The sequence below is a fragment of the Ascaphus truei genome, chromosome 6, assembly GCF_040206685.1.
Source record: "Ascaphus truei isolate aAscTru1 chromosome 6, aAscTru1.hap1, whole genome shotgun sequence".
NCBI classification, from domain to species: Eukaryota; Metazoa; Chordata; class Amphibia; order Anura; family Ascaphidae; genus Ascaphus; species Ascaphus truei.
Genome location: NC_134488.1, coordinates 37,684,327 through 37,741,254, shown reverse-complemented (window position 1 = coordinate 37,741,254; position 56,928 = coordinate 37,684,327). Strand labels below are relative to the sequence as shown.

Genomic DNA, 56,928 nt, shown 5'->3' with positions numbered 1-56,928 from the left:
CTTATATATATATAGCAAAAGGAAATATTACTGTATGCTCATTTGCATGTCTTAGACAGGTCTGCAACCCCGTCTTTCACCATTATCTCCCTGCACACAGGGCTTCCACTGCAGCAAGGGGTTCTGGGAAATGACATGCAAATGAGCACACAGTGCCACCTTTTGCTTCAAACCCATTTAACATGGTCCCCTGTAAGCTTAGGTGAGGGAAATCCAATGCACAATGGATTTGCTCAATAGAACAATGTATTGTCAAAAACAACGTTTCGACCGTAAGGTCTTTATCAAGTGACAGGCATATTGTAAGTGTGGAAATACCTGATATGTATATACCCCCAGAGTCAATTAAAACCACGTGAAAAAGTGTCCACCAGCTGTCCCAGATAGCTCTCCTTAGTAAAGTCTCTCCTCCCTCAGCGACCAAATGCCCACATTTCCGCATAAATGATGTAATCTATAATCCAATTGGCCCATCTGCATTCTTTAATCCCGGGATGGTTTGAGGCTAATGAATTTTGAAAATTGCATGAACTATTCTCTTCAGGTTTGAATATGTATTGTTGTAATAGAATGAATTTGTGGAGACATACTGTTATTTTTATTTACAGAAAATGAATGCATACTGTATTTATCACACTAATATAAAAATGTATTTTCTAATCATTTTTGTATTACTAATAATTAAATGTCAAGCCAATACACTCTATATACAGTATGTGATTTGCCTCCCACCCCCATCTTCACATTAAGTTATTAAATACCAAGACAACTGTTTTCTAAATTAAATGTGTATTGTGTCTAAGAGGCGTTTGCTTACCTGAAATAGTTACAACGTAAAAAATGCTGTATGGTGCTCAAAAACACAGATCAAAACAACAAAGAGTCCTTAACATAATTTGTCCACCTGTGAAGATCCTGGGAGTATCAGGAAAATGATAGACCAATAATCCTAATTGGATATGACACCTACTTCCACTATGACACGATGGCCTGGATGGAGTTCCACGAAGATAAGTAACAACTCCCACTATCTAGTGTCCAGTCAGATATATCACTGTGGAGCAGTAAAAAGGTGTAAAGAGTAGTATTACTCACATCTGGATGGTCTTCATGATATACCTCCTCTGGTAGGTGCATCCGGTCTTCCAAAGGTGACAGCAAAGCAGTGTAGGAAGGTTGGAGCACAACTGAACACAGGAAAGGAAGAATAATCTGCGAGAGAGTGTGTGTCCCATAAAAAATATTTAATGGATCAAGCCATAAACATACAGTGAGCCCACGGGCCCCCACTAACGCGTTTCGAGCAACGCTCTTTATCAAGGTGCATATCGACCCCCTCTTACCTGGTCTCTGATATACACTTAGTTTCCCGCCAAAACGTCCCCGTCCGCTCGGCGCTAAGCCGCGTCACAAGTGGCGCGTCATGCGCGTCACGCAACGGTGACGTCAGCGCGCACTGCGTGTATGCAGATAAGACAAACTTTATTAACAAGTGACAATTTCGTAATAATACACTCAAATAAGGCTGCAAACATACAAGACCTGGCTATACAATGCCTTTATAACACGTTAAAACCTATCTATTAAAACGTAAGGGGAAAAAACGATGTCCTTCCACAACCTACGGACATAAACACATACAGAAAAATAAATAAATCTAACACAAAATAAACACGTTGCTCGAAACGCGTTGGTGGGGGCCCGTGGGCTCACTGTATGTTTATGGCTTGATCCATTAAATATTTTTTATGGGACACACACTCTCTCGCAGATTATTCTTCCTTTCCTGTGTTCAGTTGTGCTCCAACCTTCCTACACTGCTTTGCCTGAAATAGTTAGCAACATACTGTAAATTGCTTTCTGTGAGATAACATGTAACACAGATAATGTGTAATTTATATATATATATATATATATATATATATATATATATATAATATATATATATATATATATATATATATATATATATATATATATATATATATATATATATATATATATATATAATACGTACATTCTCATATTCTCATTACCTGTTGCTTTTATAAATTGTATTCGAATAATAGGAAGTTGTTGTTGTTTTTTAATACCAAATAAGCGTGTTAAATATAATGAAAGTGTATTTTATTCTTTCTATCTGCTGGTGCAGGGTGTGTGAGAGGAGACACTTTGATTAATATCTCCTCTGGCCCAACAGTTTATCATCTCTTACAGTAGCAGCCAGTGATTTCTTCAAAGAGATTATTGTGATAGAATTTACTGAGCCCAATATCCAGGAATTTGAGAAATGGCTAAAAAAGGATCCAGGAGCTGCTGATTGGTCATATGCAGCAAAGACTCTTTATGTACTCACAGGTAACATATTTCCAAGTGCTTTATTACAAGACAAATAGTACTGTATGTGCCGGTGAACTTCTCTACCCATATTCATGTCCCATCTTGTCATCAGGTCGTTTAACAGCTCGGACAAGTTCTAACTGTCCTTTACATACACAGTATAAGCTCCTTTCTCCTGGTCATTCCTCATTAACCTAATTAAGTGTTATTACCTTGTAGTGCCCACTTACTGTAAGGTTTTTTCCACCGAACTAAGATAGCTGAACACTGCTTAGTAAATATGGCCAATGGGTATTGCATTTCAGAAATAACTTGTTTTAAAAATCAAGACCAAATTTGATTCTACATTGCTCAGCTCGAAGAAAATGCTACTGAAAATGCTACTGTATGCAGAAAAAGGTAAACCTAAAGTTTCAATCAAAACACACAATATCTCCCCCCCCAAAGCATTTAAATTAAATGCCAGGGGATCGCGCAAGGTCTCTGCAACTCCCTTTGGCCTGGACCCCGCTGGCAACTGCAGCGCCCGCTGTGGCGGACGCTACAGGGATGAGAGCACTCCCCTCAATAGTGTTGGGCCTGCTGCGAGGGTGGGCCGCAGCACTGTGGAGCGATTTGCTCCTGCTCTCAATAGAATTGAGAGGAGAACTCGCGACGGAGCGCTAAGCCACGCCCCATGGCAGTTCAGCCAATGAGGACAAACCTGCCGGGTGATGTCACGGCCATGGCCCCGTCCCTCCCATGTCACGCCGCTCCTTGTCTTTTGGTCTGCAGCTCCCTGCAGACCGGAGAATTGGCTGCACGCGCCGCCAGTCTCGCGGGCGTGCGTGCAGCGGAGTTACCGGGGCCTTAACCTTACCTGGTCTCTGGCAACTTCGGGCGACACGTTGCCATTGCAATGCGGGGTCACATGACATTGCATTGTCAAGACAACATGCCATGATGTCACATGATGTCTCATGATGACATTATGTCAGAATGCCAGAGACAAGGTAAGTAGGCAAGGGGGCGCAGGGGAAAAAGTTTTTTTGATTAAGGAACAGTCTCATGTACAGTTATGATGGATGGATCAGTGATAAAGCACTTCCGTGCAAACCGCATAGAGGTTGTCACTATTACATCATCACGTCATCACGCATATGGTGGTTGGGACCTCTTGGTCAGCTGTGAGCGACTCAGCTGCTCTGAAGTGTGTGCAGAGGTTATCCCCCAACTTGGCGTTTGCGTGCGCGGCAGTGTGCAGGACACCTCAGCGGTGGATCAGCTGTTGAGCTTTTAGTTTGCATCTCCCCTCTTCCCAAGTGCTGCGAGCTGTTGTCCGGGGACTCACAGCATTGGGTCCCATCTGTATTTGATCTTTGAACCGATCAGCTGTCACCTGGGATTGCGAGGAGCTTGCTTTTATTGTTATCTCATGTGAGTTGTGATATATATTTGTGTGTTTTAAATACACCTATTTTGCCACTCACTGTACTGTATGTTTAGAATAAACACTTGTTCTAAGAATGGGCATTTCTTTCATTCCATGTGTATTCTTCCTACATGCTGTATGGGCTTAGTATGTACTGCGGACCTCATCCTAAATATACACAATGCTGAGGTTGAACTGTGAGGACGTATGTCTTTCCAAACAAAACTATTATGAAATTATTTGGATCCTTAAGAACGGGAAAAATGCAAGGACATTAGATATTGTACTTGGAAATCATTTATTTTTATAATAAGTTATAAGCAGTAAAACTTTATATTCTTAATAGGAATATTTCAGCGTCCAAATGCACGAGAGAGAAAAAACAAAGCGACATTTCCTTAACAATTTCCCAGCCCCCGAATTCATTTTTGCAAACATTTGCTATTCCAATTAATATTTCAATGTAATATATGCTATAAGCAAACACATAAGTGTCCCCACATATACAGTAGCTAATGATTTTGTCATTCAATAGGTATTTTGGACAGAAGAAAATAAAGAGGCATTTATTAATTATATGTTCAAAATGTTGAATTGTCCTGTTGGACACTAAATGGTGAAATAGTGTTAAAATACATATTCTTAATTTTCTCTCCGAGTGGATATTAATCTTTCAGAACTAGATCATTAAACCTCCCTCTCCTTGAGCGCTATAATGTACACAAGGTGTTCATAATCTATAAAATCACAGCCCTTCCTGCTGGGGAGCACATCCATATTCTCAATGATGTACCCTGCAACCCTGAGAGCCTCTCTTAAAAATTGCTCATCACATGACAGAAAAAGAACTTGTACTCACCAATCTTATAATATTTTGCATTTAATGCCACAGAGTAACAGGTGACCGCCAATATTCAGTAGTGATGCACATTTTCTCAGGTTGCTCCGGTAAGCATCCTTGTATTGTATTGTATTGTATGTCTTTATTTATATAGCGCCATTAATGTACATAGCGCTTCACAGTAGTAATACATGTGGTAATCAAATAAATAACAGCTAATAGCTTTCAGCACCCAAAGGCTGAGCACACAATCCACTTGTGGCAAGATGACATGGTCGAGAGGATTGTCCTTAGAAACATCCCATTTTGCAACCTGTTTGACGGCTCTTCTTACTTTGTCTTCCTTTACCTGCCATTCCTCTCTGAAATGAAACACAGAATACTTTTATTTGTCTGGGTGAAAAATTAGTGAATAAGCTCTATTTATAAAATGCAACATACAGTAGTGTACATAATGTAAATATTATCTCAGTGAAAAATCCAATGTTCTTGAAGTTCAAAGGCAGCCTTACTGGCTCAGCTGGCTTTCTCCAAAACCAGAAAGGAGTTGGAAATGCAAATTACCTATATGATTGGCGCCATTTTGGTCATTTGCATATCACAATAACATTATTAGTGTCTGAATACATTTATATGTGAAAGACAAATGACTGACAATAGAGATGATCTAAATATGTTGCACAAAGTCATACAATGCACATGGATGCCCTTTCACAATGGCACAATATTCAGTGTAAGGAAATGTGGACCTTTATCTCATTACTAGCTGAAGCATGTGCTATTTGTATTAGCAGATCTCAGCAATACATGTCCCCCATTTTTCCTTTATATGGGTCACCTTAACTCCCATAATTCCCATGACATGGACATTGCAGCTTTCTGTAGGATTAACCTTTGTTAATTTAGATCAAGAATGAAAGTGTAAATCATTGGAGTCACTCACAGACTGCTGGTTTTGCAGCAAGTTTAGCATTACAGGGTCTATTCCAAGGTCTGCAAAAGAGGGACAAAACCAGTGCAAAAACTGCACCAGATTTATCATAGAAGGAATCTCATTGATAACTGTGCTCCAGTTTGTTTTTCTACCTCTCGCAGAGACATTGATAAATGGCTCTTTTATACTTTGGTTAAAGATTGCTTACCAAAAAATAACCATAAAAGTAACAATCAATAACTATAACCATTAACCACAGTGGAAATATACAGGTAATGTACTTTTTTGAACACATTACATCTGTTGGTGTTTTCCCACATATTTTCAGTGGCAAAACCTCAAAGACCAATCTAAACCACAGAGAGAACTCTGCATTTTCTTTTGCTTTACACTTTAATTCATTGTCACACACAGGTATTATTTGTCTTGAAATAATGTATTTGGAAATATGTTACCTGTTGCCTTCTAGTTCACAAAGAGCCTTTGCTGCATATGACCAATCAGCAGCTCCTGGATCCTTTTTACGCCATTTCTTAAATTCCTGGATGCTTGGCTCAGTAAATTTTCTCTTTGAAGATATCGCTCGCTGATAAGAGATGGTAAACTGTTGGGCCAGCGGAGATATCAATCAAAGAAAAAAGTATTTTTTACAAACAAAGAAAAAAGTATTTTTACAAACAAAGAAAAAAGATATCAATCATTGGGGCCGATTCACTAAGCTCCGTTAACTAGCGCTAAAATGTGTTATATCGCTCGGCCGCAAAAGGCTGATGCCATAAGCGCTCTTCACTAAGGTTGCTCGGCTCGTTTACGGCCGGCCTTGGCCAAAAGGGCCATAGCGCACGATCACCTTTTTCCCCCCTGTTATCGTGCTAAAAGTTATTTAGCATGCTAACTACTGTATTATAAACAAAGCAGCCTGTAAGAAATGCATGGAGACGCAGCGTCTCAATGCACGGCTCTTACAGGCGCTCGTAATGTACAATTATAAGTTGTAATAGTAGGATACATGATCAGGGGCTCTCCTGAGCTGAACCGCATTGGTTTAAGGTCTGGGGACCCTCTATTTCAGGAGATATAGGCCACGTTATGGGGTGCCGGAATCCCCTACAAAATTTAAATGTCCAGGTCACGTGATGCGAGAGCTTAACAATTGGCGGGGATACCGGCACCCCATAACGGGGCCAGTATGTTGTGAACTAGGGATCCAACGAGGCTGAAGTCAACCTGCTTCCGTTGATGAGATGCTCTGCTCACGTGCAATGTGATTACAATCCATAGATTATTGTTGATAATATAAATTAAATTCATTAATCTATTATTATTTTGTCCTGTAATGTTCGTGTATGTCCGTTTGTTCCCACCGTGTATTTGTGTGACAGTCTATGTCAAGACTCAAGCACTTAACTACAGTATAATTATGTTTGTACTTCTTTTAGATATGTTATAGTTCACAGCATAGCTATGGGACTGTAGGGGTTAAGTGCTGCACAGTTGATCTGGTGAACTGAGGGACTGATTAAATGAGGGACGCATGTGCGAATTTATAATTAAATGTTGGCGGGAACATTTCTAATACACCCTATATAAGCCGCCCATTTAATTACTTTTATGTCGGTGCTGTTGGGAGTGAGTGTGAGATAGACGGACTTTGTGGTATTAGGAGAGATTCGTGAGTTGCTTGTTTCTGATTTCTGAGTGAGTTGTCTTTTGTTGTTCACATTTGTTTAATACTTTATTGTCTGGTTAGTGTGAAAGTGATTAGTTATTGTGTTGTGTTGTATTGAATTGTGCCTGTGCGCCTGTGCGCCTGTGCGCCTGTGCGCCTGTGTGCCTGTGTGTCATGTAGAGGAAGAGTGGATGTGGGGGTGTTGGCGTGAAGGAGCGTGGGGCTGGAGGAGTGGTGGAGGAGGCTGGAGGAGTGGTGGGGGTGGCGGGGGCTGGAGGAGTTGAGGAGTGTGTGAGAGGAGTGTCACGTGCAGCTACGTCCTGCGCTGGCAGTGCAGCTACGTCCCGGGTTGGCAGTGCAGCTACGTCCCGCGCTGGCAGTGCAGCTACGTCCCGCGCTGGCAGTGCAGCTACGTCCCGCGCTGGCAGTGCAGCTACGTCCCGCGCTGGCAGAGAAGGTGTGGGAATGCATGTGGGGGAGGGTAGGAGGAGTAGACAGAGGGAGAGGGACAGTGTCCAGCATCCAACCATAGAGAACGACGATGACGACGACGATGATGATGATGATGATGATGATGATGATGATGATGATGATGATGATGATGATGATGATGATGATGATGATGATGATGATGATGATAATGCGGAGCCTACAACCTCCATGCATCAGGTTGAGCGGATACGCAACCCGCGTTTTACACACAGAGAGAATGATATCCTCGTGGATGGTGTTATTGCGTCATTCCCTAAGCTCTATGGGTCATTGGCAGATAAGAGTATGACTCAGCAAATTAAGTGTACTCATTAATATTGGGATATTTATAATCACTGACAACTTACATTGTAATACAGTTATTAATGTAACAGTAATATGTAGTAATGTCCTGTTAGTGTTGTTAGTATGTCCAGTGAGTTCATGTCTGTATGAATTATCATAGCTGTGTTGCACTAAATATTTCTTTCTTTCATTTCATGTCCAATACCCCATGAATGAAGTCCCATCAGGCCATTCCAAGATTTAGAGATTGCTGACCACCTTGGGACTTGAAACTATCTCCACTGGACATCCAGGACTCCACCTAATTGGACTCATTAGGCGCCAGTATCCCTCTTTTTTTCATGGATGTTCCTTGCTTCAAGCCCTGCCGTGATTGGTGGAGGTAGGCACCTGACTCTGTTTAGGAAGGTATAGACACAGAGGCGGGCCTGCTGACATCATGAGGGGTGGGGCTGACTAAACTTAGTTGCAGTTCCTGTCTGTGTGACAGGCAGTAAGTGTTGGAGTGTCTGACTGGACAGTCAGACTGTGTGAGCTAGCTAGGTTCCAGAGGAGTAGGGCCTAGTTAGCAAGAGGTTGACCAGTGCCTCTCACCCTGCCTAGGGGTGAGGGAAGAGCTAGCCCCACCTTGAGCGCCTGCGGCTTGGGGTGGTGGCAGGGATACAGAGAGATCCAGACAGCCCATCCTGCGGGGGTACGTCTGGAGGGAAAGGAGAAGGAGGGAAAAGACCTGTACCTGTATTACTGCTGCTGCTGTGTGCTGTGGGCTGCTACTGATCTGTGAGTACAATAAAGAGAGCTGCTGCTGTTTTACAAAAGACTGTGTGTGTTCTGGAGCATTTACCCTGGGACCAGGGATCTTCTCTATAAGGGTCCTACCCCACATTCTGGGAAGTTATAGAGAATGGAGGCGCTGCACCGTTGCTAAGAAGATAGAGGCATATACCCCAGAAGCCTGGTCCTGTATCCCCGACATCACCGTAGGAGACTCAGGCCCTCCTGTTACCGGCAGGTATGCACCACCAACATACATGTAGCCAGCCCTCACTACACCCTAGATATGGTATCTGTGTCTGGGGGGGGGGGACATGGGTTACAGTTATTTTACAGTTACGTGTCATTTATTCAATTTAAGTTCATCATGTGAACAATAAAATTGTAAAACATATTTATAAACATAACTCAACATATTAGTGGTGTTTTTTTTGTTTTATTTTTAAGTGTGAAAGTTGATATATTTGAAGCTGCAGTTCCTATAAATATAAAAAATTAATTACATTTTTTTTTTAATTTTAAATTTTTTTTTTACTTCATTAGTTTCATGTGGCCGATCTCTAATGACCTAAAGAACTGCATAGATGCCGCTCAATTAGTTGTCCGTCTATTGATCCTCAGTTTTGCCACATCTTTACATATGGGTAATGTCAATGATTGCTATAGGAACAAGCATGCTTTGTAAAATATAATACTACAAAATTGTAATGACAACGTAATATTTATAAATTATCAAAATATTATTTTTTCCTAATGAACAGATTTATTAACAAAAACCACACATGCATGATTTTGCCAGAACTGCAGCTTCAATATGTCAATGATCAATACTTTCTAAATCAATATCTAACACTCTGCATTGCATGATGCAGAGAAAGGGTGGCTGACATAAATTAGAGATGAAAAAATAATAACACTCACATACCGTGGTCATGTTACGTTGTGTGAATTATTGCGACAATGTCCCTTCACATTCATAGAGCAGGATCCTATGATTACATACACACAATAAAATGTGACACACAAAATGACATGAGGATAGATTGTGTTACATGTCAAAAATTCTTATACATGACAATAACAATCTTACATGTAAAATAAGTGTCGATGACAGTTCTGCGGGTCTCCACCCCACTGGCTGTATGGTCCATAACCCCTGAAGGAGGCACAGGAGGATCCTCCTCAATATCTTGCCTAATGTTGGCAGGAATATTATAACATATGTGCAATATACAACAACAAATTACAATGTCGACAACCTTCTCTGGCGAATACTGAAGAGCACCCCCACATTTATCCATACATCTAAAGCGACTTTTTAACACACCAAAAGTCCTCTCAATCACTGAACGTGTGGAAACGTAGGCCGCATTATAGCGTTTTTCTGAAAGCGTTAGCGTATTGCCCAGTGGGGTCAGGAGCCATGTCCGGCTTCCATAGCCCGAGTCGCCTATAACACAGGTATGAATGTTGATATAGTAGTCTAAAAAACTACAGCACATTGACTATTGACTTATAGTACTACATGAACAGGATTCAACTATGTACAACAGAACTTCACTATTGTGTGATAAAACATTGAACAAGATGCTTAAGTGCCCAACATGGATAATATTTTGTGTATTAGAATTAGAAAGTCAAGATTTGACATATTCTTGTAACATGAGATGTAAATACCCCCAAAAATACATATGGACGTGACTAACAAATTAACATAGTAGTGCAATGACTTTAACATTGACTGACCCAATAACCAACCGTCCTCGAATTGGCCTGATTCAAATGCATGGAACACTGACGAATTAAGAAGGATATGTGAATCGTGGCAGGCACCTGGGAATAGAGCTACCACAATCATAATTTTCATGTTAGCGTCACATACTATTTGCACATTCAGCGAGTGGTAATTTTTCCTGTTACGGAAATTCCTCTTGACTTCACGTAGCGGGGTCAACGCAACATGTGTGCAATCTATAGCACCCATCACATTGGGTAGCCCTGCTTCATTATAAAATGCAGTCTTCAGTGCTTGCCACTCTGTTTGCTCACTAGGAAAATGTTTATAATCCCTAGCGCGTCTAGTCAGTGCACATAGAAACTGGCTAAGGACCCGCGAGAATGTTGGTTGCGAGACCCCACCTACTATGCCCACAGTTCTCTGAAAAGACGCAGATGCAAGAAAATGTAATGAGCTCAGCAATTTAACAAAGTCAGGCACTGCATGACTCCTGTCTGTTGTTGGCTCTAAATCTTCTCTTAATACTTCATACAGTTCCAAGATAGCCGCTGAGCTCAATCTATAGCGACGGGTGACATCATCCTCACTTAACCCTTCTAGGGAGCATCTTTCACGGAAGTTTCGTGGCGACAATGTCCGCCTTATTGCAAGTTGCCTCTCTCTCCTCTCTCCTCTCTCTCCTCTCTCTCCTCTCTCAACTCGCCCTTTATTGTAACATAATCTCGCGCCTCCTCCTCACTACAATCTTCAGCACCGCCAAATTGGCAATGACCTTCATTTGACCCTCGAAGGGAAGTGATTGACATGTATCCTTTAAATAGATGAATCAACAACCAATTAGTGTTAACGAGAACACGTGATTTATAGTATGTTGAAAATGTTAATGACAATAATACATGCAGAATTTTGATTTATAAGTAGATATGTGGTTCAAAACTACAATAATGATGTACAGTAACAATTCAAAAGTGATGATGTGAGGCCAATATGTATCATTTGTCACAGAAACGCCATAAACATGACATTTGTATCTTACATGTTCAGTCATGAAGGTGTTAAATCACAACAAGTAATTGTTTTTTTCAATCAAGGTGGGACACAAGCCTTGATTCTTATCAGCTTGTTTTGTAAACACATGAGTATTGCCTTCACAATGAACACCCTCCTAACATTTAAGATGACACATTGAAGTAAGGAAAATTGATGTCACACAATTATTAATAATTTATTATCATTTACGTGTTCTCCTTCCATTCAATTCATGCGAATGATCCCCATATCTCCAGGATAAAGATTAAATATTCAGGGGAACACACTATGACATCCAGACACCCGTGGTCACCCCCTGGGGTGCCGGGGGGCGCCTGCGAACACCTATACTTCTCACAGGGCCACCCCGCACACATATATAAAAATGTGTATGTGTACTAAAATACATGTTGGATTGATGTGTGGGCACAGGTGTTGTGTGGCTTGTTTATTATTAAAAACAAAATAGGGCACTTTTCATTGTAGTCCGAAGAGGGAGTTAATGGAGTAGGGATCATTAATCCATTAAGTACTATAGCACTTATTAACATATCATGTGATCAAGGGTTATGGGATGTTAGTATGTTTCTTGTTCTCCTTATGTAGTGTTTGTAACAACGGAGCATTTTTCCAAACATAAGGAGCCCCCTCATCGTGGCAACATAGCAGGGGTAAATGTAAAATTGTAAAACAATTTTTAAGATGCTTATAGTTGTATGTGTAAATCCTATATTAAATATATCTGTATCAGAGTCATTTGTAACATTCATGCACTGTATATCTTAGGGGGTAGTGGGGATGTATGAATTAAAAATATTTTTTGGGGGGTTGGGTGGCACAACATTGTTACAAGAAGCCCTCGGGGACACACGGACAACCGCGGGGACACCCCTCATCCCGGAGGTCATCCGGAGACACCCGCGGCCCTGTTGAATGGATGTAGTGGCTGCAGAAATGTAAATAATGCCATTTTTTATGAGTCCAGCTCCTTTTGCGCCTGCCTTTTTCAAGCACGTTTGTTTGGCGCGTTTTTAAAGGCCGATTCACTTAGCGCTGCTTAGTGAATCGGTAGTACTGGCAAAATTCAGCGCAATAGGCTGATCGTGCACATTTTGCGACTTTTAAGACCGATAAAGCGCCGTTATCTCTGCTTAGTGAATTGCAATACAGCTTTATTGGGCTTAAAGGGTACTTAGCGCTCTTAAAGCCACTTAACGGAGCTTAGTGAATCAGCCTCAATATGTCTCCTTTCACACGACCTGCACCAGCAGTTAGCAAGAATAAAATACACTTTCATTATTTTTAACAATGCGTTTTTGGTATTGAAAAAATTATAAATTAAACGTTCCAGGCCGTTTACCCAATACAATAAAAAAGTACATTTAAAAGCAGCAGGGTATAAGAAAGAGTGTATGTATGTATGTATGTATGAATGTATGTATTGTGACAGAAACCAGGGGATGGTAATAAATTCTGTATATAGGGCTCCCAGGATACTAGACAGTTTCTATCCTGTTTGGCCTGGGAGTGCAGCCTTATAATACATACACTCCATCCCACAGTTTGGCAAGCGCTGGAACTGAGGGATGAGAGATCCAGACCAGAGTTTGTCTGCTGCCTGATTTCTGTCACCTGTCATGCTAATTAGGAATCAGGTATGAAAGACTGATTTCCTGTTTGCTCTGGTCTCCCCACAAGAGCCAGGAGGCTGGAAGGCTGCTGAACTACAGAGGGGAGAAGCCTCTTCCCCAAACAGGTTCAATCTTTCTGTTCATTTGTGTAAGACTGCAAAAGTACCGTGTTTTGATGTTGGAAGTGGAAAAGCCACTTCCAACCCTGAGTCAGGGATATCTAAGTTAAGTTATCGCTCAGGTGAGCAGCTTTTGTTTTGATCTGTTTTCTGTTGTATGCACTGTGGCAGTCTCAGTGCCTGGGACTGAATAAACCAGGCATAGCCTGTTTAAAGGAACAGTACGTGACGCCTCATCATTTAACCTACCCTAAAAGACCGTGTTCTAAACAGTCCCGGACAAACGACGGAGCCCCGGAGTAAGCCGTTTGTCACATATGGTGGAGAATGCGGGCAGAGCACTAGGGGGTCTGCGGGTTGAAGAACTTTGAAAAAAAAAAAAAAGTTTTTTTCCTCCTCTGCAAACAAGATGGAAGATGTGGTGGGTGCACTGGTACGCAATGTCGCTGCCCAGAAAGACACGAATGAAACCCAGCAACAGCTGTTAATAGCCCAGCAAGAAACTAATGCAAACCAGCAGCAGACGAATGCAGCCCAGCAACAGCTGCTAATAGCCCAGCAAGAGATTAATGCCAACCAGCAACAGGTGAATGCCAACCAGCAACAGGCGAATGCAAACCAGCAACAGACGAATGAAGCCCTGCAAAACGCGATTGCAAACCAGCAAGAGACAAACCGCTTGCTGAGAGAGGAGCAACAGCGGTTCGCTCAGGGCTTACAGCAGGAACTCGAGATCCTGAGGGGGACTATCAGTAACCTTCCACTGGCAGCGGCAGCCCCAGTTCCGAAAATGACCAGGGCAAGCCACTACCTTCAGAAGATGGGACCCTCGGATGATGTGGAAGCCTATCTTCTCACGTTTGAACGCACGGCACAGAGAGAGGGATGGCCAGAAGCTGAGTGGGCTGGTCTAATCGCACCCTTCCTAAGCGGCGAACCCCAGAAGGCTTACTTTGATCTAGAGCCAGCCGAAGCTAACGTCTATGCAAAATTGAAGTTCGAGATCCTCGCCCGCCTCGGCGTAACCACGGCTGTTCGCGCCCAAAGGTTTCACGCATGGTCCTTCACGATGGATAAAGCCACCCGAAGCCAGATGTATGACCTCATCCACCTCGCCCGGAAGTGGCTACAACCCGAGATCAACTCAGCCAGCCACATCGTGGAACGGTTGGTCATGGACCAGTTCTTGAGGAAACTTCCCTCTGCCTTACGCCGTTGGGTCAGTCGGAGTGACCCCCACAATGCGGATGAGCTTGTGGCCCTCGTAGAAAGGTACAATGCAGCAGAAGAGCACCCGCAACCCACAGTCGTGGAGCAACCCCACTACCCGAGGTTCCAGGACTCTTCCAGAGACGGTAAAAGGGTACCGGGGTTAAGGGGCGCTGAAGAGCGGCGACCACCTTCACGCCGCTCCAGCAACAGTGGTTCGCACACTAAGGGCAATAGCCAACATGGGGAGCCGGGAAAAGGCTCTAAGTGGGACACAGACTATGTACCTAAATGTGTAAATTGTCATGGGGCCACACAGCAAAAATCTGCCCACTAAATGATGAGCCCATGCAATGCAACAGCGTGGAACCTTATTCGCTGTTGTCCCAATGTATGGGCCCTAGCCCAGAGGACCCCTTGAATAACCATCTGTGGGCATTTGTAAAGGTTAATGGTAAGAGGGTTCGGGCACTTCTTGACTCTGGGAGCATGGTCACACTAGTGTCCGAATACCTCTTGCCCATTAAGAAGAAACAGGGAAACAGTTCACAAAGAGTGGCAATTTGTTGTATACATGGGGATAATCATGAATATTCCACTGTTGATGTTTTTTTTTAAACAGAGTTTGGTTCTTTAGATTTCAAGGTGGGTATTGTACCCAAACTGGCACATGATGTGTTAATAGGGACCGACTTTCCCCATTTTCTAAAAATGTGGTCCCCCGCTCAGAATAGCGCCCAGAGTTCAATAGCGGACCATAACGAAGTATTAGAAGAAACAAATCCTTTCCCTTTTTCAGAAATGGAGGTTGACGAGGGCCCAAATAAGAAGGGGGAAAAGGAGGAGTGCTGTAAAATTCCCTTCCCCATCACTACTTTGGTAGGGAATACCCCAAATCAAGATGTTGAGCAGACACTTACCAACCCAAAACCCGATAAGACCCTCGCTGACCTAGAGGTCAGTCCTGGGAGTTTTAAGAAGGCCCAGTGGGAGGACCCCACATTAGCGGTAGCAAGGGGAAATATACGGGACCAGAATAGTACTCCTGGCCAACCAGATAGGTCACTTGCTTACCCCTACTTCGAGGTAGAGAACGACCTAGTATATCGGGTTGATAAAAGGAAATCAGTTACAACTAAACAATTGTTGGTACCACGGACATTCCGTAACGTAGTATTACACCTCGCACATAGTCATCCATTGGGGGGACACCTAGGGGTGGAAAAGACAAAAGAAAAGGTTCTCCGAAGCTTCTATTGGCCTGGGGTTCTGGCAGAAATTACGAATTATTGTTCCTCATGCCCAGAATGTCAGATCACCGCCCCGTTCAAGGCGTACCGCAGCCCATTGGTACCCCTTCCCATAATAGAGGTACCATTTGACCGGATTGCTATGGATCTAGTAGGACCCCTAATAAAGTCTGCTAGGGGACATCAGCATATATTGGTAATATTAGATTATGCCACCCGATATCCGGAGGCAGTTCCCCTACGTAGCACCTCAGCTAAAAACATAGCAAAAGAGTTAGTAGTTCTGTTTTCCCGGGTCGGGATTCCTAAAGAGATTCTATCTGACCAGGGAACACCATTTATGTCCCAAGTAACGAAAGAGCTATGTAAACTCCTAAAAATCAAGCATCTCAGAACCTCAGTCTATCATCCACAAACAGATGGTTTAGTGGAAAGGTTCAATAAAACCTTAAAGAGCATGTTACGGCGGGCGGTTGATAAAGATGGGAAAAACTGGGATTGTTTGTTACCGTACCTGTTATTTGCCATTAGGGAAGTTCCCCAATCATCCACAGGCTTCTCCCCGTTTGAACTATTGTATGGCCGACACCCAAGGGGCTTACTGGATATAGCCAAAGAGACTTGGGAACACGAGGTTACCCCTTACAGAAGTGTAATAGAGCATGTTGCCCAGATGCAGGACCGCATTGCTGCAGTCCTACCCATAGTGAGGGAACACATGGAGAAAGCTCAAGAAGCACAGAGGAATACATATAATAAGGGTGCTAGGGTCAGAATTTTTTCTCCAGGTGATAGGGTACTAGTTCTGGTTCCCACCGTGGAGAGTAAATTCCTTGCTAAATGGCATGGGCCATATGAGGTCTTGGAAAGAGTGGGAGAAGTAAATTATAAGGTAAGACAGCCAGGTAGGAGGAAACCTGAGCAAATTTACCATATAAACCTACTCAAGCCCTGGAAAGATAGAGAAGTCTTGTTAACCCTAGTACCCCCAGGTCCGTCAGAGAATCAAGAAACTGACCCAGAGGTTAGCATAGCTGAAACCCTGTCTGTTCATCAGAAACGAGAGGTTCAGAATTTAGTGAAAAGAAACAAAGAAATCTTCTCTATACGGCCAGGTAGAACTAGCGTAATTGAACATGACCTAGTCTCTGAACCGGGGGTCCGAGTTAACCTTAAACCGTACCGAATCCCAGAGGCCAAAAGAAAGGCTATAAGTTTAGAGGTTAAAAAAATGCTAAAACTAGGTGTAATTGAGGAATCCCAAAGTGGGTGGAACAGCCCTATAGTCTTAGTCCCAAAGCCAGATGGTACAACAAGGTTTTGTAATGACTACCGGAAACTAAACGCGGTGTCAAAATTTGATACTTATCCTATGCCCAGGGTAGATGAACTTGTAGAGAGACTGGGCAAAGCCCGATATCTCACAACCCTAGACCTAACAAAAGGGTACTGGCAGGTTCCCCTCACAGAAAGGGCAAAAGAAAAGACAGCCTTCTCAACCCCAGACGGCCTCTTTCAGTATAAGGTGTTGCCTTTTGGCTTACATGGAGCTCCCGCCACATTCCAAAGAATGATGGATAAAATTTTAAAACCACATGCTCGGTATGCTGCCGCCTACCTGGATGATGTGGTAATCCATAGTGAAGATTGGCAATCCCACCTTCCAAAGGTCCAAGCTGTGCTTGACGCAGTCCGGTCTGCTGGACTAACTGCTAACCCCGCTAAATGCACTATTGGTCTGGAGGAGGCCAAGTATCTGGGATATTCTATTGGCAGAGGTTTACTCAAACCCCAAACACTCAAAGTGGAGGCGATACAAAATTGGCCAAGGCCAGTTACAAAAAAACAAGTAAGGACCTTTTTGGGGTTAATTGGGTACTATAGAAGGTTTATTCCCAATTTTGCAACTAAGGCAACCCCACTAACTGACCTCACAAAAGCAAGAGGACCGCTAATGGTAAAGTGGTCCCCCGAAACCGAACAGGCCTTTAGAAGCCTGAAAGAAGCTCTCTGTGCCCAACCAGTGTTGGTCACACCTGACTTCTCCAAAGAGTTCGTAGTCCAAACCGACGCATCTGAGGTAGGGCTGGGGGCGGTACTCTCCCAGGAGTCTCAAGGTGAGGAGCACCCCATCCTTTATTTAAGTAGGAAACTAAATCCCCAGGAGAAAAATTACTCCATAGTAGAGAAAGAGTGTCTCGCAATAAAGTGGGCTGTAGAGACGCTCAAATACTACCTGTTGGGGAGAAAATTCCGGTTGGTCACAGATCATGCACCCCTTACCTGGATGTGTCAAAACAGGGAAAAGAATGCTAGAGTGACCAGGTGGTTCCTAAGCCTACAACCCTTTAAATTTTCTGTGGAACACAGGTCAGGGCACAAACATGGCAATGCTGACGGGTTGTCAAGGATGCACTCCCTAATATCCATGGTCGCTCATCCCTCGAGGTCTGATCTGGGGGGGAGGATATGTGACAGAAACCAGGGGATGGTAATAAATTCCGTATATAGGGCTCCCAGGATACTAGACAGTTTCTATCCTGTTTGGCCTGGGAGTGCAGCCTTATAATACATACACTCCATCCCACAGTTTGGCAAGCGCTGGAACTGAGGGATGAGAGATCCAGACCAGAGTTTGTCTGCTGCCTGATTTCTGTCACCTGTCATGCTAATTAGGAATCAGGTATGAAAGACTGATTTCCTGTTTGCTCTGGTCTCCCCACAAGAGCCAGGAGGCTGGAAGGCTGCTGAACTACAGAGGGGAGAAGCCTCTTCCCCAAACAGGTTCAATCTTTCTGTTCATTTGTGTAAGACTGCAAAAGTACCGTGTTTTGATGTTGGAAGTGGAAAAGCCACTTCCAACCCTGAGTCAGGGATATCTAAGTTAAGTTATCGCTCAGGTGAGCAGCTTTTGTTTTGATCTGTTTTCTGTTGTATGCACTGTGGCAGTCTCAGTGCCTGGGACTGAATAAACCAGGCATAGCCTGTTTAAAGGAACAGTACGTGACGCCTCATCATTTAACCTACCCTAAAAGACCGTGTTCTAAACAGTCCCGGACAAACGACGGAGCCCCGGAGTAAGCCGTTTGTCACAGTATATATATTTCTATACATATATTTATATACATATACATATATTTATATACATATATATTTATATACATATACACATACAAATGTTAAACTAAAAGACCATTTTACTTAATAGATATTTATACATATATATTTAGGCACTGTACCGTGTATGAGTTTCACTGGATGTGCTAAAACTGAGCTTTGTCTGTGTTTTATGTTCTGTCTCTGGTTTTAAACATATATACATACATACATGTTTCATTGTCTGTGTTACATTTTATCTCACTGAAAGTAACTTACTGTGCTGTGTGTTGCTAATTATGTCATTTTATGTAGCCCTCTTGGTATTTAGCTATGTAATGTGAAGACGGGACAGGATGCAAACCCCACATAGAAAGTTCATTGACTTGACTATTAATTATTAGTTAATTAAACACAAAAACTAAAGGGAAAAGAACCCCAATAATAGCACTCTGGATGATTTGTGTGAAAGTTAAAATATATAATTTAATCTGAACATAGGCTAAAATATAGGGCTTTAAAATAATTAAACAATTTGTACAGCGCCTTGTGGATCCAATTGGAGTAAATATTCCCTGGATAACAATCAATGCTGTAAACAGTGGTATAATGTAACCACTGTCATTAGTGAGATCACGATATCTACTAGGGAGAAATGGTGGGGGTGCTGGAAGAGAATAAAGTAAAAAAAATGTATGAAATACCAACAACTGTAGAGACTAACATATGGTGCACTATAGGAGACCAACCTATTAGTCAGGTTGATGTAGCTAAGCCTATATACTGATAACACAATATATTTGCAGTTAGTAATGTACCAATTTTCAAACAACTGCATATAAAGGTCAGAGGTGCCCAAATGTAACACACGGAGTAAATTACGCAGATGTTACAGTATCAAGGGTCATATGGTAAGACATGTAGAATCTGTAGGTCAGTAAGTGTGTATGACACAAAATAGCGTGTAAGCAGAGATCTCTAAGTATCGGATATGTGCGAACACTAATGCTCTTAATGGTAATCAGCTGTATAATGATTGAAGGCACTGTTTGGTCTTCTAATGTCGCGGGACAAGGACACCACAACTAAGCAGAAAACTGTGTAGGTAAGTATGTAACATGTTCCCTGAATAAAGAACCATGCAACTAATAAGTGTTCTGCCACTCAAAACATGGTTGTAATACAAGCACCTCAGAGTGAATAAATCCCTAAACTCTGAGTGGAACACCACAAAAGTTAACTACAAAATAGACCTAAATAACCCCAGGGTGGGGTTATTCTAAAGTGATTGTGTAATGAGTAGGTATAGATATCGGTAGCAGTAGTGGTAACTATGTCCCTATTGTGGTGGTATGAATACCCTATGTGCCAGTAAGCAGAAGTATATCTCCCCAAGAAAGGAGCTCCGTCAGACTGTTGGGTCAGCTGGAGCATGTACTGTGCAAGAGCTGAGCAGCACAAGGGCTCCCTTCCTGAGTTTAGATCTGAGACCTCATTGGTTAGCTCTGTACAGTACATTGAGTATCCACAGTGCGCTATACAAATTGTTTAATTGTTATTGTAAAGCCCTAAACTTTATCCTATGTTCAGATTAAATTATATATTTTAACTTTCACACAAATCATCCAATTAGGTGGCAGAGTGCTATTATTGGGGTCATTTTCTCTTTGTATTGTATTGTATGTATTGTATGTCTTTATTTATATAGCGCCATAAATGTACATAGCGCTTCACAGTAGTAATACATATCATATAAATAACAAATAATATAAATAACAGATCATGGGAATAAGTGCTTCAGACATACTGTAAAAGTAACATTAAGGAAGGAGTCCCTGCTCCGAGGAGCTTACAATCTAATTGGTAGGTAAGGAGAACGTACAGAGACTGTAGGAGGGAATACTAGTAAGTGCGTCTGCAGGGGCCAAGCTTTATGTGTCATGTGTCTATGATTATCCAGTGCTACTCAAATGCTTCTTTAGCTCTTATTATCTCCGCCCCAATCAGAACCACCACCTTTTTAATATCATTACTAAGCTGAAGCAGGGGCGTCTCCACAGTGTGTTAATTAAACACAAAACAAGTTATGGTTGGTAAAAAAATGCCAAAAACCCTCCACCGTACAGTGTACAGAAAATAGAAATCCCACTTGTGAGCATAGTCACATCTCAGACATTATCTCTTAGCATACAGTGCTTCCACTGCAGCCAGGGATTCTGGGTAATGACAGGAAAATGAGCACTCAAAGTGTCACTTTCTGCTTCTTGTCCATTGTAACATAGGGCTCGATGCAGTAAGCCCCGATAAAATCTTTTCGGGAAGGGTTGCGAATAGGTGACGGATAGGGCTTTTTTTGGCGATTTGCCCTCACAGTATTCAGTAAGGGCCGAATCATTCCGATCCCTGCCGAAGCACTGCGAAAGCAAAGCTGCCGATGAACCTGTGCCGATACAGCCTGGCTCCCGATAAGCCTTCTGATAAGCCTTTGGTGGTGATAGATGTTTGCAGCAGAGAGAGACAAGCCGCTCTCTCAACGCAAACATCGGCAACAAATAAAGTATTTTTAAACAACTTTTACTCCTAGTGTACATGTGCAGGGAGTCTCCGGAGCTGAACCGCATTGGTTTCAGGTCGGGGGACCCCCTGCTTCCCGAGATACAGGCCCCTTTATGAGGTGCCGGTATCCCTCTCCATTTAAAGGTCCCGATCACGTGACCGCGGCATGTAAACCAAGCAGAGGGATACCGGCACCCCCTAAAGGGGCCTGTATCTCGGGGAGCAGGGGGTCCCCGGACCTAAAACAAAAGCGCTTCATCTCCGGAAACCCTCTGCACATCTACACTATGATTAAAACACACACATCAATAAAGACTCGTTCCTTACCTTACAGGGTATCTGCTACGGTAAAGAAGCAGCATGAATATTTATTTAATAATACTGTACAGTGAGCAGGGGGTCCCCCGAGCTTAACCGCATCACTTTGTGGACCAGGGACCCCCTGCTTCCCGAGTTACAGGCCCCGGAATGTGTCATCGGGTGGCAGTGTCGCCGCCATCTTTATAGCGTCCCATTCGCGACGTACCCGCTATAAATATGGCGGCGACACTGTAACCGATGCCCCAAACTGGGGCCTGTAATTCGGGAAGCAGGGGGTCTCTGAGACACAAATTAATGCAGTTAAGCTCAGGGGGCCCCCTGCTCCCGCACAATATTATTAAAATACATTAATGCTGCTTCATTACTATAACGGATAGCCGCTAAGGCAATGAAGGGGTTAACGCATAATAGCATGTTTATTGGGGACAAATGCCCCCAATAAACATAGCAGCAATACACAACATACAATACTGTAATGGGCAACAGTACTATTATCCACAAATGGATAATAGTGCAGTTGTCCATTTAAAATACATACACACCAAGAAAGACATTAAATACATATAGCACTCACCCATGTGCGGCTGCCACGATGAAGGCCATCCTCATCTTCATCCTGCCCATGCCCCATCCGCTTCTCCAAAACATACACAATAATTAAAACATCCAATGTAATGTCCCCTAACCCCTTAATCACCATAGCGGTTATTAACCGCTACAGTCATTAAGGGGTTAACCCACCATCACCCACATACCCTCCCCTACTAACCCCCCCCAACCCTGAGGCCCAACCACCCTCACCCACTATCCACAGGGGAGTCCTACCAAATACCCTTGGGGCCAATACCCCCTCCCCCAGCACATACAGTACAATAATGAGCCAAATAAATATTATCCACATAGGGATAATACATTATTTGGCCATTATTAAACACATTCAATACCGTAATAAAGTAAAGAAAATTGTACTAACCTCATCAATAAGAAGGCTCCGTTGCCAGCATCATCCTTGGGGTCCGTTGCCAAAATAATAAATAGCCAATACATCTCAATTACATTACCATACCAATGTACCCCTTAATCACCTTATCGGGTACTAACCTCAAAGGTAATTAAGGGGTGAAGCCATCCTACAATGGCAACACCACTTATGCATAACATCCTCAATGAATTAAAAACCAATTTCCTAACCAAATCTCATTTAATCATTCAATCTGAAGGCTCAAATGCCACTTAAAACATTGCATTTACAGTGTATACATGTAGCATAACATGTAAACTACATGTACACGCTGCAAATCAATGTTAACAATACAATAATCCAACTCAAATAGCCTGACATCACAAGAAGTACTGCTGCGGCCGAGTTTATTCGAGCATTGGCCCGTTCTCGGCCGCAGCAGTAACCTGGCGCGCGCCGGAGATTGACGGGCGCGCGCCGAAGCAGCGGAAGAGCGCCCTCCGATCGGGGCGCTCTCCCTCCCGCTGCCGGGTCCGCCGGGTCCCCCTGCCACCGTCCCCCACATCGCGGGACACCAGGGCTCCCTCGGGGGCGCTGGCACCCGATGACGCGTGACCGCGCATCGGTGACGCGCGGCACGCCGAGGGAGTGGGGCTAGCAAGCCGGGGCATCCCCCGGCTTGCGGAACTAGCCCTGCTCGGATTAAGTGTGTCGGTAGTGTATATTATGTAAGCAAATAAAGTCACCATCAATGAATTAACACACATGAATTACATCCCTAAACAATTAAAATATCATCCATACCAATTACACAATTAACTAAAGCTATCGTAACAGAGAACAACTTCAAAACATAGAAAAAAGGACACCAACAATTACAATATACTAAAGCAAGCCTTTCCATAACCTACTGTACAGCATAGAAGCCCAAAACGTACATCTCTCTAATAATAAAATACATTTAACACACATCTATGCATAGCAGCATAGCCACAATGATTTACAATACAGAAAATCAAGCTTTAACAACACTATCATTTCTTACCCTGTATGTATATATCTCTCTAGACATACATACATACATACATACATACAGTGGCAAGAAAGGATATGCATTAAAAAAAATGAACACATGAAAAAGCAAAAAAAAACACAGTTACATTAAATACATTTCTTTATTTAACTTACCATTACTTGCCCCCACCGACTCCCGTTGATCAGCTTACTCACGAACCAATCCACGAACAGGAACCAATAAAATATAAAACCATAAAATAATAAACATTAAAATAATAAAACATGACAATCCAGGGGTCTTCTAGTTGTAATCCATCTTCATCTGTATTCTTCTACCTTCTTCCGGGGTCTTCTTGCCGTCCGGTGCCACGCCCTGGTCTTCTATCTTCAGTAGGAGGTCCTTCCTCCTCGGCGTCTGGCTTCAAAATGAGACGACATAGGCTTTTAAAGGCCTATGACGTCACATTTTCGTCATATGGTTCCCACGGCCCTGTTTGGGCCGTGAAAACCATGTGTTTTGGCCGATGTAAAAAAAAATGATGACGTCACTTAAAGGCAATGACAGCACAGCCAATCAGAATGGCTTTGCTTCAATTGCCTTTAAGATGACGTCATGAAAAGACACATGGCCGGACTCACATGGTACGGCAGCCAATCAGAGCGTGGGAAGTCTATCCCTACTCTGATTGGTTCAAGTACCATGTGACAGAGGCTTTCAATGATGTCACATCCTTTCTCCCCCAAGCCTCTTTTACATGGTACTTGAACTATTCAGAGTCGCTATGGTGATTAAGGGGTTAGGGGACATTACATTGGATGTTTTAATTATTGTGTCTGTTTTGCAGAAGCGGATGGGGCATGGGCAGGATGAAGATGAAGATGGCCTTTAGCGTGGCAGCCGCACATGGGTGAGTGCTATATGTATTTAATGTCTTTATTGGTGTGTATGTATTTTAAATGGACAACTGCACTATTATCCATTTGTGGATAATAGTCATTGTGCCCATTACTATACTGTATGTTAGGGGGGTATGTTAGGGGGGTATAGGTGTTGTTGGGGTCATATATATATATCCGGTAGAAGGAGACCGCGCACGAGAGGACACCATTGCTGGCTCGAACGTCACCACTGGCTTATGAGGGCCTATCTCATAACTGCATTGAAAAACCGCTATACTTGTGAGTGGGCATTTGTCTGGTTTTAAATGCCTGTTTTCTTTTCTTTTTTCTTTCATATATATATATATATATATATATTTAGTTAGTGTGGGGCTGGTGTGTGTATTTTTTATTATTGTGGGTAGTGGGGGTGGGTGAAGGGGGTATTTGCCCCAACGGTGGTTGTTTAGGGCTTGCGAGTGGGTAGCGAGAGGCCTTAACCCCTTCATGACCATAGCGGTATTAACCGCTATGGTCGTGAAGGGGTTAAGTGCCCCCGCAAGCCCCCCGCAAGTCCTAAACTCACACCCAGGGCCAAATACCCCCTTCACCCACCCCCGCTAGCCACAATTAAGATGGCACGGTGGGTTAACCCCTTCATTGCCTTAGCGGTTTGCCGCTAAGGTAATGAAGTGGTTTTTAAATGCCCTTTTCCTGCCTCGGATGCATACTGGGGGGCCTACGGTGCGGGTATCAGCTCCGGAGACTCCCGGCATCAATCACAGGCAGGAAAAAGAGCTGATTTTTTCTAAGTGTCGCCCTTTCCGATGTTTCTCCTCCAGCAAGTTGCCAACTTTAGTTGGCAGGCTGGATTGGCCATAAAATCTCCAATCTAGGGTGCCGATCAGCACCGAAAAGCTGATCAGGGCTTCCTGAATTCAGCCGGGTTAAAAAAGTGCAGATAAGTGGCTTATCGGGAGGAAAAGTTGCCGATAATTCCCACTTATCGGCGCTTACTGAATCTGGAAGGAAAAAAATGGCTATAAAATGCCAAAAAAGCCTTATCGGGGCTTACTGCATGAGGCCCATAGACCTTTATATGCACATGCCTGCCGTATTACACAGCTTGTCCAGCACAGCCTGGCTTAAAGTTCAGTCTCAGTGTGAGGTTTCTTACTTCTATGCTGGTCGTGGGTATAACCAGATACAAAACAGGTTATGGTGGGTAATAAAGTGACAAAAACCCTACACCAAAATAAAAATACTGCTTGTTAATTAAATTATTAGTTAATACATTTTTGTATTAGTGTAATAAATATGCATTCATTTTCTGAATGTAAATTTAGCAGTCTGTCTCCACAAATTCATTCTATGTTACCAATATAAAAACAAACCTGAAGAGAAAGTTTCATGTATTTTTTGTAAAGGGAATCCCACACTTTCATCTATCAAGGGAAAGTTCTCACCACAGAAGTATGTGTCCACAAGTCCTTTTGGATCAAATTCTTCATCATGATAATGTTTGTGGAGACTGGAATCCATTGCAAGTCTTTGGTGCAATCTTTCTTCTGCCTCTGATGTGATGTTGGATACGTCTTGTACATAGTTTTAAGTTCTTTCAACAAGCAGATACGACGCTTCCCAAATCATGAGGACATATTAACAAATATTAACATTGGATCATTCTGAGCTTGATTTCGTCACAAGGATTCTTATTTCACATATTGACCCTTCTAATATTGTAAAATATTCTATTTCTTATACATTTGTTGGCGTTCTGCTAGTTGAGAAAACACGTCATCTCATGATTCTTATAATGTTCTACCGTTTACTTAAAAGAAAAGTAAGTAAGTCCTTGCTGAGCTGCAGTGTGGTTAATACACTACATTCTAAATAGATATTAACCCCAGGGGTGTAATTAAATCATGCAGATGGTACATCATGTGATGAAGCTTCTGAAATCTGTAAATATCGGGATCACACAGAAGTACTTTAAATGTCTGTCACAAGTTACACAATCTCACATCACACTCAGTACAGAAATGGACAAACAAATTATGTTGCAAGGCTAAAATATACTGTGACATTTTAACCCCATTATTTTAAACTGATGATCATTAAATATATATTTAAAAGTACTCATCAATACTCAAACAGGGTATTGAGTGCTTCTATTGGGTTCTGGCTCTTTGTACTTTCTTACCTAATAGTGTATAACGAAAAACAAAGACAAACAACACAAACAATATAAGTGCAGGTGTTTAACGTATCTGGGATATAGCAATGTCCGTAATCTTGGCTCTATGCACAGCCTACTCACAGGATACAGAAGAAATGAGAGCACTTGCAAGAAGAGCTGCTACCTGTGATTTTCAATGGATGTGTGCTGATCAGGAATCCCATCCAATGGTACAGGGGGTGATGGATCACCAATTAAGAGAGATATAGAACAACTACATAGCATAGATCAATTAAGTAAATTAAGTTTTTATGTATAACATATAAAAAGCGCATTCTCAATTGTGCAATAAAATAAGGGCATATATCACTCAATAATGATTAACAGGGTCACCACACCACGATATCTCTCACCTCCTTCCTTCAGTCAGGGTGTCTTCCACTGTGGGAACTGTCTCTCTGCTCCGTCGCAACAAGTGACAGTCATATTGTAAGTGTGGAAATACCTGATATGTATATACCCCCAAAGTCAATTAAAACCACGTGAAAAAGTGCCCACCAGCTGTCCCACATAGCTCTCCTTAGTAAAGTCTCCCTCCTCAGCAACCAAATGCCCATATTTCCGCAGTAATCCAATTGGCCCGTTTGCATTCTTTAATCCCGGGATGGTTTGAGGCCCATGAATTTTGAAAATTGCATGAACTATTCTCTTCAGGTTTGAATATGTATTGTTGTAATAGAATGAATTTGTGGAGACATACTGTTATTTTTATTTACAGAAAATGAATGCATACTGTATTTATCACACTAATATAAAAATGTATTTACTAATCATTTTTGTATTACTAATAATTAAATGTCAAGCCAATACACTCTATATACAGTATGTGATTTGCCTCCCACCCCCATCTTCACATTAAGTTATTAAATACCAAGACAACTGTTTTCTAAATTAAATGTGTATTGTGTCTAAGAGGCGTTTGCTTACCTGAAATAGTTACAACGTAAAAAATGCTGTATGGTGCTCAAAAACACAGATCAAAACAACAAAGAGTCCTTAACATAATTTGTCCACCTGTGAAGATCCTGGGAGTATCAGGAAAATGATAGACCAATAATCCTAATTGGATATGACACCTACTTCCACTATGACACGATGGCCTGGATGGAGTTCCACGAAGATAAGTAACAACTCCCACTATCTAGTGTCCAGTCAGATATATCGCTGTGGAGCAGTAAAAAGGTGTAAAGAGTAGTATTACTCACATCTGGATGGTCTTCATGATATACCTCCTCTGGTAGGTGCATCCGGTCTTCCAAAGGTGACAGCAAAGCAGTGTAGGAAGGTTGGAGCACAACTGAACACAGGAAAGGAAGAATAATCTGCGAGAGAGTGTGTGTCCCATAAAAAATTACTAATAATTAAATGTCAAGCCAATACACTCTATATACAGTATGTGATTTGCCTCCCACCCCCATCTTCACATTAAGTAATTAAATACCAAGACATCTGTTTTCTAAATTAAATGTGTATTGTGTCTAAAAGGCGTTTGCTTACCTGAAATAGTTAGCAACATACTGTAAATTGCTTTCTGTGAGATAACATGTAACACAGATAATGTGTCATTTATATATATAACTACATACTCATATTCTCATTACCTGCTGCTTTTTTAAATTGTATTCGAATAATAGGAAGTTGTTGTTTTTTTAATACCAAAAAAGCTTGTTAAATATAATGAAAGTGTATTTTATTCTTTCTAACTGTTGGTGCAGGGCGTGTGAGAGGAGACACATTGATTGATACAGTGGTGACACCCTTTATTCTAACTCGGTTAGCTCCGCGAATTTCAGATTATCCCGGTTATGTGCGGTTTTGTGTCGTTTTTGCCCGGAGTGAATTGCGTTATTTTCGCGCCCGTGATTTAAGCATTTAATTTTCGCTGTCTGCAATACTGCAATGCCTTGTAAAAACTCATGGGGGCATTTGCGAGCTGTTGTCTTTGAAGTCTAATACCTTGTGCTCATTCTGACTTAGCCACGCTGGTTTGAAATGGCTTTCTCCGCCTTTACAGTCAATGATAGGACCCTCCTCGCCGGCGTGACCCTTTCCCGTCACCATTACTGGTCGGACCCTGTTGGGGTCGAGTGAGGGGGTTCCTAACATCTATAGGCAAAATTAATTTTATTTCTAGGTGCCCTAGAACAGAAGTTCCCATGCCAATGGGGCGTGAACTTGACCGAGGCCCTAGTTCCCACGCCAATTGCGCGATTACCCTGACTCTGTTCTGTTGCCACGAGAGGGTCGCTATTTGCCATGCAATCCTGCCTGAACTAGGACTACATGTGACCGAATCTGAGCCCTCTAGGTTGAACAGAACCGGAGTTATGGGTTCCAGGTTTCTGCTCATTCTGACATACTGTAGCCATTTCAAAGCAGCGTGGCTTTCTCCGCCATTACGGTCAATGATAGGACCCTCCTCACCGGCGTGACCCTTTCTCGCCGCCATTACTGGTCGGACCCTGTTGGGGTCGAGTGAGGGGGTTCCTAACATCTATAGGCAAAATGAATTTTATTTCTAGGTGCCCTTGAACAGAATTTCCCATGCCAATTGCCCTAGTTCCCACGCCAATTGCGCGATCATTGCTCTTTTTTGACAATGTTGCCGATCTTGCGGCTTTGCGGTCTGGCAGTACAAAAACAGTGCAGTAAGCCTCGACATTTGTTACACTGTCAAAGGAGCAAATGGAAACAATGTAAGACAAATCAACATGTTCTTTTATTGGTGGAGTCAGTACAAAAACATTTATTTACAAATACAGTACAATGTTGAGGCACAGGGAGTTAAAGTGACTTGCTTTATATGTACTGTATTTGGGGGTGTATTTGGGGGTTTATTGATCAAATTATTATGATGAACTGCCTTTTGAAATTACAGTACTGTTAACTATTTTAGCCACACACCTCCTGAGTCATTCATTTCCTGCAGTTACTGTAGTCATTGTGTTTTTAATCCATCCCTAGCCAAGCGTCAATCGGCTGACTGCGTCTGCGTTTACTCTAATCCTTTTAGAGATGGGAGCTTGCTGCTTAGAGCACATGAGTCACCCTACCCTACCAACCCCCTCTCTCCACAGAGTCGTTAATCTTTTGAATATTGCCATTGTGTTCTTAATCCGTCCATAGCCGAGCTACAGAGCCTCAGTGCACCTGCGTTTAATCACACCATCCCCCCCCAACCCTTACAGGCTTTGTTGACGGTAACGCTTTGGAAAATCCCTCCCCTCTCGAATTTGAAATGTAAATCTGATGTGCACAGCATTGTGAGAATTGAGAGTAAAAAAACCATTAACTGATTCATGTTGTTTTTTAATTCATTCTTACACTATACTGTCGGGGGGGGGGGTGGTTGTTGTCAATGATTACGATAACCAGGAATGTGAATAAATATTTATTATATTTCATCAGGGAAAAAAAAATACAAAGATAACAATAATCATGGATAATACATACTGCAGCCTTTATTAAATTCTTCTGGCAGATTGAAATCGGAGAAACATTTACAAAACATTTGTAAAACATGGAGATACATGAAAAATGGACATTTATATGAATATTAATTAATAATATATATACTGTATATAGAAAATCTACTGTTTGTTTTTGGTGTCTGAGGCACAGGGAGTTAAAGTGACTTCCTTTTTATGTACTGTATTTGGGGGTTTATTGATCAAATTATTATGATGAACTGCCTTTTGAAATTACAGTACTGTTAACTATTTTAGCCACACACCTCCAGAGTCATTCATTTCCTGCAGTTACTGTAGTCATTGTTATTTTAATCCGTCCCTAGCCATATTCTTACACTGTACTGTCGGGTGGGGGGGTGGTTTTTTCAATGATTATGATTAGCAGGAAAGTAAATAAATATTTATTTTATTTTGTCAGGACCCAAAAAATACAAATATAAAAATAATCATGAATAATTCATATTGCTGTCTTTATTAAGTTCTTTTGGCAGATGGAAATTGGATAACCATTTAGGAAACATTTGTAAAACATGGGGAAACATGAATAATGCACATTTATAAGAATATTGTTTAATAATATATACTGTAATGTACTGTATAGTATATATACTGTATACAGTATACTGTATACTGTATAGTAATATTATTTTTTCCGTCTTTATCTTTTCCTCATTCTGTCTACAGTACAGTAGTTCATTGAGAGAGGAGAGGTTTTGTGTACATCATTACTGCTGTTTATATACTGTACATTTTACTGTACAAACAGATTAGACTGGACACAAAAACCCACCTCCCCTAGGCCACCCTTTTTTCCTGAAACGACAAGAAAACAAAAAATTAGTGCAGTTAATGTACTGTACTGTATGTGCGTACTGTATTATGGCATTGTGTGATGTGTAGAACTACTGTAGGTGGCTGGTGCTTCTTCTCTGGAAAGAAAAAAATTGAGCAGTTAGTAGGCAGTTACTGTAGTACTGTCAAACTAGTCTACTGTATACTGGAACTACTGTATACTCTGACTACTGTTAAATTCTATGTACTGTAACCTGATGGCTGGTGCTGCTCTCTCTGTAAAGAAAAACTAACTACTGTATACTCTGACTATCTGGAAAGAAAAAATCTGTGCCATCCTTACCTGTATCATACTGTACTTACAATACTACAGCACAGTACTACTTTCCTGATGCTTGCACATTACGCGCGATGACAATGGGCAACACAGTGGCAATATTGTCTATATATTTATTGCAGCGTTCCACGGTGAGTACATTGTTCCAAAAACTCATTATGCCTTTCAACAACTCGTCCTTTTTGGAGTGTTTCACCACTTTCCGGATATGGTCCTTCAGCTGATGCCAGACCATTTCGATCGGATTGAAGTCTGGCGATCTGTCATTGGAAAAAAAGGACAATTAGTTTAAGAGATACAGTACACAGTAAAAACAGTGGTAAAAAAATGAGACACGGTTACCGCACTTACTCCGCTGGCGTCTTCACCCAGTTGATACCGCGCTCAAGGATATGCGCTGTTGATGCGGTGTGCTTTGGATCGTTGTCCTGGTAGAAGCGGTGACCATTGGGGAACTCGCGTGTGATGTATTGCATCGCGTGTGATCTCGGGCACAATGTTGTCTTGGAAGAAAGCTTTATTCATGATTCCTATAGCAAGAAAAGAAAAGTGCTCAAAAAACTGCACAATAGTACAGTACAGTGCATACAGTAACGCAACACTAGTAAAGTACAGTGCATTGGGCGACATTATATTTGATAAATTTTACCTTCAAAGATGACAATGCAACCCGGTCCACGCCTAGAGATGGCACCCCACACATGCAGCTTCACAGGGTGTTTTGGCCGCGGCTTCAAAGATATACAGCCTTTTTTGTGGAATGCAAAGCTTGCAAAACTCTCCAGCGACACAGTAGACTCATCAGTGAAGATGCAATCCTGGAAAGTCTCCCCACTCTCGATCCATGCCTTGTCCTGCACCACTCTTTTGATTGTGTTTGTGTCCCGTATCATGGGGTACGCTCTGTAATGACAAGGAATAAAAAATTTTAGCGGCACAGTACAGTACAGTACAGTTTGCTAAACAACACTTTTACCTCCTGTACTGTCCAGTAGTAACCTCACACATCCATATTTACATCCAATGCTGCGTCTCATCTTCTTTATGCTGCTCTCGGATACAGTCAGATTGTGCTTTTCCTGCAGAGTGTTTTTAACCCTTAATGCACTCCTCTCATCATTCTCCTCACTTATTTTGTCCACCAGAAGAGTTGTCTCCCTACAATGTAAAGAAAATATATTGTTTTATTAATATGCAGCAATATAAAATGTATATAAATATAATGTTGTAATACTGTATAAATATAAATATACACCCTATATATACCGTTGTACGATAAATAGAAATATACAAAAAATGTACACTGTTGTACTATAAATATAAATATACAAAATATATATACTGTTGTTCTATAAATATAAATATACAAAATATATATACTGTTGTGATATAAATATAAATATACACCCTATATATACCGTTGTACGATAAATAGAAATATACAAAAAATGTATACTGTTGTACTATAAATATACAAACTATGTTGTAATATAAATCAACAGAAATAACAACAGTATTACAGTAGATACAGAACTGTACTGTAGATGTACTGTACTGTATTGTATGAACAGTACAGCACGTACAGTTTTATATATTTTTTTTTGTTAAGTTTTTTTTGTTGCGTTAGTTACACTTGGTGCCCTTTTGCGGTCTCTGTTTTTTTTGTATGCATGATAGCACACGGTGGTTGATGGCACAACGAGGTCAGAAGTAGCTAGCCAGCGCTGGATATCTGCAATTCGGTGTCCGCTCGTGTACATCTCCTTAATTCGCATGCTGAGCTCCTTTGAAATCTTTTTAACAGGCATTGCTGTGAGTAGAAAGAAATACAAATACTAGAATGTATATTCGATGTTTAGTCGATGTGTATTCTATGTGCAGTCAATACACAAAATGGATGGTGTATTTATACGGTAATGACTCACATTAGAGTACGCCCACTTTCAACACCTGTACCTGGTCGCCATGCATTAAAGGTTACACACTTTGCTTAGCCCACAACTCCATGATCTTTATCTGAACTTGCCCTTGTCCAGATACTGCATTGTGCCACCTGCTTCCATGGAGCAACCCCGATTCTATGGACGCAGGAACCCACTCGCCTCTGCTGTGCCTGTCATGCTGAAAAAGCGAAAGGCTATTGTCATTTCCACGCCAAGGCCAAAGCGACAGGCTAAGGCCAATAAAGAAAACCTTCTGCTGACCCCAAAGGCTAAGGATTTTCTCAGACATAAGCCTCATTATGTGAAGAAGATATACGGTGATGTACTCTCGACGCAAAATGAATGGGAGCCAACCCATCGAACCCGCAGACCACTTCCTCACATATGCTTCGACGACTCTGCTGTAGCTGGCCCGTCTTCTCCACCCCCATCTTCTCCGGTTCCATCCGACGACGCTGCCGCCTCTGAAATCCACGGGTCACTGTCTCCTTTGCGCTTAGACGACTCTGCTTCTCGCCCGGAAATCACTTTCTCCATCCCTCTGGAGAGGTCACTTTCTCCATCTCTCTTCGACGACGCTGCCGTTTCTCCTCTACCGGGTATCCACAGGTCACCTCCTCCACTCTTCCTCGATGTCGATGCCGCTTCTGTCCATGGAACCCCCATCTCATCCTCCGTTGCACCCATCCCCCCAGATGTCCAGACGCCATGCACAAGAAGCAGCTTGTTAGACCGGATGCTGAATGGGATAAGTGTGGATTTCCCCGGGAATTCTATTGTGCTAGCAAAGATAGATCTGCTTCTGGAGACCATGTTAAATGTGGAGCAGCGGATGCTACAAATGGATCAACGGATAGATCGACGGATGGAGAAGATAGAGGCTGACATAGTGGGCATACATTATTTGCTCGGTGCTAATGCCCCTGTTTCCCCGATGCCGGAGCAGGGGGGTGAAATGGATGTGATGAATGGGACCTTTGACCCCCTTCCATCACCAAGCGCACCCCCTTCACCAGAAGATGTAGTGTACATGTATGCCGTTGAGGAGGACATGACAACACCGTCAAGACCACGCCCGGAGACAAGACGGCGACCTAGACCATAGGAAAGCTTCCTCCCAGACAACCTACCATCGCCCGTCGCCTCAAGCACACCCACTCCCAAAAGACCTACACCCGCTCGCATCGATACGGTGCCCGACATCACCCTGTGCGATCTGCCACCGGCGCTCAGGGAGAAGTATAGGGTGAAGAGTGCTGGTGCACTCCACAAGTATGCCTTGTTCATATTTAAGCACAATGTTCCCTACTCTTTGTACTGCGAGTGGGCCTTCAGAGTGAACTACGATGGGAATCGCGTAAAAAAGGCGCTTCCTGTCAATTTAAGGAAAAACATTGTGGATGAAATGCGGCACTTTTATGCAGTTACAGATCCTGTAATGAAAGGCGTTCGAGACTGCATTAATGGCGTTTTGCGCCATGCAAGGTGCCGGCCATGGATGGACAATGTGGAGGACTTTCTGTGAGACCATATTGTTGTGCTGAACTGTATTGTACTGTACATGTTTTGCCCTACAGTACCTGCTGTACTTAAAAAAGGAGATGTTGTTGTGTGTTTTTTTACACAGGACATGCACGACTCCAGTCCCTGGGGGCCGAAAACAGGCACGGTTTTTAAGGTTGCCCTGAAAACCTGCCCTGTTTGCTGCCCTCTAGGACTGTACTGTTGATGTGTTGAATTGCTGTGCACTTAAAATGTTTCAACATTGTACAATATTTGTAAATAAATGTTTTTGTACTGATGCCACCAATAAAAGAACATGTTGATTTGTCTTACATTGTTTCCATTTGCTCCTTTGACAGTGTAACAAATGTCGAGGCATACTGCACTGTTTTTTGACTGCCAGACCGCAAAGCCGCAAGATCGGCAACATTGTCAAAAAGAGCAATAATCGCGCAATTGGCGTGGGAACTTCTTTTCTAGGGCACCTAGAAATAAAATTCATTTTGCCCATAGATGTTAGGAACCCTCTCACTCGACCCCAACAGGGTCCGACCAGTAATGGCGGCGAGAAAGGGTCACGTCGGCGAGGAGGGTCCTATCATTGACCGTAATGGCGGAGAAAGCCGCGCTGCTTTGAAACGGCTAAGTCAGAATGAGCAGAAACCTGGAACCCATAACTCCGGTTCTATTAAACCTAGAGGGCCCAGATTCTGTCAGCATGTAGTCCTAGTTCAGGAAGGATTGCATTGCAAATAGCAACCCTCTCGTGGCAACAGAACAGAGTCAGGGTAATGGTAAAGTTTAGGTTTCTGCCATTGACTTGCATGGCAGAAAAAAGCCACTTTTGTAATGTGCTTTTAAACTGTATGTTTGGATCTCCGGTTCTGGGGGACGTGGAAGGCTGATATTTTGCCACTATGGCAAGGGTCCTTCTGCATGAGGACCATGCAAATTTCAACCCGCTGAGACAAACAGACCGGATAATTTTAAATAATATTTATATATTTCAATATTTATATTTTAAAGATATAAAAGAATGTACTGTTTTGTATGTAAAACATGTGACTGTAAACCATACTGACTGACAAATGTTTTCACACATGTACTGTAGCAGTAAACCATACACCTGTTGATGTGTTGAATTGCTGTACACTTAAAATGTTTCAACATTGTACAGTATTTGTAAATAAATGTTTTTGTACTGACTCCACCAATAAAAGAACATGTTGATTTGTCTTACATTGTTTCCATTTGCTCCTTTGACAGTGTAACAAATGTCGAGGCTTACAGCACTGTTTTTTTACTGCCAGACCGCAAAGCCGCAAGATCGGCAACATTGTCAAAAAAGCGCAATGATCGCGCAAATGGCGTGGGAACTAGGGCAATTGTCGTGGGAAATTCTGTTCTAGAGCACCTAGAAATAAAATTAATTTTGCCTATAGATGTTAGGAACCCCCTCACTCGACCCCAACAGGGTCCGACCAGTAATGGCGGCGAGAAAGGGTCACACCGGCGAGAAGGGTCCTATCATTGACCGTAATGGCAGAGAAAGCCGCTCTGCTTTGAAGCGGCTAAGTCAGAATGAGCAGAAACCTGGAACCCATAACTCCGGTTCTGTTCAACCTAGAGGGCCCAGATTTGGTCACCATGTAGTCCTAATTCAGGCAGGGTTGCATGGCAAATAGCGACCCTCTCGTGGCAACAGAACGGAGTCAGGGTAATCGCGCAATTGGCATGGGAACTAGGGCCTTGGTCAAGTTCACCGCCAATTGGCGTGGGAACTTCTGTTCTAGGGCACCTAGAAATAAAATTATTTTGCCCATAGATGTTAGGAACCTGGCACTGTATACTGTAGAACACACATAATGTAAATGATACTGTACATGGAGAATAAAGGCATAGTTTTATTTTTTCGGGTTTATTACACAGTATACTGTACGGCCGGAACAAGGGCAAAAAAACTGTAGACGTGGGGTTTTAAATCCGATTCAGCAATGTGCAGGCATTGTCACACAACGCGATATTATCCATCGAAATCCCCCCATTAGCCGTTTTCTTTTCTGAGGAAAAACAAAAAGAAAAGTTTTAATGTACAGTAATGGTCAGCCCCCTAAAGAAGTACCCAGCCAGCCCCACCAATAATTTTCTCCTGTTCACATGCGCATGCACCTAGCGTTCCACCAATTGTTCTGTATCTGCAGTACAGTACTGTAGAAGCCGCTCAGCTAATGATATTGCTTACAGGAGAATCGCTTGATTTTGGAATCGCATCCGATATTTATACAGTATTGTCAAAATAAAAAAAACACAGAAAATAATACGGCAACAATACTCACCATAGTATTTCCCATTCAGCTGGCGCCGGCGCCGGTCCACTGCCGGTCCAGCTTTCTTGATCATCCACGTCGATAGTTTGCAGCGGGACTAGCCCACCTGTAGTTAGCAGGTGAGGCTGGAAATTGCTTAGGTACATGCAAGCTTCATCGAAACTGCACGCAAAATCAAACTCAGCCTCAGGCTCAGGGTTGTCACTGACGGCGGGACTGTCATTGGAAACCGGTGCCGGTGCATTGCTTGGCAGAGACTGTCGTTTGTTAGTTGGTTTTAACACGACCCTTCGCCTTTTGCCGCCTTCATGATCATAGATACCGGAAAAATCCGGTGATACACACCAATACCCTCCAACAAATTGTGGCTCAATACGATGAAAACAGGGATCGCTACATAACCTTTTCCTTATTGCACGCTTCCACGTATGAGGAGTTGGCGAAAATTTGTAAAAGTCATAGTTTTCAATAAAATACTGATAAATTTGAAAACTGTTGCCATCTTATCCTCTGTTGCATTAATCGCGGCCCATATCAAATACGCGTAACTTCTGTCGGGTTTTTGGAAAGCGGGCTGCACTTGAACACTCATGGCGGGCGAGTCTCTGGAGAATACTGTAACCGAAACTGGTCCTTGTCTTTCTTTAATATGAAAAGCCTAAACTGATACATTTTTGCAACTTCTTCCTTCAGTCTCAAGGCCAAGTTACAATGGCACACTGTGGTACAGTATCTTTTTTAAACGAAACACCTGCAAGCCGACACATTACTGAAGCGCATGCGCATTACAATTCATGAATAAATGCCATCTGGTGGACACGCGAAGCATTGCAGCCTATTAAATCCGAACCATTATCAATAAACCCATCAACCGCGCGTCAGCCGGGCATGACCCGTGGCTGTGAACGCAAAATGAACGCGGCATGTGCCAGGTGAAGAGCGTCGCATTCCAGGAACAAGCCAGGCAAAAAACAGTGCATTGTTAGAATTAAAGCTGCCGCAGCAGTATCTCCTCTGGCCCAACAGTTTATCATCACTTACAGTATCAGCCAGTGATATCTTCAAAGAGATTATTGTGATAGAATTTACTGAGCCCAATATCCAGGAATGGTTTAAAAAGGATCCAGGAACTGCTGATTGGTCATATGCAGCAAAGGCTGTTTGTGTACTCACAGGTATGTGTGAGCCATGCTCCTAAGCAGATATGCTCTTAAGTAGATATGTTTCAAGTAGTTGTTATGAAGTTTAAAAAGGAAGTTCAAAAAGAAGTGGAAAAGTGGACAACCTCTACTGCTTCTGATTCCTGCATTTGAACTACGTTGGAAAGGAGGATATCATCTATCCCAGACTGCACATCTCAACACTTAACTATTGCTGTGATGCCGCCTTTATTTTTTATATTTGCTGTAACCTCACTTATTTTCAAATTATGCACTTCCTTCCACCAGTTTCCTTATGTCTCTAACTCTATTCATATATCTATATCTCTCCTTTCTTCCCCACTTCTCAGTTCACCTGAACTCCTTTCTTACCTGCGCCCTCTGTCACCACACAGCTATACACCCTGCACTAAAACACACCCCTACAAATCATCCTCACACATTCTCTTTCTTTCCATGCTTCTCCTCCTTGCTTCTGGGGATATCTCTCCCAATCCTGGTCCCTGCCTTATTTCTACGTGCTCTCGTCCTCGCCTCCCACATGCAACTTCTACTCCTTCTGGTGTTAACCCCTCCAACCTCATACCCATCCCCTGCCACCCTCCCTCCTCTCTCCCTTTCTCCTGTGCCCTTTGGAATGCTCGCTCCCTCTCTAACAAGTTCCTCTCTGTGCATGACTTCTTTCTCTCTCACTCCCTGCTTCTCTTTGCTATAACTGAAAACTGGCTCACTCAGTCTGACTCTGCTCTGGAAGCTGCCCTCTCCTACGGTGGCCTTTCCTTCTCCCACACTCCGCGCCCTGATGGCAGGGGTGGAGGTGTGGGGCTCCTGCTCTCCTCTCTCTGCCGTTATCGAGCCCTTCCTATTCCTCCATCTCTTGCTTTTCCCTCCTTTGAGGTTCACACTGTCCAGATCTTCTCTCCTGTCCCTGTCCATGTGGCGGTCATCTACCGCCTACCTACCTCTACTCATCCCCCTTCTGCCTTTCTCTCTCACTTTGAATCCTGGCTCTCTTTCTTTCTCTCCTCAGACTCCCCTGTTCTTCTCTTTGGGACTTCAATTGCCACTTTGATGACCCCTCTCTCCCTTGGGCTTCCATCTTTCTTTCTCTAACCTCTTCTTTTTGCCTTCAACAGTGGACTGCAGCCAGCACCCACAAGGATGGCCACTACTTAGACATGGTTTTCACTAAAAACTTCTCTCTCTCCGATTTCTCCATTTCCCCTTTTCCTCTCTCGTACCATCACCTCATCTCATTCTCTCTATCTCGCTTCTCCCCTTCTCCACCTCCATCTACCCTCCGGTTCTGCAGAAACCTGCGCTCTATTCACTTACTTTGAGTCCACTTTACGCTTCTCCCTCTCCTCTCTCAGCTCTGCTACAGGCCCTGACAACCTGGTCAGGAACTACAACTCTGCCTTGTTCTCCTCTCTTGATCTACATGCCCGCTTTCTCTCTGCCGCACTCGCCCTTCTAACCCTAGACCCTGGCTAAATTCCCACACGTGCATGCTGCGTTCCTCCACTCGTTCCTCTGAACGTCTCTGGAGGAAATCTCATACTCTCGCAGACTTCCTTCACTACAAATTTATTCTATCCTGTTTCAACTCTGCCCTCTCACTAGCTAAAGGAGCCTACTTTTCTTCACTAATCAACATGCACAAGTCTAACCCACGCCGACTGTTCTCTGTCTTTGATACTCTACTCAAACCACCCTCAGCTGCCTCTCCTTCCTCCATCTCCGCTCAGGACTTTGCTGACTATTTTAAGGAAAAGGTGGAATCCATACATCAGAACATCCCCTCTGTTTCATCCTCCCATCCTACACATCTTCCTAACTCTCCTCCTGCCTTCCTTGACTCTTTTTCCACTGTCTCAGAGGAGGATGTGTCGCTGTTGATCGCCTCTTCTCCCTCTACCACTTGCCCTCTTGAACCAATTCCCTCCCATCTCCTAAAACCTCTTGCTCCTACTATAATCCCTATGATCACACACATTTTAACTCCTCCCTTTGCTCTGGAACCTTTCCATCCTCCTTCAAACATGCAACAGTCATGCCATTACTCAAAAACAGCAAGCTTGACCCTACCTGTCTTTCTAACTATCGACCTGTCTCCCTCCTGCCTTTTGCCTCTAAACTCCTTGAACGTCTTGTATTCTCTCGCTTGCTCCATTTTCTCAACAACTATTCTCTCCTAGACCCTCTACAATCTGGCTTCCGCACTGCTCACTCCACGGAAACAGCCCTCACTAAAATAACTGACGACCTCCATGCGGCCAAAGACCTCCATGCTGCTGCTGTCATTACACTCTGCTCATACTACTCAACCTCTCTGCAGCATTTGACACATGGACCACCCTCTTCTCCTTCACATTCTCCATACTCTTGATATTCTGAACAAAGCTCTATCCTGGATTTCATCCTACCTCTCCCATCGTACTTTCAGTGTCTCTTCTGCTAACACCTCCTCCTCCTCTATTGATCTCTCTGTGGGGGAACCCCAGGGCTCTGTCCTGGGACCTCTTCTCTTTTCTCCGTACACACTCTCTCTAGGTGACCTAATAACATCTTTTGGGTTTAATTATCACCTCTATGATGACGACACACAAATATACTTTTCAACACCAGACCTTACACCTGCTTTACAAACCAAAGTTTCTGAATGTCTCCAGGAATATCATCCTGGATGGCCCTCCGCCACCTAAAACTCAACATGGCTAAAACAGAGCTCCTCATACTTCCTCCCAAACCGGCCCTACTACCTCCTTCCACATTACTGTTGGAACTATGATCATTCACCCAGTAGCCCAAGCACGCTGCCTAGGGGTCACACTCGACTCCTCTCTCACATTCGCCCCTCACATTCAAAACATTTCTAAAACTTGTCGCTTTTCTTCCGCAATATAACAAAGATACGCCCTTTCCTCTGTTGCTCGACTGCTAAAACTCTGACTCAGGCCCTCATTCTCTCCCGTCTTGATTACTGTAACCTCCTGCTGTCCGGCCTTCCTGCCTCTCACCTGTCTCCCCTACAATCTATCCTAAATGCTGCTGCCAGAATCACTCTACTCTTTTCTAGATCTGTCTCCGTGTCTCCCCTCATGAAATCCCTCTCCTGGCTTCCGATCAAATCCCGCATCTCACACTCCATTCTTCTCCTCACTTTTAAAGCTTTACCCTCTTCTGCCCCTCCTTACATCTCAGCCCTAATTTCTCGTTATGTACCATCCAGGCTCTTGCGTTCTTCTCAAGGATGTCTTCTTTCTACCCCCTTTGTATCTAAAGCCTTCTCCCGCCTAAAACCTTTTTCACTGACTGCCCCACACCTCTGGAATGCCCTTCCCCTCAGTACCCGACTTGCACTCTCTCTATCCACCTTTAAAACCCACCTTAAGGAGAGCGCATGCGCGAGGTCAGACAGCATGGCAGCACAGTTCTATAGCTCCGTGCCCCGCTCTGACATTTACAAGCACAAAAAACGAATATACAGTAGAGGCAACGTTTATTCTAGCATTTGCCGTAAACTAGCCGGGTTACATTCTGGGTATGTGCTGGGTATGTGCTGGGTATGTTCTGGGCTAGTTTGAGGCACGTTTAAGGCATTTCTGCATTGACTAACGACCCATAGGATTAACACAGCAGGGATCCCTGGCAGTCCGATTCAGTTTGAATGGGACTGCCAGGGACCCCCGCTGTTAATCTGATAGGCCATTAATCAATGCAGAAATGCTGGGGCTAGTTTAAGGAAAGTTTAAGGCATGTACCCAGCATGTACCTGGGTGTTTCCTGTTTTTTTGGGGGAATTGCCACTGGTTTTTGTTCGAATAAGAGTTGCCTCTACTGTAACCAGCAAAACAGGTGGAAAATATCCCAAACGCTGCACACTAGCCCCAGGATGTCCAAAAGAACAGCAAAGACCCCAGGAAAGAAGGGCCTGCCCAAGAACTTTGGAGAGGGGAGATTCCGCAGAGCGGCCACAGCAATGGCCCCCGCATCCAGAACGGGCTCCGAATCGGAGGAGGAAGGAGATCCGAGTGACCAGGGGCTTTTACCAGTCAGAAGGTGTGATATAGAGAGGATTTACCAGGACTTAAAAGATGTATTGCAGGCAGAGATACGAGCCCTGGCTAAAGAGGTGGGAGGCCTAGGGACCCGGACCTAAGAGCTGGAGGTGCGGGTCGACACGAACACCAATGCAATCCAAAAAGGCACCAAAAAAGCGGTGGACCTACAAACTCAGATTAATGAGCTACGCGATCAGCAAGAGGACGCAGAAAATAGGGACCGCCGCAATAATGTGCGCCTCCGGGGGATCCCTGAAAGTATAGGAGACTGTGAAGAATTCATGGGGAGATGGTTGGAGCATATCTGCCCGGAATCCCCAAAGGACAAGTTACTTATGGACCGGTGTCACCTAGCACTCCGCTCTAAGCCTCAACCTACCGAACTACCAAGAGACATCATAGTGCGCCTACATCACTACCGAACCAGAGAAGAGGTACTGCAGTGATCAAGGAATTCACCTTTCATGGAATTTGAATGTGCCAAGATCGCGGTGTTCCACGATCTTTCACCCACCACCCTGGCCCGCCGGAGGGGCCTGTGGCCCATCACGAGGGTACTGAGGGAGAAGGCGGTCTGCTACTGCTGGACCTTTACTTTTGGCCTTGTGGTGGTTCGTAATGGCCGCGCCATGCAGCTGAAATCCCCCGAGGAAGGGACGAAATTCCTCCAGAAACTTGGGCTGGGTGCAGCGCCCAGTGCCACAGCCAAGGATCCTGAAGAGCCAGCCCCGGGACCCTCCTGGACCACCGTGGGGAGTCCGACCAAGGGAGGGACCGACTAAGGTTGAGGCAGCACTAAGACTACCCTGTTTAATAAAAGACCCTAAGTTGCACAGTTAATATAGTTAAGTTCCTCGGGGCTGCATCGGCCCCTGGCGAATACGCCGATAGACTCTATGTGCCCATGTTGCCCGTGCCCGTGGACCCACAAAACGAACGCTACCCACCTGAAGCAACGCTGCAATTTGCCCTGTAAAAAAAGATCCCACCTACCTCGTGGCCCCGTCATGGCGGCCAGAATAGCGACGAGAGGGCCTCCAACGTGGAACGCAGAAAGCAGAAGGCAGGTAGGCGGGAAAGGCTCACCAAGCGGGAAATCAGGTCAAGCTGGATGTGTTGTATTAATATTGGTTCTTTACTTATTGCAGTACTTTAGTTGAATGTAAATTAAATATTCGTCCTCTTTGAACAATACATTTTTTGGATAAATTCCAGTTTGTGAACTTCAAAAACAAATTGTGATTTATTTCCTATTACAAAGCATCAGTTGTTGCGCACATATCTGGCAGAGAATGGACCACATGCTGTATCTCTGAGGATCATGGTAACATCCACTCACAGCTCATTTGTACTGTATAGTGTTTACTAGAGGATGCATGTGGAAACTGACAGTAGTAAGGTAGCCATGTGGTTTAAGCAGTTGCCTGAGGTCTGTGTAATCCACGTACTGTATGTTTAGAATAAACACTTGTTCTAAGAATGGGCATTTCTTTCATTCCATGTATATTCTTCCTACAGGCTGTATGGGCTTAGTATGTACTGCGGACCTCATCCTAAGTATACACAATGCTGAGGTTGAACTGTGAGGGCGTATGTCTTTTCAAACAACTGTTATGCAACTATTTCAATCCTTAAGAACAGGAAAAGGGCATTAAATATTGTACTTTGAAATACTTTTTTTTTATATAATAAGTCTGAGCAGTAAAACGTTGTATTCTTATCAGGAATATTTCCGCGTCTGAAAGAACATGAGAGAAAAAACAATGCAACATTTCCTCAGCAATTCCCCAGCCCCTGAATGCACTTTGCAAACATTTACTATTTCAAAGATTATTTTTATTTATTTTATATGTATCCTCACATATTGATATTGATTTTTTCATTCAAAAGGTATTGTGCGCAGACAGAAGAAAATAAAGAAACATTTTTTTGATTATACAGTTTTTTTAATATATGGAAATGTCCTGTTGGGCATTGTAAATGGAGGAATCATGTAATAATAAATACATATTCTTAATTGTCTCTCCTATTTAAATATTAATCTTCCAGAATTAGATCATTAAACCTCCCTCTCCTTGCGCGCTATACTGTAACATACACAAGGTGTTCATAATCTAACATATCACAGCCCTTCCTGCTGGGGAGCACATCCATATTCTCAATGACGTACCCTGCATCCCTGAGAGCCTCTCTTAAAAATATCTCATCGTATGACAGGATAAAGAACTTGTGCTCACCAATCTTATAATAAGTCATATTAAATGCCCCAAAGAGTAACATGTGACCCCCAATATTCAGTAGTGATGTCAATTTTCTCAAGTTTCTCCGGTAAGCATCCCTGTCTTTGCTAATAACATGTAGCACCCAAAGGCTGAGCACACAGTCCACTTGTGGCAAGACGACAGGGTCTAGAGGATTGTCTTTAGAAACATCCCATTTTACAACCTGTTTGACGGCTCTTCTTACTTTGTCTTCCTTTACCTGCCATTCCTCTCTGAAATTAAACACAAAATACTTGTAGTAGTGTGTGAATATATATATATATATATGTATTTATGTATGTATGTGTGTGTGTGTGTGTGTGTGTATGTATGTATGTATGTATGTGTGTGTGTGTGTGTGTGTGTATGTATGTATGTATGTGTGTGCACCTCTCATCATCCTCATCCTCATCTCTCCCCCAGCACCTCTCATGATCTTCATCCTCATCTCTCCCCCAGCACCTCTCCTCATCCTCATCCTCATCTGTCCCCCAGCACCTCTCCTCATCCTCATCCTCATCTCTCCCCCAGCACCTCTCATCATCAACGTTTGTGACTCCCCATCTCTCACACCTACATCTCTCCCCCCACCCATACACAACACTCACCCTCCACATCATACAAAATACTCACCCTCCACATCACACACATTCCACCCCCTTGCATCTCACATCACCCCCCTGCACCTCACCTCACCCCCCTGCTCCTCACCTCACCCACTGCACCTCACCTCACCCACTGCACCTCACCTCACACCCCTGCACCTCACCTCACCTCACACCCCTGCACCTCACATTCCTGCACCTCACCTCACCCCCTGCACATCACTTCACCCCCCTGCACCGCACCTCACCCCCTGCACCTCACCTCACCCCCTACAACTCACCCCCTGAACCTCACATCACACCCCTGCACCTCACATCACCCTCCTGCATCTCACATCACCCCCCTACACTTCACATCACTCCCCTGCACCTCACATCACTCCCCTGCACCTCACCTCACACCCCTGCACCTCACCTCACCCACTGCACCTCACCTCACCCCCTGCACCTCACCTCACCACCTCACCTCACCCCCTGCAACTCACACCCCTGCACCTCACATCACTCCCCCCTGCACCTCACCTCACTCCCCTGCACCTCACCTCACCCCCTGCACCTCATCTCACCCCCTGCACCTCACATCACTCCCCTGCACCTCACATCACTCCCCTGCACCTCACATCACCCCATGCACCTCACATATCCCCCTGCACCTAACTTCACACCCCTGCACCTAACCTCCCCCCCTGCACATCACCCCCTCTGCACATCACCCCCCCTGCACATCACCCCCCTGTACATCACCCCCCTGCACTTCACCCCCCCTGCACATCACCCCCCTGCACATCACCCCCCCTGCACATCACCTCCCCCTGCACATCACCCCCCTGCTCATCACCTCCCCCTGCACTTCACCCCCCCTGCACTTCACCCCCCCTGCACTTCACATTTTCCCCCGTACCTCACAAATACCCCCCGCACCTCACAAATCCCCCCCGCACCTCACATATCCCCCCGCACCTCACATATCCCCCCGCACCTCACATATCCCCCGCACCTCACATATCCCCCCGCACCTCACATATCCCCCCGCACCTCACATATCCCCCTGCACATCACTCCCCTTGCACATCACCCCCCCTGCACCTCACATATCCCCCCGCACCTCACATATCCCCCGCAACTCACCCCCCCGCACCTCACATATCCCCCTGCACATCACTCCCCTTTGCACATCACCCCCTGCACCTCACATATCCCCCTGCACATCACCCCCCTTGCACATCACCCCCCCTGCACATCAACCCCCCTGCACCTCACATATCCCCCTGCACTTCACCCCCCTTGCACATCACCCCCCTTGCACAACACCCCCCCTGCACATCACCCCCCCTGCACATCACCCCCCTGCACCTCCTCACCTCACATTACCCCCTGCACTCCTCACCTCACATTACCCCCTGCACCTCTCTTCACCCCCCTGCACCACAGATCATGGCGGAGAGCAGGCAGGACTGCGCACGCCTGCAAGCACTAGGAAACGGAAGTGCTGCACTGCTAGAGCGTGCAGTCTGGAGAGCGGGCTGGGCTCGGCTCGTGGTGTGTGCTGGAGAGAGAGAGCGGACTCGGCGGAGAGGGAGAGCGGACTCGGGGGAGGGAGAGCGGACTCGGGGGAGGGAGAGCAGACTCGGGGGAGGGAGAGCAGACTCGAGAAAGGGAGGAGGGGGAAAGCCGCAGCTGCCGCTGGCCGCACAGTGAGTGCCGGGGCCATATGGATCACCTAAACTCCCATAATTCCCATGACATGGACATTGCAGATTTCTGTAGGACTAACCTGTGTTACTTTAGCTCAAGAATGAAAGTGTAAATCATTGGAGTCACTCACAGACTGCTGTTTTGCAGCAAGTTTAGCATTACAGGGACTATTCCAAGGTCAGCAAAATAGGGACAAAATCAGTGTAAAAACTGCACCAGATTTATCATAGAAGAAATCCCACTGATAACTGTAGTGCAGTTTCTTGTCCACCTTTCGCAATCAACAGACTTTGATACCTTTGAACCTTTGAACTTTGATACCTTTGAACCTTTTTTACCCTGGTGATAGAATTTTCACCCCAAAATACCCACAAAAGTAACAATCAATAACTATAACCATTAACCACGGTGGAAATTGACAGATAATGTACATTTATGTTTAAACATTTTGGTATTTTGCAATTTATTTTCAGTTGCAAAACCTCAAAGCCAATCTAAACCACAAAGAAAATGCAGCATTTTCTTTTGCTTTAAACTTTAATTCCTGGCACACACAGGTATTATTTGTCTTGAAATAATGTAGTTGGAAATATTTTACCTGTTGCCTTCTAGTTCACAAACAGCCTTTGCTGCATATGACCAATCAGCAGCTCCTGGATCCTTTTTAAGCCATTTCTCAAATTCCTGGATATTGGGCTCAGTAAATTCTATCACAATAATCTCTTTGAAGATATCACTGGCTGATAGGAGATGATAAACTGATGCGCCAGAGGAGATATCAATCAATGTGTCTCCTCTCACACGACCTGCACCAGAAGTTAGAAAGAATAAAACACACTTTCATTATATTTAACAAGCTTTATGGAATTGAAAAAAATTATAAATAAAACATCCCAGGACATTAACTCAAAACAATAAAAGAATACATTTAAATGCAGCAGGGTATAAGAATAGGAATATATACGGTATATCTAAATGATGCATTGTCTGTGTTACATTTAATCTCACTGAAAGCATCTTACTGTGCTGTGTGTTGCTAATTATTTCATTTGGAAAACACACAACTTTATACGTAGCCCTCTTGGTACTTAGTTATGTAATGTGAAGACGGGACAGGAGGCAATGGAGGTGGAGGGTTGGTCAGCGCACGGGAGTTTGCTCAAACGTAGAGATAAGAGGATAGGAAGATATGGAACACGGTATTAGTGTTTTAGTAATCGAACGGTACAATACAGCCAAAAGAACTTTGGAATTAAAAATGTATGAAAAATATATTTTTAAAATAGCTTAAAACTCTTTGGAATTAAAGAACCTTGGTAATTAAAAGTAAATATATGAAAAAATATATTCTAAAATAGCTTAAAAATCCTTAAATAAAATCCTTAAATAAAATTTAAATGGAATTGTGTGTTTTTTTTGTGAACAGAAGCAGAATACGTGCTATATGTGGATGACTAACAGGGTGTGTTTATATAGCCTGTTGTTGGTCTGAGGTAAAAAGGGGATAATGGGGCTGGTTAGCAGAGTTTAATGCGCAGTCTTTCCTTCACGGAATGCTGCTAAAAACAATAGCTTTCTCACCCTCCTGGTGGAGGCAGTACGTGAGTTGCTTCTCTCCCGGGGGCCCAAATAGGAAGAAAAGGGCCGAACTCGGAGAGTGAGCAAAATAGAATTTATTAGGTACAGAAAACAAAGTCAAAATAACACTCACGGTACAGCTTTAAAACAGCCCAGCATCATAAAGCTGTACCGTGAGTGTTATTTTGACTTTGTTTTCTGTACCTAATAAATTCTATTTTGCTCACTCACCGAGTTCGGCCCTTTTCTTTCTATTTGGGCCCCCGGGAGAGAAGCAACTCACGTACTGCCTCCACCAGGAGGGTGAGAAAGCTATTGTTTTTAGCAGCATTCCGTGAAGGAAAGACTGCGCATTAAACTCTGCTAACCAGCCCCATTATCCCCTTTTTACCTCAGACCAACAACAGGCTATATAAACACACCCTGTTAGTCATCCACATATAGCACGTATTCTGCTTCTGTTAAAAAAAAAACCACACAATTCCATTTAAATTTTATTTAAGGATTTTATTTAAGGATTTTTAAGCTATTTTAGAATATATTTTTTCATATATTTACTTTTAATTACCAAGGTTCTTTAATTCCAAAGAGTTTTAAGCTATTTTAAAAATATATTTTTCATACATTTTTAATTCCAAAGTTCTTTTGGCTGTATTGTACCGTTCGATTACTAAAACACTAATACCGTGTTCCATATCTTCCTATCCTCTTATCTCTACGTTTGAGCAAAATCCCGTGCGCTGACCAACCCTCCACCTCCACTGCAACTACAAGAAGATTCCGGGCTTTATCTTCTCTACTGGTCCAGCTGCAGAAAACAACAAGGGCAAGTATACACTATCCTTTCTTTGGTTACACACTACCACACAGGCAACATCACAAGCCTATACAAATAGGGAGCGCCCCAACCTCTTTTCTTTTTGGGACAGGAGGCAAACCCGACATAGAGAGATCATTGGCTTGACTATTAATTATTAGTTAATTAACCACAAAACAAATTCTGGTTAATAAAAATATACCAAAGCCCTCCACAGTACAGTGTACAGCAAATACAAATATCACTTATGAGCACAGTCACATCTCTCAGACAAGTCTGTAGCCTGCCCTTCCCCATTATCTCATAGGATTCAGTGCTTCCATTGCAGCCAGGGATTCTGGGTAATGACAGGAAAATGAGCACTCAGTTTGTCACTTTTTGCTTTTTCTCGACTGTAACATAGGCCTTTATATGCGTATACCTGCCGTATTACACAGCTTGTTCAGCACAGCCTGGGTTAAAGAAGTGCAGAGCCAGTAACCCTACTCACAGACAGCTTTTTAGCTATTTTGGTCTCAACATTGTCAGATTATTACTGGCTATACAGGTTCTGGGTATAGCCAGACACAAAACAGGTTATGGTGGGTAATAAAGTGACAAAACCCCTCCCCCATACAGTGTACAGCAAATAAAAAATATTATTAATTATTAGTAAATAGATTTTTGTATTAGTGTAATAAATATGCATTTATTTTCTGTATATACATATCTGTCTGTTTCCACAAATTCATTCTATGTTACCAATAAATATACAAACCTGAAGAGAATGTTTCATGCAATTTTTTCAAAGGGAATCCCACATTTTCATCTATTAAGGGGACATTTTCATCACAGAAGAAGGTATCTAAAAGTCCTTTTGGATCAAATTCTTCATCATGATAATGTTTGTGGAGATTGGAATCCATTGCAAGTCTTTGCTGCAATCTTTCTGCTGCCTCTGATGTGATGTTGGATACGTCTTGTACTGTACATACTTTTAAGTCCTTTTAACAATCAAATACGATGCCTCCCAAATCATGAGAACAGATATTAATATTGATCAAACTGAGCTTCATTTTGTCACAAGGATTCTTATTTCATATATTGACCCTTCTAAAATTGTACAAAATTGTATTTCTTATTAATTTGTTGGCTTTCTACTAGTTGAGAAATCACACGTCATCTCATGATTTTTATAATGTTTTATAGTTTAATTAAAAGAATAAGAAACAGCATTTCTCTGTGTCAGTACGGCAATGGTTAATTAAGACCTTGCTGAGCTGCAGTTAAACACACTATGGGCCTCATGCAGTAAGCGACGAATATGTGAAATCGGCAAGCTTACCGATTAGTCATGTTATTGGCGATTTTCCCTCTCCGTATGCAGTAAGTGCCGAATACATTCAAAATCAAGCCGAAAACAAATCCGCCCACTCTCACGATGATTAGCCGATCACACACAGGTGTGTCGGCGTGCGTGGCGGGGTGCTGTTACGTTCGCCAATCAAAAATCTTGCTGAATCAGGCGAACCAAGCATGTATTGGATAGCGCGCCATATTTAAAGGCAACGTGTACTGTTAATCATTCTCTGTGTTGTTGGGAGTGAGACAGAGAGAGATGCACAGAGCTGGGTGATTTAAGATTTGCATATTGACTGAGAGACTTGTTGTGTATTGTGAGAGCTTTGTCCTTTGTTGTTTTGTTTACATCTTTGTCTTGTTTTATATGTGGAAGTGTTTCGTGTGATTGGCTGTACATTTGTTGTCTGTTTTTTGTGAGTGCTGTAAGTATGCCCGCAAAGCGTGGGAAGAGTGATGCTGGTGGGAGTGGGAGTGCTACTCATGCGAGTACGCGTCGAAGTGAACGTACTGTTCAGGGGAGTGATGTTGCTGGGAGTGCGAGTGCTGTTGCTGGGAGTGTGAGTGCTGTTGCTGGGAGTGGGAGTGCTGTTGCTGGGAGTGTGAGTGCTGTTGCTGGGAGTGTGAGTGCTGTTGCTGGGAGTGTGAGTGCTGTTGCTGGGAGTGGGAGTGCTGGTGCTAGGAGTGCGAGTGCTGTTGCTGGGAGTGGGAGTGCTGGTGCTAGGAGTGCGAGTGCTGTTGCTGGGAGTGCTGGTGCTGGGAGTGGGAGTGCTGCTGGTGGCTCAGTTGCTGATGGGGTGTCTGGTGGTGGCGTGCTTGCTGGTGGCCAGCTTTTGGAGTCTCTTCCATTGGAAGAAGGAGAGTCCAGTCAGCACCAGCCAAGCTCTGAGCCTAAACCTGCTCGGAAGAAACGTGTGGAGAAGCCACGTAATCCTCGCTTCAATGACCAGGAAAATAGAGCTCTTGTCACTGGGATTCTGGAGCACTATGACAGTATCTATGGACATTTACTATGTAAGTGTACTTTTCCATTTATTCTTCAAATACATGTGATCCTAGGTCATGTGAGTTTTGTTAATATGCAAATATGGGTCAAGAATATCTTTCTATGTTAATTAGTGTGGAAACACAGCTTTTTATCATGCGTTACAAGGACAACAAAACTCAGGCGTACAATTTGCGATAACTGCATACAATATTAATGCAACCTTGCTTACATGTATAGGTTTAGTAGTGAATGCTCATGTGCTTCACATATTACACCTAAAACAGCATGTTTGCTTTCTCTTGGAACAGCTAGCAGTGTAGGAAACTGGTGCTTGTATTATTATTAATTAACCTCATATATTTTCTATGTTTTTCAAGCGCGGACAAGTTCATCAAGCAAAAAAGAAATGTGGGACACAATAGTCATTGGTGTCAATGCGTGTGGGAATCATGTCAGGGACAAGCGGAATTGTCACAAGAGATTTGACGATATTAGGTCAAAATTAAAAAGGAAAATACAAGACCAACGCGTGCATGCTACTGGCACTGGAGGTGGGCCGACACCACAACGTCTGATATTAACTCCATTGGAGGAGCTGCTTCGGGCAAAATTACTTCCCGTCGTCATGGAGGGCTTGGCCGGTGACCGTGATATTTGAATTTATCCCTCACAATTTCCACCAGGTGAGAAATATTACTGTACTAGGCGTGTCGTTGCTAACAGTTATTTTGCATATTTCCGCTGCTTTTTATAGTGTCTTCCCAATATAAACATACCTACATCTATATATGTATATGTCTGTTTCTCTCTCTCTCTCATATATATATATATATATATATATATATATATATATATATATATATATATATATATATATATATATATATATATATGTGTGTCAAATTAGACATACACTGGCGACACACTTTATTCGAGCTCGGCTAGTCCCACGAATTCGGGTATACCCGGGTGTATTGAGGTTTGTGACTGTTTTCTGCCCGAGTGCATTGAGGTATTTTCAGGCAGGGATTGAAGCATTTTATTCCCGCTGGCTGCAATACTGCACAGTATATATATATACTGCATTACAATTCATGAATTTATGCCATCTGGTAGACACGCGAAGCATTGCAGCCTATTAAATCCTAATCATTATCATTTAACAAATCAGCCGCCCGTCAGCCAGGCATGAACCCAGGCTGGGAAGGCAAACGCAACGGGGCTTGTCAGAGGTGAGGAGCGGCGCATTCCAGGTATCTGCCAGGTACATACTGGGTATTTGCTCGAATAAAGTGTGTCAGTGCAGTATATGTTGTAGTCCTACTAAAAGCAGTAACTAATATACCACGTTGCATTGCGTGCTCATTTGCATGTGAATTCCCACAATGCTTTGCTGCAGTGGAAGCAATTTATGGTGGGCGAAGATGGGGAACAACAGGGTAGCACACATGTGTAACACATGCTAATGAGAAATTATTACTAGCTACTGTTACAGAACATAAATATGTATAATATTCATGTGTATATTATTTATTTAACTCATACAAACACGACATTACTGGCTATTCTAATCATGCATCGAATATATTGCATGCAACGGCCTACAAACATCACTAGCACAAACAAATGTCTACTTGTTTATTAAAAGGTCCATTTTTGCTTTATGTCATATACAGACAGCATAATGAGGCACACGTAGCATATGTTATGTCTTTGTGTTCATAACTTAAACACTGCAGACGACTATTTAGCTCCTCTACCATTGTGTTAAAGCAGCTGCAATGAATATGTCATCACAGCATACACGTCAACAGAGGGGGTGGGGTTCAGCACACACACAAATTACAGGGTCATCTTAGGGTCAACTTAGTTCACACCATTTTCACCTGTTTGAAGTAATTGAAAGGTCTGGCTGATTAGGCTTTTTGGGGAAGGGAATACCGTTCTTACAACCTGACTAGCACAACTGAAGTTAATCACACTCATTTGAAAGCTTAACTCTAGCTACTAAATGCCCCAACAAGTCATTAGTTATCAAACCGTACGTCACACATTAGTTCACTCATATCTATAGTTGAACTACTATCAACGACACATTATCACACACTGCATGTGTTGTCTTGTTGAGTGACAGCCACATTCAGGTGTGCCACATCTTCTATTAATGTACCACACATATCCTGTACCAAAAACAACACTTTTTGCAATATGACCACCTTCATGATAACCATTGTGAATGTTCATCTCATGATAGTTATGTACATTATGATACTGATATGACTACACAACATATGTTTTTTTTGTACAAATTTAATCAATTTATCCTCACGCATTACTGCAGAAACATAGTATGTTGTATGTTAGGGAACTCAAAACTTCTAAGTACACAGGCATGTACATTGTTATTACAACTATTTATGTTCACTTTCACACACACATTTTCGGTTAAGGAACTGATGCTGTTAGGTACTCATAAATACAGAACATATAATAACTGTTTGTTCAATATTTACACATGTAAATGTACAACTAATGTTATTGTTATATATAGTTGCCCCTGGAGGACATGTGTCACCTGAGACGGAACAAGTGTCTTCACCTGGGTCATGCAGCTCAACACACCTAGAAGGTGAGTGTATCAGTTGGTGGCCATATAATATGTGCACTTCTATATGTTATGTTGTCATGTTCATTATTTGTTTTGCACATGTTCTTTAAATAGGATTACTTAGTGTCAGTGAAAATGAAGTGTAAGGCAACATTTATTGTGTTAGTGATGTTAACTATCATGTAGGAGTTGTGAGTTTAGAGCAAGTGTTCATTCATTCATATTTCATACTGAGTCCAAAAATTATTCGTAAGTCAAGGTAGATTTTAATGTGAGGTTATGAAACGTATGGAAACATGTTAGTTGTTACTTATGACACAGTATAATGACATAGTAAAACAGCAGAGATTAACATGCCATTTAATAATGTGTACATTTATTTTTAGAACATGATGATGAAGATGATGATGATGATGCCACCGCCATAGACACAGAAATACAATCAAGTGAGCATGAAGAGGTTCCAATTGAAACAGTTATACCGCCAAATCGTCCATCAACTAACACATACGATGCAATAGTAGCTTCTGAGGGAAAAATTGTGGAAGCAGAAAATCGTCGCCATTCTGATCTGATGACAGTGCTGGAAAGGATGATTGCACTGCAGGAAGAAACAATATCACAATTGGCACATCTCCACAGAGTCTTCATTGAAGTGCCTAAACAGTTGCAAAAAATCAACACCTCATTCGAAGCATTAGTTGTTCAGCAAACCCAAGCAAATTACTTGAGAATGACTACTGTACCACATTTCAACTTCAACACCTCACAGGCAGGATCTTTACATGGTAATTTTTCACCACATGCATCTGATCTTCATTCCCCAGGTCCGAATGTTACCGGTCAAGTAGCAGACATTGCTGTGCAGGTTCCTGATGACATCCTACAGCTGCCATCTGTAGAAAATCAGGAGCTGACACCTACAAAGGAGGCGACAAAAACAAAACAGCACAAGCAGTTACTACTGACCAGTTTTTGGACACAAACAAAAAAAGACACACATGAAACAGACCAACCATCACTTGTGCAGTGTCTACCAACTTGCTCACATGTGTCAGTGGGCACAAGCGCTGTCGGTGAACAGTCACTGGCCAAAAGCCCTGTCGGTGAACAGTCACTGCCCACAAGCCCTGTAGGTGAGTCACTTGCCAAAAGCCCTGTCGGTGAACAGTCACTGCCCAAAAGCCCTGTAGGTGAGTCACTGCCCAAAAGCACTGTAGGTGAGTCACTGGCCAAAAGCCCTGTAGGTGAGTCACTGGCCACAAGCCCTGCCTGTGAAGTGCCAGAGGCCACTCAAAGTGGCTCTGTTGTGGCTAAAGTTGTTGCAAAACGAAAAAGGAAAATCCAAGAGACAACAAGCAGGCCTGTTACTCGCTCTCAAAAGGAACAAAAAAAATAAATGTTATAATTCACTAAATATGTCTTTGGCCTTGTTTTGTTGACTTCAGATTATCTAATTAATATTGTATGTATGCTGAAGACTGTGTTGTTTCCAAACTTTCAAGTATGTTCTTGTACACGTGAAGTTTTGGAAATTTTAACAGTCCTAATTAATGAATAGTGTTATTAATATTGATGTATTAATCGTCTGTTCAGTAATGGTCCACCAGGAGCCAGTTGCTATGTTTAGAGAAGCTGCCATTGACTTACCTGCAAAACATTGTATTTGGGTGTGTTACTTGATGTAATCATTGCATGTGCATATTATTCACATGCAATTAAAAACACACATCTATTTAACTGCAAACATCTTTCTTGTCCGTGTACAGCAGGATTATGTGTAAAATATTACTTTCCTTCGCCTTGCTTGGCCATTGTAATGTTGTCCTTTAATCATTTATGTGTTCTTGTTTCAAGAACATCTGTGAATGTATACTAATATATATGTAGTATGTATGGATATATGTACACACACACACACACACACAGTGTGTGTGTGTATGTATGTATGTATATATATATATATATATTGTACTATCTAAACTGGTATAGATGTATTTACAAAAAACATACACTTCATGCTTCCTTGTGAAAACACAGTATTTTAATAATACAGGCCTAGGGGCCTATGCAGAGAGGAACGGCATAATAAATTGCCATTGTTGTAAAAGTTCAACATTGTGGCGTATTTATTGAGCCTGATTCAGAAAGGACAAATCGTCAATCAAGTCTCAAAGTGTATGATTGGCGAGTGTTAATCGCGCCATTTCAGACTGAGCTACTTACATCTGGCTATATTTTCAGTCACTGCGGGTGAAAGTCGCGCTCGTGAGTCTCGCAAGACTTCAATTCAAGTGGCCGGGAAATTTCTAAAGTAAAAACCACATTCCTGGCACAGTGTCTTAGTGACGGCTTCTGCATAGTTACATACCAGAGAAACAGCGCGCGTCTCTCTGTTAAAGTGGTAGAAGCACTGTGAAGCTGCAGATACTGAAAAAAAAACCTTCTCTTTACACTTTTACAATTTTTATTAGCTACAGTCATAGACATTCAGTGACAGACAGTGTACATACTGATAGACAGACACACAGCAATACATACTGATACTCAGACAGATACACAATAATACACAGTGATAGACAGACACACAGGAATATACACTGATACTCAGACAGACACACAATACTGTATACACACACATTTACAGACAC

At 42.9% G+C, this 56,928-nt stretch overlaps 1 protein-coding gene across 1 annotated transcript; it reads right to left on the bottom strand.

Annotated features, from left to right (window-relative positions):
* Positions 1–1,772: 1,772 nt before the first annotated feature.
* On the bottom strand, positions 1,773–50,248 carry LOC142498047 (indolethylamine N-methyltransferase-like). The gene is made up of 6 exons (XM_075606553.1): positions 50,101–50,248; positions 47,547–47,754; positions 44,476–44,881; positions 5,982–6,130; positions 4,825–4,954; positions 1,773–1,826 (listed from the first exon to the last, which is right to left on the bottom strand). Exons 1-6 carry the CDS (start codon positions 50,246–50,248, stop codon positions 1,773–1,775), a joined length of 1,095 nt encoding a protein of 364 aa, XP_075462668.1.
* Positions 50,249–56,928: the final 6,680 nt, after the last annotated feature.

Coding starts and splice junctions, on each gene's coding strand:
- LOC142498047 (XM_075606553.1), bottom strand. CDS start 50,248: ATGGATTCCAATCTCCACAAACATTATCATGATGAAGAATTTGATCCA. Junction 4,955..5,981: donor TGTGAACTAGAAGGCAACAG/GTAACATATTTC, acceptor GTTTCATTTCAG/AGAGGAATGGCAGGTAAAGG. Junction 1,827..4,824: donor ATTGTGTGCTCAGCCTTTGG/GTGCTGAAAGCT, acceptor TAACTATTTCAG/GCAAAGCAGTGTAGGAAGGT.